The sequence below is a fragment of the Phyllostomus hastatus genome, unplaced genomic scaffold, assembly GCF_019186645.2.
Source record: "Phyllostomus hastatus isolate PE091 unplaced genomic scaffold, TTU_PhHast_1.1 phas_scaffold_345, whole genome shotgun sequence".
In the NCBI taxonomy this organism is placed as follows: Eukaryota; Metazoa; Chordata; class Mammalia; order Chiroptera; family Phyllostomidae; genus Phyllostomus; species Phyllostomus hastatus.
In genome coordinates this window covers 8,599,863-8,671,951 of record NW_025334024.1, presented here as the reverse complement: position 1 = coordinate 8,671,951, position 72,089 = coordinate 8,599,863, and positions in this window count along the sequence as shown.

The window sequence follows — 72,089 nt, the reverse complement described above, 5'->3', positions numbered from 1 at the left end:
GGCCCAGCTCAACATAGTCGGCATTCAGACCCTGGATCGCTTTTCCTTCTGCAGCTACAAAGCAGCTTGTGTCCTGAGCCGACGTAGCCTCCAGGCCACTGGTAACTCTGTTCTCCCCGATCACGGGACCCATGCCCTCATTTCTCCATGGCTCCTATTAGAAAGAGCAAGGGCTGTAGAGTCATTAGGCCTGGATTTGATTCCTGGATGCTCCCCTATCTGGCTGTGTTGCCTTGGAGCCAGTGACTTGACATCCTTAAGACTCGGTTTCCTCATCTATAAATCAAGGACATCTCTAAAGTCACAGACCTGTCAACAAATGTTAGCTTCCCCTTCACTCAGGGGCCACACCCTTGAATCCTTTCAAGCATCACGTTACAGCCCTTGGAATGTCACTCCCTGTAAACATCTGAGCTTCCCACCAGCATTCCCCCTGGGGGAGGCCTTCCCTGCCTCCTTTCAGCAAAGTGCCATGTGTCCGGGTGCACGGAGCACAGCACCTGTCTTCCTCCCAGCAGCACTGACAGAGGGGATGTACCCAGCTCAAGGCTGGTCGCAGCTGCTGTGTGTGCCCCCGAGCTGCCACACGCTGCCCAGGACGGGAGCAGGGTGATTACTCACGGCTAATAATTATAGACAGGGACACCACGGGGAGACTGCAGAGCTGATCTCCCGGAGCCCAGCGCAGGGGGACTCTCAGATCAGGCTCTGATTCCGCTGCGTTCTGGAGGGCTTCTGGGAGATTCGAGGGACTCGGGTTAAGTCAACCCCGTTCATTCATTCACCCATGAGTACTGGGCAGCGACTCTGTGCCAGTCTCTGCATTAGTGTATCCAGGCGACAGAGATGATTAGTATGACAAACGCACTTCGTTTTTGTAAACTCTTCAAAATATGGCTGCTTCTGTTTCTCTTCAGGGTGATACCAGGCGTTCCGAAAAATAAAAAAGGAAGTGGTTTATGGTTAAATTGCTCTCCCACCCCAATTAGGAATTTGTGACGTTCTTAGAATTACCGAGGTACATAATTTTAAACCGAAAGTTTTAAATATCATCCAGGCAGGAGTGCTCCCTCCTTCATCCAATCTTACAGATGAAGAAATGGAATCGAGAGAGAAGGTACGCAGGCATTGTCCCTAGGAGCCCGGCACCCTGAAGTCCCAGGTCTGTCCCCAGGACTGAGTCTTGCATCAGAGTAAGAAGGGAGGGTAGCATTTGAAGGCACCGCAGGTCTAAAAACATCAGACAACCTGGACGTTTTCGCCACTTCCTCTTTGTGTAAAGTTGGGGAAGCCACTTTACTGTTTTGTGGAAAACAGCAGCCCCCCCGCCCCGCCCACTTACAAAGTATGATAACGATTACTATGGTGGCTATCATAATTATTCTTGCTTCCACACCAGCTTTATTTCCAAGTTAGAAAAATGGAACCCAGGCAAATAAATATATTCTTTTCAAAATGCCAGAATTTCCAAGGCTTGTTAAGAGCCAAATTCACAGATCAAAATAATGCTTTTTCTCTGCTCTTTTAGCAAAAGTTATTACAGGATGGGAGCACCATTCTCATTCTCTCAGGCTGAGGAAGTGCCCATGGCCCCTTTCAGCAGACTGGAGCATTAATAGAACCTAATTCTTTAATGGACTCTGGGTGCATTTCTTCCTTGCATCTTGAGGTCTTTAAAAAGCCTGTGGTGAATTACACTGACATAAACCTTTTATAGAAACAATCAAATATCACTTGGTAAAATAATTAGCATCAGAATAGCACAAAGTCAGTCTGCCCCATACTTGGTGCCAAATATCCAAAAGGGCCCTGCCAGCCTCATCCCCACCCTGTTTTGGGGTAGAGGGGGAGGTTCGTCTTCCTGCCCTACATAGTTTCCAGAGCGAGGCAGGGGTCCAACGAGGCATGCTCTCATATGTGTTCTATTATCCTGGGAGACAGATGGTCCTTAAGTGGACTTCCTCCAAGGTGTCAGGGGACAGAAGATGACTAAGGAGAGAAGGTTAAGGGAGCAGGACTCGGGGTGGCCCCAGCCCCTCTGGGCCTGCCCTTGCCAACTTCCCTTTCTGTAAGCGTTGCAGCCATCCATCCCCTCCCCACACAGCCCCTAACTTCCTGCATGCCTTTCCAAGTATTTTCTCTTGTTGACCAAACATCAGGAGCTCAGTTTTGTTTATGACGTATGGATACAATATCACAGCAAAGGAGTGTCCCCTCTCAGGTCCAGATAAGACATGACCCACGGGGGAGTGCCACAAGGACGAACCCCATGCAGACTACTTTCTACCATAAAAGCATCTGCGTTTTGGCCTGGAAATGGGAATTCTTGGGCAGGATGAGTGGCAGGGGTGCTCCGCTTAGGCCTCACCTGGGGAGCCCACCTGAGCAGGCCATGTCTGCTGGGGGACATTCTCTCTCTGCTTCTGCCTGATCCCCAGGAGAGGCAACAGATAATCAAGTTATTTAGCTAAGAAAGAAAGCCGCGCTCTGCATTGCCACTTTTCCACACTGACCTAAGGATGGAAACAATGGCTGGTTTTCTCTGCCAGCCTCACGCTGCATGCCTCTCTCTCATTGTGTCTCCGGAACCCTCGCTCCAGCCCGGCTGAGCTTGGGAGACCGTCTTCCTGTGTCTCCTTTAATTTAGCTGATAAATATGAAAGCGGGCTGAGTTTTTCCAATAAATAGGCATTTCTCATTAGCCGGGGGCAGTTGGCGGGCTGGGACCTCACTGTCAGCTGGGAGCCGTCGGCGAGAAGACAAGAGGCCCTGTTCTCCGGCACAAAAGCCCTGAATACCTGTGCCTGCTGTTGGCTGGGCATGACTGTTCACCCATTCTGTTGTGACAGACAGAAAGGGAATTTAGCAAACCACCAAATTTCCTAATTAGCGCACTGGGAGTTCTTCCGATGGTAATTTGGAACAAAAAGAGGGAGTCCCGTGGTGAGGGGGTGAGGGAAAGGGAAAAAAAAATAAAATAAAATGAGGGAGGTGGGGAAGAAGAGCAAGTAAGTGACCTGCTCACTGCAGCCACGGAAAAACAGTTCTAGAAGTTTCTCATAGGCAACTGCCTTTTCTTTCTTTCCAGAGGCTGCTGCTCACATATGGCAACATGATCCCCAGGCGCCTACCATATGTAAGGACACAAGGCTTTATGACTTATTGTCGGTAAGATTTATGGAGATGATATATGATCAGCAATTTTTCATCTTCTCATCTCCGGAGCAAACAGGGAGAGGCGCAGGCCCCTGGCAGTATTGCAGGGCAGAGCTGCGGGGCCCCAGCCCAGCACCCCACGCCAGCTCGGGCCGGCTGGGCAAGTGCTGCTTCCCCCTTTAATAAAGGAACAGCCTGTGGTAAGGGCAGCAACAATTTATTTGATTAAAATGGGCTACTCTGGAGCTATTTTGCGGTATGTTAATGAGTGCTATATCATAGACATTTATTAAATTAGATTTCATAAATGTCAGCCGTGTTTGCACAGGAAATGCACCAATCTAAATGTGGACCGATGCGGAATTAATTTCCCCCCTCAGGAGAAGGAGCATCCCTGCCTAGACGAAGGTGTGCCGCGGAGGTGAGGACAATGAGCCTGCTCAGATGTTGACTATTGGCGCTGGTCAGACGCAGCACTTCTGGCTCCCGGCTGCCTCCCGAAGAGGGAGGATTCGAGGAGGCTGAAAGGAAGGAAATAACAGAACTCAACACTTCCTTGAACAAGCCTTCAGCGTTCGGTGTCACAATATTTCACCTTTCCCTTACATTAGCATCAGCACAAATACGCCGAGTGCAGAGAAAACAGAACACAAGAGGAAATGGAAATTTGTGGCCAGAAGCATCCTGGTTTTGGGAGATCAGTGATTCCTTGGCATCAGCGATTCCTTGGCATCGGCTAGGATGTCCTCATCAGCCAGAGTGCGTGCAGACGGACTGAAAAGAAGGAGCTTATTGACGAGCCCATGCAGACTTTGGAGGCACACATCCTGAGCTCACAACTCACTCTTGACTGGCACCCTCCACTTCTTACCTTCCATATCTGCTCTGCAAGAGCTAGATCTGCCATGTTTCCTTTCAAGAAACGAATAGACAAAATCAGAACCGCCCCATTAAAATGAACTTCTGGAGCCAGGGTGGTTGTCAGGGCTGATGCTATAATTCAGGGAAATCCAGATGGAGCCCACCTCGCTCTCAAGAAGAAATCGGCTTCAAATACCTACTCAGAAGGTGAAGAAGCATAGAACGACCATCTGGGCTAGTGCCGCTCTTGCATGCATCACCACTATTCACAAACGCATCCACCAGTCCTAGTCTGCAAACTTTGTTTTCTCTCCTTGTTCACAACCCAAAGCATTTTAAACCTCTGCAAAAAAATGTTTTCCACTCACCCTTTCAAAGGACAGCCCTGGATGAACCAGTGAATTCAAAGAATTTTTTAGACTGTAACGTGATTTGTTTTTAACCCACTGGACAACTCTTCAAGACAAAAAATCTTCTTCAAGAAAACAATAATGCAAAAGTGACCATGGCCAGCTCCTACAGAGCTGCGGTAATCCAATCACACGCCTGTGGATTTGGGAGACAGGGTAATACTTTGTGTTCATTCTGACAGAGGCACTTGGAAAAGAGAAAATCAATAAGATTGATCCTGCAGCCGTGCAGTTTATAGATGTATATCAGTGTTTTCAGATGATGAACAAAGTGTGTGTCACTTTAGATGTGATTTTGTGGGCATGGGGCCGCTCAGGGACAGGGCACCCACTTCGGGCAGCAGCGGCCGCAGACGTAAAAGCGAGAACGCAGTCGTGTTTCTGAGTGCGGCGGCCGCGTGCCTGAATACTCTCCCCAAGCAAAGAAGGGAGGTTGGGACTGGGACGTGGGGCTTCTAGGCGTTTACAGATTGGAGGACAAATCCCTGAAAGGAAATGATAGGCATTCTGGACCACACTGGAGAAAAGGGAAAGAAAGTTCGCCCACGCAGCAAAGCGAGCTCTGAATGGCAGCATGGCCAAGTAAAAATGCTGCGTCTGTGTGATGAAGACAGAGAATTCTCCAGGAAAAAGCAAGCCCGGGCTAATGCACTGTTTTGTTCTGCTTTGTTTTGTGTTCATGACCACTCATTCTGAAGTCTTGTTCAGCATGTTCTGTAGCTGCGAAGAATTAGCTAAAAAGAAGAAGTAACTTCGTCAATGAAGCCAAAGTGAAGTGGACTTTCCTTCCCACAGGGGCGAGACTTTTTCCTTCTCCTTCTATTAGTTTGGGCTGGAGCCAGAGGAGTCCGGCTCACAGCACATGGGTGCACAGTTGACACACATGACTCTTCTTAAGTGTCCTGGAGATTCTAGTCTCGGGGTAAAATGGCAGCACTGGTTTGACTCCTGCCTCTACTAACTTACTGCCCCTGAAACCTGGAACCAGTGACATATACCCAATGAGCCTCTGCACACCCCTCTTTTGATTGAGCATGCCACTTTCTTCCTGAGCTGCCAATGAGATTAGGCAGCTGGGGCATACCTGGCACGCACCTGTGGCTCAGTCACTGTTTGTTTTATTCATATTTTCATCACTTTCAGCATATGGAACCTCGGGATGAATATGATTTAAGAGTCATTCAATCATTTGTTCATTTACTCATTCAATAAGTGTTTATTAAGGACCTGTTACGTGCCAGAGACTTCTGTGGGCACTAGGGACATATAGGAGACACAAGAGGGGTCGTCCCTGCTCTCGGGGAGAGACAGATACTAGTCAGCCAAACAAACAAATGAGATAACTTCAGATATGGAGAACATAAGACAGCTGGCATGATCAAGTACCTGGAAGGGGAGACCAGCTAAACAGGGTGGCCTATTTAGGACACAGCAAAGGACACTGTGAGGAGCTGACATTTACACTGAAAAATAAGAAGCAGGCAGCCCGATAAAGAACACGAGGGAGAGTATTCTAGGGTAGGGCTGGCAAATAAAATTCAGGACATCCAGTTCAATTTGATTTTCAAAACAATGCTTTTTAGCGTACATCCCAAATGTTGCAGAGGGTGCCCTGTATTTTGCTTGGTAAATCTCGGGAGCCTATTATGGGAGTCTGGAGCGGCAAGGACACGGGTGCTGAGGTGGGAGCAGAAAGAAGTTCAGCAAGTCCAAGGGTATGAGACGTGGTTTCCGAGAGGAAGTCAGGGCCCCAGCACTGGGGCTTTGGAGGCTGTGCTAAGAGTTTGGGCAAATCAAGCATCATGTCTCACGTGTTCGATACATGGAATTATCCAGACCATGCGGCAGCAGAAGGACCACCAGAGGCTGGCTAACTACAACCCATGGGTCGTATCCAGCCTGCCACCTGTTTTTTATAAATGCATTTTTATTGAAACATGGCCACGCTCATTTGTTTACATAATTTCTATGGCTGGTTTTCCTCTACGAGGGCAGAGAGAAGCAGTTGCAACAGACACCATAAGTCGCACAAAACCTAAACATTTACTATCCGGCCTTTTTCAGAAAAAATACACTGACTCCTGACCCAGGTCACGTTCCAGAAATCAAAATGCAGCATCTCCTAGGAGCCAGCAATCTAACGGAATTGAGTTCTTATTTCCCAGTCCAATTTTTTGACACCTCATCTTTCTATCCTTTGATTCCTGTTCAATCAGAAATTAAATTTATAGATAGGTGTTTTAAAACAGCCATGTCTTCAGATGCTCGAGTCTGGTATGAAAATGGAAAGAAAACTAATTTGATTTATCCTGTGGTTGCTAACATGAATAAGGTTCATTAGCTGGCTACAACACAATCATAAATGAAGATATTTCTTATTTCATAGACTTTCTCCCATTAAGACTATTACTATCTCTGCTAAGAGGTGCAGACAAGACCAATACATGCTATTAAGTATTTGTAATTCACACAGACTTCATGGTGGCCAAGACTCATGCAGAGCAATTACCTGGTTACAAGGTCAGCTATGAAAGGAAAGAGGCAAGACTTGTAAAGTTCCATTCCTCTTCAGGGAGATAAAATAATAATAAAACTCTATTGAGACATTGAAAAAATAACACGTTTAAAAGATTATGCTAGAAGCAGACAGAAGACAGCACGGTGCAGGGTCAACAGATCATAGTTAGAATGCAGATCCTCACACATGACAGTTTAAGCAAAATTTTGTGACCTGAATCTGGGCTTCTTTCTCAGTAAAATAGGATAATTCCACCCAGGGTCAGATTGTGGTTTCTGTGGGTCTTGGGCACTTTTGTGTTCATGAGATCCCCCTCAGTAAGAAAATACATAGTAAAAAGGATATTTTGTTTTCACATATAAGTGAACTCATATGGTATTAGTCTTTCTCTCTCTGACTTATTTCACTTAGCATGATATCCTCTAGGTCCATCTACACTGTTGCAAATGGTAAGAGTTCAGTCTTTTTATGGCTGAGTAGTATTCCATCGTATAGATGTATCATATCTTCTTCATCCCAATTGGCTATCAATGGACACTTAGGTTGCTTCCGTATCTTGGCTATCATAAACAATGTTGCAATGAACATAGAGATGCATATATCTTTCCAAATTAGTGTTTTGGATATAGAATCTTAAAAAAAAAGACCAAACAAAACAGAAACAAATTTATTGATACAGAGAACAAACTGATGGTTACCAAATGGGGAGAGGGTTGGGGGTGTGGGTGAAAAGGTGAAAGGAATAAGAAGTGCAAATTGATCATCACAGGGATTTAAAGCACAGCAAAGGGGATGTAGTCAATAATGTTGTAATAACCAAGTGTGTACTAGACTCACCTGGGGATCACTTTGTAAGTTATATAACTGTCTAACCACTATGCTGTACACCTGAAATAAATGTAATATTCAATGTCAACTGTAATTTTAAAAAATAAATAAACAAAATCATTTGGAAAAAAAGTGTATTTTGTGACAGTGTTGGTCACAAAGATAGATATAAAGATGAATATAATCCAGGGTGGGTTATCTCATTTGTGCAAATTTAAAAGAAATTCCAATGTTTTTATGAGTTCCTGAAAGCGTCCTGAGTCCTGAGTGCTGGGTGTGCTGTACTGAATACCGAAGTCACGGTGGCCCCACCTGCTCCCAGGAGCGTGGGGAGGACGACGGTGCAAAAGCAGCTGCCACTGTCGCAAGCACTGCCTGGCTGTCAGCGACCACACACTGATGCACGTACCTTTAAAAACCAGGACACTCGTGCTATAGCCAATTCGTTGAATGACGCCTTTAAAAATAAAGTACATGTGTTCCTCTCCAAGTCCTAATAGCTGTACATTTTTATTTTAGAAAATGAGGACATGCAAAGAGGAACACACAAAGAGGAAAATAAAAATCAGTCATAATCTGCCATCACCCAGAACCAAACTGTTCGGCTCCTAACGCTTTACTGTAAACCATCATGCTCTTTCTTTGTTTATATGAAGGGGATTCCTCTTCTAATAGAATTGAAATACACTCTACACATGTCTTTTTGTTTACCTGCTTTCACCCCGTTTACCCAAAGATGACAGATATCGGTCATCACAGCAATTACTCTGTTACAGTATCAGTTTACTGATATTATAATAGCCCACCTGACAAAGGCACCCATATTTATTTATATAACCTCCTCGCATTAGACATTCCCATCTGTTTTGTCAGTTTACCATTATAGACAATGTTGTGATGAATAATCTTGTGGCTATGTCTTTGCACATAAGTCTATGATGTCTTTTTTTATTTTTAAAATGAAATTCCTGTGGGCTTAGCACTCTCTGGAGTGTGGCCTCCCTGGGTAAAAAAAGACCTCACTACGCAGTTCGGAGGAGGAGAGCCACAGAAGCGGAGACTTTCATTAACAGCCCACTGCTCCTCAGCCAGTCGAGTCTTTGGGGCAGGTCGCTCCTCTGGGCCACGGGGTGGGAGCCAAAGGAAGAAAGGAACACACCTGCTCATTCTTTTCTCACTCAAACTTAAAACCCAGTGGCCCTGAAAGTCAGTGAATAACCAAAAACTTGTCAGTGACTGGGCACCACTGAGAAAGAAAAAGTCAATTCATATTTGGACAGTCAACTCCAAATCCTAATGATCTTCCTGATTTCACTGCAGCTGTGAAATCTGTGAGTCTGGTTCTCCCATCAGTTGGGCCATGCTGCACAAGGTCCTTGAGCCTAAGTTTTTTCGCCAGTAAAACTGGAAACATACTTCCCCCAGCCCACAAGGTGGGAAGAACGGAGTTGGGTAGGTATGCTGTGGAGCTTGCACAGGGTACAGAGTAGATGCAAAACAGTCAGCCCCGCCCCCAGTGCAGACTGCTGCCCCAGGGGCATTGTTGGTTGTGCTTGTTCATTCCTTTCATTTGTGAAGAATCGTTTGTGAACTTTTCCCCCATTGACCTCAATGTAAAGTAGATAGGTGATTTGTTGAAAAGTTTTTGACCAGGTGATTACTCGCATCTATCCTGTACTTTGCAATCTTATATCACGGAGTAAATTCATCTTTTTGTTTTGTCTCTGACTTGGAGAAGACACTCAACCATTTGGGGGATGGTGATACAAGGGCATTGGAAAAGAGGTTGCAGAAGATTCAAGTTCCATTAGTAACAGCGACTATTTTGAGCATCTAATCAAGGAGTATCAGAAGTTGCAGCGCGGGTCAGATTATTCCCATTAACTGAGAAGAAAATGGAGGCTGGGAAAGGTGAAATAACTTGCTTTCATGTCCCATTGCCAATAAATGCTGGAAGCGGGCTTAACATCCAAGTCAGTCCTTCTGACATAAAGTGCTTATTGGGTTCATACTGCGTAGTAAGTACTGTGCTCCTTACATTCCTACCTTCTGTGTACTTCTACATACTATTAGACACGTCTATATTGTTAGGGTTTTTAAAAGATCGAGGTATAATTGATGTAACATTATATTACACATTAGTTTCAAGTACACAACGTGATGATTTGATATTTGTATATATTGCAAAATGTTTACCATAATGGGTCCAGGCAACACCCATCAACATGAACATTTCTTTCCTGTGATGGAAACTTTCAAGATCCACTCTCCCAGCTGCTTTCCAACGCAGCCACGCAGCGTGGCTGGCTGCAGTCCCCGTGCTGCCTGCGGCACCCCGTGACTCACTCGTTTTATAACTGGAAGTTTGTGCCTTTTCACTCCTTTCACCTATTCCGCCCCTGCCTCCTGCAACCACCAGTTTGCTCTCTGTATCCACGAGCTCAGCTTTGCTTCTTCACCTTTGCTTTTTCTTGTTTGCTTTTTAGAGTCCACCGTTAAGTGGAAGCATACAATGTTTGTCTTTCTCTGTCTGACGTATTTCACTTATTGTTAATGCCCTCAAGGTCCATGTATGTTGTCACAAATGGCAAGATTTCATTCCTTTCATGGCTAAGTAGTATTCCATTATATATGTAAATTGTATTTTCTTTACTCTTTCATCCATCGATAGATACGTGAGTTGCTTCCGTATCTTGGCTGCTGTAAATAGTGCTGCCATGAACATGGGGGGTGCATATATAGTTTCAAGTTAGTTTTTGTTTTCTTCAGATAAATACCCAGCAGTGGAACTGCTGGGTCATATGGTAGTCCTAGTTTTGATTTTTTGAGGAACCTCCACACCACTTTCCATAGTGGCTGTTCCAGTTTTCATCCCCTCTAACAGTACAGGAGGACTCTTCTAGGCAGGACACCTCTAGGTATTTCTAGATAAGCGGTACCTTCTCACTCTGTGCTGTCCAGTGTGGCAGCCACAAGCCACATGTGGCGATTGAGTACTTGAAGTGTAACCAGTACCACTGAGGAATTGAATTCTTATTCCATTTCATTTTACAATTAACTTAAATTTAAATCCTAATACTTAATTCAGTTGTTGGCAACCCATTAAGTATGTTTGGATTAACTTGGATAGGTGAGTTTTCTTTTTCAGTTGTAAATATTATGAAATCTAAATAAAAATCGAGGATTTCTGATAAAGTTTTCGAATCCAAGAGGAGAGGTGCTGTAAGTATTCAAAGTTCACACTGGATCTTGAAGTCTGAATGTGGAAAAATATATCTGATTCACAATTTTTATATTGGTTTCATGGTAAAATGATAATATTTTGGATAAATTGAGTTAAATAACATATATTATTATAATAATTTCTACCTGTTTAGTTTTACCTTGTTCAATATGACTAATAAAACTTTTGAAGTTATGTATGGATATTTGTTGTTTTACATGACCCTACCTCCCTTGCCTTATATTTTTGAAATACTACTAAACATTTTTGCCAGGATCCAGCCCTACCCCACACTCAGTCCCAGTGTGTAAAGTGAGACCCTGTCTCCAGTTCCAGAATAAAACATGTGACCCAGGATTGACCAATTAGAATCCCCAGTTTCCCTAGCCAATGTGAATGGGGTTTGAGGGTAAGTCCCCAAAGCCAGCCTAGCCAATCAGCTCTAGTTCCATCCTCATGGCCACAGAAATTGGTTTACAGAAGGACATGTGACCTAAGATAATCTAGGCAAAGTGAATCCATACATTTGGGTGGAAATTGTATGCAAACGATGCTTTTTCCCTTTAGGGTCTGGCAGCAGGAAGGATGCTATGAGCTTGGAGCTGCCAGAATCAATACTTAGAGACTACAATGAAGTCCTAACACACACACACACACACACACACACACACACACACACACACACAAACACACACACATATTGTAAAGAGATGCAGGAAAACAGTACCAATGACATAACTTGTGCTCCTGGATCAAGCCACACTTGAAGCCAATTGTATGAGCTACTAAATTACCCTCTTTTCTGCTCATGCCAACCAACCTATAATCCTATCATCGGTACCAAAAGTCCAGAGTATTGCTCTCACTCTTTCTAATTTGTTGTGAGGACCACACAGGATAATGGGTAGGAAACCCCTAGGAAATAACATACTGTAACACATTTCAACTATCATTGATGGTTTTAGAACAGGAAAATAAAAATAAACACAAAGAATGGGCAACCTGAATGAATCTTACAATTAATGATGCTAAATGCAAATCAAAGCCAGTGTTTGCATACAGCATTGTCCAGGTCACTTAGCTCTGTCTGCAGTTTGTCTCGCACAGCTGTGACTGGGCACACTTTGATTGTCCACCTGCTTTGTCCTGAGCTGCCCCAAACATTTGCTGACACCTCAGCTGGGCTTGAACAGCACCATTAGTCAGCCATGTCTACCTGGTTCTTTGAGCAAATGATTCTGCTGTTGCTTATTCATTTGTGTTCATTCATTTGCTTATTTATCTATCTCAAGCTGATGATGTCAGCTCGGTGATTTGGAGCTGTGTTTGGAGAGCTGTCTGGACACAACCCTTTGGGCAGGCCGTCTCTTTCTCAGGTTACACAGTCAAGAATGCTCCTTCCTCCAACCTTGAGGGCCCTGCCTAAAGGCCCTCTCAGATCTCTTTCTCCATTTCTTCCCTTTACCTGCCACTTTTCTGCCTCTTTGTTTGGGCTCTGCTTGCTCAGGAACCCTTTCCTGACAACTCCTGGCTGGTGTCTTTGCTCCACTCCCGACTCTCCATCCCAGTGCCTACTACGCTTGGGTATAATTGCTCTGTTTATTTGTCTAGCTAGATTTCCATTAGACCATGACCTCCTCATGGACAGGAACCAGACTTTGTCCACCCCTGTGCCTCACCCCTTGCTCCACAGTGGCTGGAGTCTCCGGATGATTAACAGGCATAAGAAGAATAAATGAATGGAATGTGAGTGAAGGAAGAGCTGCCCTGATCTCTCACATCTTCCAACTTGCCTCATAGCTTGTCTGTTGTAAAGCAACTTCCATGAGGCTCAACTGATGCTTAAAAAACAGAACTCTGAAAGAGATAGATGAAGTGTCTCTGAAGTGCCTTTGCCTCCTCCACCTGCATCCAAAGGCTTGGGGGACGGGATTCCTGGTCTCCCCTCAAAGCCCGGAGATGGTATAAATCATCTGATGACCCAGTCCAGAGATCGCACCCCCAGGGGACGGGCAGCACATGTGAATGGTTAGACCTATTTGCAGTCATTGCCAGCTGACAACCAGCTGAATACTCAGCTGTGTCAAGGACAAATTTTACATGGATCATGGTGTCCCACTGCTGCCTTGGAGTCCTCAAAGTGACATTTTCCCTTTAATTGTTAGCTTGGGAGAATGGGGTGGGGTAGCTGTCTCCTCCCCAGAGATCATGGAAGGGAGGGAGGGGGTCTCTCCTGGGGTCACTAGAGGCCAGGATGAAACAGCTGTCATCAGAACCTCTCTGGTGATGGACAGGGAAATGGAGGCTCCATGGGATACGTGAATAAGTCACTCTGGAAATAGTTCATTTCAAGTCCATCACTCAGCAAGAACAAGGCTAAAATGTGCTATAAACAACGCGGTATCTTTAAATGCCTATGGGAGCTAATGAGCAGGGACATTCAGACGCTTTTCCTTGGCACATGCTCGGGAAGGCTATCTTGGGGCCTCACTCGGGAACATCATCTCCCAGAATTCAGAAATCCTCTGAGCCCCACGTGGGACTGGCCCATCTCCGGGCGAGTTCAGATTATTCTGTAATGAGTCAACACAAATCTACCCTCTCGTCTGGTATCTGCTGCCAAAGGAAGAACAGGCTGGTGTCGCAGACACGAAATAGGGGGCTGACAGAGAGGACCGCGCCTGCCTGCAACGCTCTGCGCCTCCCACCCTCTCCCTGCCTCATCTGCTGGGCTCTTCTGTCCCTTGGCAGGAGCCTGCCCCTCGGAGCAGCACCGCCCTTGCCTGATGCTACAAGATTAAGCAATTTGCTTTTAATTAGGACTGCAGTCATTTCCAAAGAAAGCAGAGGAGAAAGGGGGGAGCGGGCTGGCTCTTTAAAGTTTAAGTGGATGCGATGCACTCAATAATTTCAGACCCCACTGTGGGCAGCCAACTTGAGCTGCTTGTCCCTTATGTTCTGAGCTCCTTACCCCGGGGCTACAAGCCTCTCCTCTTAAGTACCAGTTAACAGAGGTGTTTGAAGGGGGTGCCGAGAACGGAAAACCCAGGGACCCTTTGGTTCCCTCCATATCTGGTGCTGAAATTCTATCCAGACAGTTGATCGGGCCTGTGCTCTCTGGCATCTGCCTGGTGCTGTGGTCTGTGCAACATTCAAACACTTTTTCTCTCCAGCTCTGCGCCCCCCACCCCCAGGAAGGGTGTCACCACAATTTGCAGTTCTTGCTGGAGGAATCTGGACAGTTTGCTGGGGGTGGGGAAGATAGGAGAAAGGGAGAGAACGCAGGCTGTGTGGCATTGACGCCCCCCCATATCTTCCACCCTGGAGTTCTGGGCCAGTCTTCCTGTCTCACTCAGATGCTGGGCCAGGCATCCACAGCAGGCCCTGCATCCCAGAAGCCAAACACGGCAGCTCAACCCAGCTTCCCACTCGGCTCCCTGCTCCCTGCACCCGCACATTTTATGACGATAATTGGAAAGGAAAGAAAGGTAGCGGCTTTGTTTACAATGCAATTAACATCTGAATAATTTACTACGAAATAAGCTGGAGCTATATTCAGCCACATAGAGCCCGCTCCCTTTTTAAAGCCAGCTTGAAGTCCTCAGCAGAGGACTGTGTCTGTTCCCTCACCCTGGGCTGAGCTGGTCTCCGTTAGACATTCAGCCCCTGGAGTCCACACCCACACCCTTGCCGACAAACCCAGTGGAAACTTTCTCTCGAAGCCACAGTTCCCTGATTTGGGCCTGCATTTGGCAGAACCGTTTCTGTCCAGGGCTCCAGTGCCCCCTCATTCCTGGCCTGCCTTGCCTTGTCCTCACCTAGAGCAACTCCGTTTCCAGATGGCCCCTCTGCCGGGCAGGGAGCACTTTTTCAAGAAATGTCTGTCGAACGGGAGAGTGAGAGGCCAGGCCGGATGATGGTCAAAAGGGAGGTTGGCTCGTAGCTCGGGCTTCACTCAGCCCTGCCCACTGCCAGGCTTGGAAGATCCTAATGTTTGGATGAGTTGGCAGGAAGAAAGCAACTTTCAAAGTGGGCCCGACAGAGGAGAGGGTGCTGTCTGCACAAAGAGCACCCGCTTCCCCCTCCAGCTGGCTCTGATCTGCGCTTCTGGTTCAACAAGCAAGCACAACCCTGCTTCATCATGCTAAGCGTGGCCCACAGCCTCTGTCTCTCTTCCAAACACATAGCTTAGCTTTGCCCACTTGCCTCGGCCTTGGCACTCTTTCCTCCCTCCCTCGTTTTCCATCAAACCCTCAGGTCGTTCTTTCTCTTGGTTACGGCTTTGTAAGACGACAGACCTTCGGAGCCCTTCCACGGTAGATGGGGAAGATGCTGCTGGACCCACACCCACATTCCTTTCCGCTGCTCCTGACTTCCCCTTCCCCACCACCGATCACCTGCCAGACCCAGGGAGCTCACGGGAGGCTGTGCCGTCTGCAGTCCTCCGCTCTGCTGCCAGCCATTGTAGGGAGGTAACGACACTTGGGCTTTTGAGTGTGTGTGTGAGTGGGTGGGAGCAGTGGGAAGTCCTTGCGGCAGGGGGCAACGAGACAAGGAGTAGTTGTCCCCTCTTTTTACTGGCCCTAAACAAAGTCACTTAATTCCAAGTAGAAAAATAGTTCATCAGTTGTGTGTGTGTGCGCGCGCACACACACACACATTTGTATGTCTTGGGAACATTTAGGGCTGACACTAGCCCACACAGCACTTTGATTTAGATTAGAACAGATACTCTGGCCTCAAGGCAAAGGAGACACCCCCTCCCCACCTGCCAGGGCACACAGCTTGGTGATTACGGTGCAAGTGGGATTTTCATCCTCACTTGGCCCCTCAGCTGAGCAACTGTGTGCCATGCATGACCACTCCACCGTGCAGAACAGCCCAGGTACCTGGTCAGGAAAGTTGCGTGGTGTGGGCTATGAGTCCCGGGTTCCAGCAGCCAGGCTGAGGGTCGTGGTTCATGAGCAAGGGCTGTGGAACGGGCATCCTGGATTCACATTCCCTGGGGGTCATGTGCTTGCCCAGAAATGTTACACAAGTTATTTAACGTCTCTACACCTCAGTGTCTTCATCTGTGTCCTGAGCACAAAATAAGCCTCGAGTGTAAGTACATGCATTATACATCTTCTTATTAAATATTTACGTAGTCCTGGGTCCTCCACTCAGGGGTAACTCTGGGAAAATCATTCCACCTCTCTCTGGGTCTCAGTTCGCTCCTGTTCAAAGGGTGCTTGCACTGATGGTGCCTCCTAAAAGTCGTCATCAGAGGCCCTCGCCAAGGTCTGCAAATACGTGCCTCTCTTCTCTAACGTGACCAACCTGTGTTTTCTGACTCAAGGCAGCACTTGTGCTGACCCTAACTACAATTTTATTTTATTTGCATTACTAGCAGTGGCAGTTGACAAGACCAGGGCTTTTTTGTGCAAAGAAACTGGAGTTCTGGGCGAAGGGTTCCCAGAGAGAATCTCAGGGCGGGGTTGGTGCTGAGCAGGGCACAGCTCCCTGACCAGGTGTTGAATTGTGCCCCGACCCCTACCACAAGACTCATATATTGAAGTCCTTGCCCCTAGTATCTCAGAATGGGACCTTATTTTGAAATAGGGCTACTACAGATGTAATTGGTGAAGATGTGGCCATGCTGGCATAGGGTGGGTCCCTAGTCCAGTACGACTATGTCCTCATTAAAAGGGGATACTTGGTCACACAGAGTGAACCCCTTGTGTGCATGAAGGCAGAGATCAGGGTGATGCTTCTCCAAGCCAAGGAGCTCCAGAGGTCGCCAGCACATTGCCAGGAACTAAGGAGGGGCCTGGAACAGGTCCTCCTCTCCCAGCCCGCATGGAACCCACGTGCCTACACCTCGATCCCGGGCTGCTGGCTTACAGAGCTGTGAGACAATGAGATTGTCTCCAAAGCCACCCAGTCGGCGAAGCTTTGTTATGGCAGCCCTAGCAAAGTAACACTTCAGGTAAGAGAGTTCCTCTTCCATGTTCCTGAGGCCTGCAGCACCACCCGGGACCCACATCTGGGCCTCGGCAAAGCTGTACATTCCTACAGGTCATGGCCCTCCCGCAACAGGTCAAGAGTGGTCAAAGCTGTGAGCCTTAAGTCCTCCATTGCCAACAACTGGCCAATGGGGTGGCTGCGATTATTTATACTCTTTTTTTTCCCCCACAGAGGATTTGAAGTAGCTTAAGGGAAATACCTAAAGTAAGATAGTACAACCAATAAAAATAGAACGACCAGAAAAGCTATAAATCTAATTAGAAGGTGAGTTGAAGGATGGGTTGGTGCAGTTTCCGCTTCCTGGGTAATGAAAACTGCGTGACGGATTGTGTTTTGTCTCTGCTCCGGCCGGCAGGAAGCTCCGGATCACACTGGCAGCTCCACTGTTTCCTCTGCTGAGCGTGTAGCTCCGGGCTTCTTGGTGGCAGTGGTGTCAGTCCCACAGGGGAAGGGACACTTTTCTAGCACGTCTAGAACAATGGGAATGAGAGGGAAATCCGAGTCCCTTAAGGGACCGAGAGAGGATGGGGACGTGACTTCAGCCTGTGATAGGGAAGGACCTACTATGGGAAGCCTGGAGCAAATGCTTCGACTTGTTGCCACTCTCCGCTCAGTGACCAGCATTAACACCCCTGTGCCGTCAACGGGGTGATGGGGTCACACGTGGAATCTAATGCATGGCCGTGAGGCGCACCGTGTCATACAAACTGGAAAATGTCACATTTTTTTTAATTTAAATTTTTTCCTTCTTTCTTTTTAATTTTTAAAAATATTTTATTTATTTATTTATTTATTTATTTATTTATTTATTTTTAGAGAAAGGAAGGGAGATAGAGAGGGAGAGAAACATCCATGTGTGCTTGCCTCCCACGTGCCCCCAAACTGGGAACCTGGCCCGCAACTCAGGCATGTGCCCTGACTGGGAATCAAACCAGTGACCCTTTCGTTCTTAGGCTGGCACTCAATCCCCTGAGCAACACCAGCCAGGACTCCTTCTTTCTTAATAAATCAGAAAAATCTAACACCACTGGTCCCCTGCATTCCCACAGAGCAGTGATGGACTGCAGCTGCTCCTTTAGGTAGGACACATGTCCCTAGTTTGTCACAGCCTCTAACACCAGACCTTCAGCAGGTGATCGGCCTTGGTGCTCTGACATGTTAGCTCCCTTAGACTGAAGCTGTGCAGTACAGACAGCTCTCCCCATTGTGCAGGAGACGGGATGGAGGCCTAGTGGCAAACGGGCTACCGGAGCAGGGCAATGGACAACCTGGGCACTAGCACACTGGGCCCCGCAAGATCGAGAGACATGTCCAAGATTTCAAAGCTGGGAAATGCCAGTGTCAGAAGGTTTCAGCAAAGCTTAAATAAAATAACAAAATGCATGTGTGATGAATAACACAATTAAGACTTGGCAAAGCTTACACACACCTACACACAAAGCACACACAGCGATATGTGTATAAATATTAACAATTAGCTCACTGGGAGAGGGAGACCCTAATTTGTATTGTTTGCTAATTTCTGTGGTATAAATGTTCCTATTGTGGCCACTTTCAAGGTTGTCAAAGTGAAGTCAACTGGCTGACAAAATACCTGAAAATCAAACAATCGGCCCGTAAGAACCAGTGATAAGCAAGTCGCAGTTCGCCACTACCCTGGCTCCTACCGTCTTACAAGAGCCACTTGTTAAATTTATGTTTTATACTATGTAATAGGTTTGGTTATGTTGTATATTATACTTATAAAAGAATGTCCTTTTAATACATAATATATATTTAATATGTAAATAGGTAATAGAATTTTAATGACTGAAATAGAGTTTTTTAACAGATAACATAATTCATAAATGCTTTATTTCCTTTTAAAATTATGTAATAAAATATAAAACAAATGTTCCACTTTAAATGTATATAAATAAAAAAGTAGAACGCCCACAAAAGCTAGTTTCCTCCTCTCCTTTCTAGCAACTACAGGTGCAGGTTTCAGGCCTGCCCGTCTGCCCTCCTCTCCCGAGCCCCGCTTTCCCGGGTCAGAGTCCAAAGGGAAACCCAGACCCAGGTACGGGATGCCTCAGTGGCACGAGGGACTGGATTCCTGTGAAGCTGAGACTCGCTAATGGCCTGCAACTGCTGATGGGATCTGTCTGGGGCCCAGATCCGGCTCCTTATCTGATGGGAGCTACCAGTGCTGGGCTCCAGCAGCGTGTGCAGCCGCAAACAGAGCTGACAGAGGCGCCGCCTCTCCCAGACCTGCGTGCCTCCACACCTGAGGCCTGCCTGGCTCTGGCTCCACTTGCAAATACACACCCATGCACGTGCACACACAGGTACTCTACACACTCATGCACAGACACACACCTTTTTCTTTCCACTCTTCCTCTAAATGATAATGATGGGTTGAACACTTCAGTGTTTCCCAAATGCAAGAACGATGCCTCCTACTTAGACAAAAAGCACCTTCTGTGATCAAATACATGCAATTCATAGAGAAACCATTTTTAAGGCCACGGGTCACTGAGCTTTTCCTATGTACCTGAAACCTCATGCACATGCACCCAGTCATTCCTCATAGCCACGCCATGACATAGGTGCTGTATTTCTGTCCCTGCTTTCCCAGGAGGAAACACACTCAGGAAGCTGGAGTAATGTGCTTAGGGCCACGCAGGTGGACAGCGGCAGTGGTTCTGACTGATCTGACTGAGAAATGCCCTCCAAGGGCATTTCTATTTTCTCCCGGAATTCACCCCATGCCAGGAGTATATGGATTTTAGAATTTTCGTCAGAAGCCCAAATCACTTGGCAAATCCTGGCTCCTCAGGCTCTCTCTTGACAGATGTCTGTCTTTTGTGTGTCCGTGGCCATTTTTCAGGGCAACAAGAAAGCTCAGCACTGCGGGGCGTGTTCTGCAATGCCTCCAGGAGCAGTCCACCTCGCAAGTGAGGAGACTCCGGTCTTGGATTCCAGGGTGGGGGGCTGCTCTGGGGAGTATCTATTCAACAAGAGGGGTGCGGGAAGCAAGAGGAAGCCCTATGATTTGGGGTATCTGATTGGGGGAACTGAGGTGTGTGAAGCTCATGATGCGCTTTATAAAAGAGAAAAGCCTACAAGAAAATAAGATTATTTTTAATATAGTTCTGTTTAAACATTTCTAAAGCATCTACTGTGTGTCAGGCATGTGTGTTAACATTCTTCAAATAGCACTACCCACAACCCATTGGGATCTGGTATGCTAATTACACAAAGGACTGCTTCCATTGCTTTATTTTTCACTCCAGTGTATTTTTTACACCACCTTATTCTCGACTGGAGTATAACTCGCTTTTCTGGGTTTCCCCAAATTGAGTTCACTTTGGAAAAATGTGCCAGCTGTGAAGGTATTTAAAAGGGAATCCTTTGTGCTAGCCTCTGTCTTACCACGTGCCATACATTATGGGTCAGTTTAACTGACCATCTGTCCCCAAGAAGACTTGAGCCCCTTGGAAGCATGGGCTGTGTTGTTCCCTTGGTGTCCCCAGGTTTGTCCTGGCATGCAAGGCCCCGTGCCCAGTGAGAGTCTGCACACACACTCCCTATGGAGCCGAAAGGGGGACAGTTATGCAGTGGGCTTTAACTACTTTAAGTAAAGCAGCCTCACTGCACAAGGATAGTGTCATTGCTCAAGGTGACTCCTCTCCAAAGGACCAATACTCATTTGAAAATGAGAGATCCAACTATTTGTCCAGAAATCTGGCACTTCAGAGTAGCATGGTGTGCTGTTTTCAGTTGTTTAAACAGATGTAAAATGGTCACAGGGAACCCTGAACTCTTAATAACTTCTGCATCTGGCCACCCAGAATGCATGTGACAAGGACTAAGAATGAGAGAAAGCTCTGTTTGTGTGTGTGCATTTATGTGCATGTGTGCACATGCACACATGTGTGTGCATGCATGTCAGTGGATATGTGTGTATTTTACATACACTGGTAAGAAAGAGAGCATGCTGTAGGGGGAGAACGGGATTCAGGTGGCCTATCAGCTTGCATTTGCAACCCTGGCTCTGCTCTTTGCTAGCAGAGGGACCCAGGGCACATGACATGTTACCTGAGAGCTAAGGATTTCTCCTCTCAAAGGGAAATGTTAAGACCTGCGTCAGAGGCACAAAGAGACCCCTGGGTGCAACACTACTGTGTGACCTCTTTAAGATTACACAGGGATGCTGGACCTGACCACAGGCCCTATTCAAGATGCTTCCGTGAAGTCTCTGACTCCATTTCCAGTCGGGCTGATGGGACCCCGTGTCACACTTTACAGAGAAGGAGACAGGCAGCAGCCACCCAAGGAGGCCAGCTCTGGCCCTCCAGCTAAGTTGCCCCCTGTAACCTCAGAGGAGGTTGGCCTGGACTCCCACATTGTGAAAACCCCTCATGACTTGCTGTAAACTTCTAAAGCTTAGGCCCCCTCAGCCACAGCGATGCCTGCGAGAAATCGCAGGCTGGTACCCGGGGTTGCTCAATCACAGCACTTCCTTTTCCCCCTTAGAATAGAAACTTCTGCCTTGGCTGGGAGTGGGGCCCTGCAGGCCGAGAGGCAGGGGCCTCCCCCTTCCCTGGAGGGACAGCACAGGACAGCGCAGGGCAGGCAGGTGGTTCCGCCTGGCAGGGGCTGTGGCCTGGTCTCCCAGGAAGCCTGTTTGTGGAGACAGGAGTCGGCCCTGGGGCACCAGGAAGCCAGATTTCTGCTGAGCATATTTCTGGGGCTGGAATGCCATCCCTTGGAGAGCCCGTCTCTTGGAGACGCCAGGGCTGAGTGGGCTTTAGAAAACTGAGGAGGCCTGTGGCGCTGGGGGGGCAGGAGGTTCCCACATGCCAGGCTGCAAGGCCCTCGGTGGGGGGTTCCCTCAGGCATTTCTAATTACAGGAGTTATTTCGGCCCCGTGGATTATGTGGTTCTTGCACTTGGCGTGAGGAATGGAGCCAGTCATGATTAACTCGGCGAGCGTTAGCCCTGGTCCAGGGGCGCCCGTTGGGAAGCAGAGCAGTTAATACACGGGCGGATTAGGTGGCTCTTAGGCTTCGCCACAATTAGAAACGTAGGACGTTTGAAATATTAACTGGGGCATGTGGGTAAGAGGCAGCACCGGGCTTCCCTGCCAAGGAGATAGCAGCCCCGAGGCGGCTGCAGAAAATTATGTAAGGACCTGGCTGTGGGAAGTGGCCTTTACAGAGTGCTTGCTGGCTGTCTGTGGGGCCTATGGGTACCCCTTGCTTGATCTTACCTAGAACCCCACAGACAGGACCGTGTCTCCCATTTTCTAGAGGAAGAACTGGGGAAGAACTCAGGGCAAATGAGGTTCCTAAGCCTGCACAGTGAAGAGGTGCGGATGGGGATCTGGACCCAGGTGGTCTTTTCTCTGCATCATCTGGCACCATGGCTTTGGTAATAATACCTGCCCACCTCCAGGGAGGCATTGCAGGGCACATAAGAAGTACAAAGTGCTGAGAAAAAATAATACTAGTAGTTGACATTAATTGAGCACAGGCTGTGTGCACGCCCTGTGCTACAATCTGTATATATTCTCGTTTCCTCCTTAGCACCATCGCAGACAGCAGGTACACTGCCTTCCCCTATACACAGCCAAGGAACTGAGGCATCCAGAGATTGGTAAAGAAGTTACAAGAGCCAGGGTTAGGACTGACCTCAGGCCTGTCTGCCTCTGAAACCCACACTGTTTCTAAGATGCCGTTGTGCCTCCCCAAGTCTGCGAGGCAGAGGCGGGTGAAGTGCACGCCTGACTCGAGGGCTCCTCACCGGCTGCCCTGCCTGGCCTTCATTCATCCGTTCCTGCATTTGTCATGACTAAGCATTTGTTCAGCATCACTGTGCACTGGGCACTGTGCAAGAAGGACACCGCAAATCCACTTACTTAACTGCCCCCACAGTAATATGGGGTAGGTGCTATTTATGACTCTTTTCACGATCTGGATAAGAAAACAGTTTCACGAGTAGTAGTCTGCTTAATAAACAGCCTACTGTGCTCCAATCGATCCATAGATGCAAACTCATGGACCGTCATATAGAGGAAGGTCCATGTCACACAGACTGCCCGGACAGAGGGGACAGCAGAAGGCAATGTGAACACAGAGAGTGCTGGAAGGGACTCACCCAGCAGTGCAAGGGATGAGCGTGGCCTGGGCGGGTCTTTGGGGAACCCAGAGAGATGGCTGGTGGAGTGTTAATTACGGGGCATAAAATTCAACAAAACCCGTGCCTTATGGACTTTTCATGTTTTGTTTGTTTCATTCAGTTTCCCTTGCTCTGTTTTGTTTCTGGAGGAGTCTTCGGGGCCCTGGCCCTTCACTGAGGTCCCTGTTTACTGTCTGGGGACAGACAGCACAGTCAAAACCAGATCCCTTCAGCTCAGTTCTATTTTCCACTTCCCTAATTACAACATTCCTTCCTTTTGGACATCGTTCAAGTTCTCCTTTCCCTCGAGCTGCACAGCTACCACCTGGGTGTAGGAAGGAAGCAATAGACGACATGATTCTAAGAATGATAAGGGGGGAAGCCAGCGAAGGGGGCCCTCCCTGCCCAGTGTGCAGCCTCCTTGGGCCCCGCACATGCTTCCTCGGACCACGGATCCCATTCACAGAGCTGAAAGGTGGGCAGCTTGAGTGTAAGGGCTGTGAGGAGCACCTTCCAACTCCCAAAGCCAAGCACGCAGAAGGCAGACAGGAGATGCCCAGCCAAGACATGTCCATACCCAGTGCAACACAAGCTGAAGTCATTTCTAATTACAGAAACGAAAACATGGGAGCTTCAGACTGGGTTGCTGTTTTATTGTTAACATATTAATTTCAAGCAGATCTGATGCTCTCCCTGCGACGCTCTCACGTGGACTCATTTGCACCTTGGCCTGCTTTTGTGAGTGAGAAAGGAGGAGAAAGAAGGGCCAGGCAGCAAAGAGGAGAGAGCTGCGCGTAATCCCCAGCCAGGGTCTGTCACAAATGCTGGTTACGGACATATTCTCGGTCTATGGTGATCTACGATCGCCCTGTGCTGGCACCTCTTCACGGTTTGGGAGACAGGTGGATGAAAACCCATGCCCCTACATGGGTGGGGTCTCTTATATGTGCCAGGGGTAGAATCTGTTCCCTTTACACTGTCTGTGGCCGAGGGTGGGGTGTAGATGACTACCTGGTAGTTTTTCATCCTCCTTCTTGAAAAAGAAACTGAGGTGCGTACACCAGTGCACATGACACCCTAAGACTTACCCAACACAAATTAGATAGTCGATTTGTTTCACTTCTGGCATTCATACCTAATTTCTAAATGTTGTGAATCATTTCCCCTATGCTGGGAAGTCACAGGAAACGTATTTCCCTCTTTCTTTCAAACTATCTCTTCGTTCTTAAAAATGGGAAGTAAGAGGTTTAAAAATCACTGCTTTAAGGCAGGAGTCACAGACTCTTTCTGGAAAGGACCAGATAGGAAGTGTCTTTGGCTTGGAGGCTCACACACAACTTGCTGTGACAGCTACTCAACCCAGCCGTCGTGCGGTGAAATGAATGGGTGTGGATGCGTTCGGACACAACTTTACTGATGGGTACCAGACTCTGAATGTCATACATTTTTCACAGGTAATGAAAAACCGTCACTTTTTAAGAATCCCTTTCAACCATTAACAGTGGAAAAGTATTCTAAGCTCTCAGACCAGACACAAAAAGGCAGCAGACCAGAGTTGTGCACTGAGCTGGAGTTTGCTGGTCCACGAAATTTAACAGACTTAGTTCTACCACTACCTGGAAGTGTCGTCCATGGGGAGCCTGCGGGCTCCGTCTGGGCCTCTGGTTATCTTGACAGTGGAGGCGTGGAATGGCCTGTGCTGTTCAATGTGGTAGTCACTTGACACCGGTAGCTACTTAAATGCAAATGTAAATTAATTAAAATTAACAGTTTGTTTAATCCCTGAGTCAAATTAGACACATTTCAAGTGCTAAATAGCCATATGTGGCTAGTGGCTCCCATACTGAATGGCACAGATACGGAACGTTTCTATCATTGCAGAATGTCCCACTAGACTAGAAGTAATCTTCAAAACCCCTTCTTGGTTCAAGGGTTCTGGTATCTGTGATTTTCAACCATGAAAGTGTAGCATAAAAATGAAGATGTTGGGGGTGTAGTAGGTTGAATTGTGACCCCCAAATTCTTGCTCACTGAGTCTTTTGACTCAGAATGTAACCTTTCTTGAAGATAGGGTCTTTGCATGGGTAATTAGTTAAAGATCTCAAGATGGAGTCATCCTGCATTTAGGGTGGGCCCTAAATCCGCCGACTGACGTCTTCATAGGAGAAAGGAGAAGGCGGTGTGAACACAGAGAGGCAGGAGGAGAAGGCGACGTGAAGAAAGAGGCAGGCATTGGGGTCATGCAGCCACAGGCCAAGGTACGGCACGGACCACCAGCACCCACCAGATGCAGGAGTGAGGCCAGGAGTAGATTTTCCCCAAGAGCCTTTGAGGGAATGAGCCCTGCCCACACTCGCATTTTAGCCCCTGGGACTGTGAAAGAATACATTGTTGGTATATTAAGTCACCAAGTTTGCAGTGATTGGTCACAGCAACCCAAGGAAACTGAGAGAATTTCAGTTAGAAAGAGGACCAAGTTATTACAAAATTACAAAATCCTTGAGATAATTTGGGAAGTGATGAAAAGAATTCCAAGCAAAGATTTCAAAAGAGCTCTTTAAAAGGTTGGGTTCAGAGAATACCATTTTATGTAGAAATTCTGTTTCCCAATAGCCGGCGTGGTTGAAGAGAGGCTGTAGAATCACAAACAGAAGGGACGAATGTGAAGGAGGCAGAGAGGGAACACGCCTGCTTCCTTGAAGGGAAGACCTCACCTGCTGGGTGTGGGGGAGCTGGTCCTGCCCGCAGAGGAAAATAAGATGGTGCAGGTCGGAGAATGAATCCACATCAGTTTGCATAAGGCGTTCGCTTCCAAGCCTGCAGCACGTGTGTGGACTGGGAGGACGCCTCATAAAAGTCCTTGTCTCTGGAGAATGCAGAGCAGTGATTAAGGGCAGAGTGGAAGGGGGCTGCTTAGGCATCTGATGGGACAGAGGCAACAAGTGCAAGATCATTTTGCTGAGCTCACTTTTTGAGTCAAGACGACTGGGATACAAGGCAATCGGGACTAAAGAGCAAAGCTGATGGGTAGTCTCCTGCCTCTCTCCTTGGAGTCTAAGGAGGAAGTCCGTTTGTTCCCTGCAAGGACGATCTCAAACTGAAACCTTTACTCCAACGTCAGAGCTTGGACTTCCCAGTGGGCAGTGGCCCTGTGCCGTGGACTAAGCTTCTTATCACATCGTTGGAGGGAGAATACATTTTGATGGAAGTCAGTTTTGTCATTAATAGCAAAGGTTGGAGAACAGTGCTGTTCAGGGACCAGCCACCCCCTTCCAGGAGCACACCCTAGCAGGCCAGCCTAGAGACAAACAGCGTTTGATGGGCAGCCACAGAGCACAGGACACAAGCTCGACCTTCCGCAGGCCTTGCGTCGGACTCTTCCTCTGTCGCAAGTTTTCTGTCTGGATGATGTATTTCACCCTGTTAAGCCTCTGCTTTTACATCAATAAAATGGTACTAATAATAACATCCACCTCATAGGGTTGTTATGAGGATGAAATTAAACCATGTAGGAAACGTGGTACAGGCATGGAAGACACCCAAGAAAAGGTTACTGTGGGGTTATTTTTTTAACCAAAGATCTACACCTAAGTGCTGTTTTTGATAGAAAAAACTAGAAGCAAGCACAGTGGCTAAGGATTAATGAACTATGACCTATATGTTTGTATACAAACACATGTGAGACAGAATAAATGTTATATAGACTGTGAGCCATTATTTTTTAAGACCGTTTAATAATGGCTAATGATACGAAATATTGAATAGAATAGAATATTGAATGAGAAAAGGAACATTAAATTTTGTTTTATAGTAAAATTCTTCTTTATTATCATTATTACACACACACACCCATACATAGTTCTATGGGAAAAACAGTAAGATTTACAGAAAAATGAAAATGCTGATTAAAGCTAGGCATATGGGTAATTTTTACTTTTCTCCTTTATATTTTCATCCTACTCTCAAATTTTTAAATAATGTGCATATATTCCTTTGATAATAAAAACAAAAATATCAAGGAAAAATACTGTGGGTTTGGCAGTCAGACTGATAAAATTTCAAAGGCTGGCTTTCTGCTTAGAAATTGTAAAACCTTGGGTGAGTTCTTTAACTGCACCTCAGTTTCCTTGCATTCAAAAAAGGGCAAGAGGAGGGAGAACTGAGCTCATCTGCAAGCGCCGTACTGAGAATTACCTGAGACAGTTGAAGGGCAGAGTGCCTGACACACACAAGAGGAAGAGGCCGCGTGTTATTCTCCCAAGGTCAGAAGATCCTCATGGGAAGGTCCCAGACCGTTCTGGGAGGACATCAACATGCTTAGTGGGTCACTGGAAATGCTGAGACAGAAGTCATTGCCCAGACAACGAAGCCACAACGCTGTTTCTTGGAGGCAGGGCTCTGCAGAGGAGTCGTGGAGTGTCACTTTGGAGGACCTGGGCAGAAGACTGCCCAGCTCATGTAATCTTTGCTTATCATAGCAACCCATCTCCGAGGCCATGGGAAATCCCAGATTGATTTCATCAATGGCGCACATCTGCTACTTGCATTGCACGGTCCAGGGCAATTGACATTTGGGTTAATCTTAAAAAAAAACACCCTAACAGATAGAAACATGATGGCTGGTGTCTGTCTGTATGTGGCAGGGCAGTTCAGTTTCTGGCAAAAGTTAATAATGATGATAAAAACAACACGCCAAAACACATGTGGGTCTGTGTTTTCTGTATAAGTTCCTGTGGGAAACATTTGGTTTTTCTTTCTTTTTTCCAGCTTCATTGAGATAGGATTGACATATTGCATTGTGTAAGTTTAAGGTGAACAAAGCATTGCTTTGACACGCTTACGCGTTGTGAGATGGTTACCACCACAGCACCAGCTAACGCCTCCATCACCTCACATAGTAGTTAACGATCCTGTGTCACATACCTGAAAGTTGTTAAGAGAGTAGATCTTACATGTTCTCACCACACACACAAAAAGGCAATTATGTGTGGTAATTATGTTCGCTTTCCACGAACTTTTTACAACTTTTATTTTTAACAGATGAGGACACTAAAGCTTGCGGAATGTAACATGTCCAAAGACACAGCTAGCAAGTGATGGAGCTGGAATTCAACACCTGTAGAAAGCCAAGTGTGGAGCCTGAGCTCTAACCCATGAGGCCCCTCCTGGCCCCGTGGCACTCTGCTGCTGGAGGGCCCCGCAGACCCCAAAGCAGAACACCTTCCGTGGGGTCGGAGAAGAACGCAGGAAGAATGGAGTACAGAGCAGTCTTTACGAACCGACTGGCAGAGAGGGACCCGTTTTCATGAGGCTCTCCCCTCATTTCTGTGTGATCCAGGAGGCAGGTTTGAGACATTCCAGTTTCTTTAGGCTCTTTTATTATTCTAATTACTCCTAAATGTTTTGATTGTGGATGTTAGCACGGATGTTATTTCACATCAGCTTTTAGCCTTAGAAGACACTAATGTAAGCACACAAGACCACTCTCTTGAGCAAACTATCCTTAATAAAAACAATACATCAGGTAGACTCATTAAAGGGGTGTTTAATCCCCGACAGCAAGCCTTTCTTCAGACAATGCCCCCTCGCAAAATGTCAGGAACCTGGCCTAGAGGTCAATGGGAAACCGAAAGAAAACAAAAGATGGAAGGAGGGAGAGAGATGTAATTTTATCTCAGTGCCATAAATAAAGGGGGTGTGTCCCTGTAGGATATTTACAAAGTGGTGCCGACCATGGAGAGAGGCACTGGAGTATGGTTTATGGGAACTGGATTAGGAGCCTGAAGTCCTGGGTTCCAAGATCAGTGCTGCCAGTGACTAGTACGTGTCTCTGAACAGTTACTTACCTCCGTGTTTCATCATTAGTAACCTGATTTGCCCTCGCCTTGCCTAACTGGAGTGCCCATGTCTCAGTTTGCCCAGGACAGCCCCAGGTTACACCTGTTGTCCTGGCATGATTATTAATAGCACCCTTTCACCTCTGGAAGTGCCCCTCTTTGGGTGATACATTACATATTTGCCCTGTGCCTAACTTAGAGTGTTATGATGGCCAAAGATGTAAGAGTTTGGGCATGTTCTATAATAAGGCCCTATGACAGTTTCAATGGGCAGGGGGGTGCTTCTCGTTTACTCTGAATGCCCCCTTTAAGAAATGAAGATTGGTTTACAGAGAGTTTACAGTGGGAAAATGCTCAACATTACAAACTGGGTCTCTTCAAAAGTCAGGTTTGCAGTGCAGTCCCCACACATGGGGACAAGATGTGCAACAGAGACACACGAAATGGCGATGGTGGCTGCCTTTGGTGGGACTGTGGGGGAGATTATGCCGCATTTTTTAAATGAGTAGGTTAGCTTTTATTTTGAGAGAAAAGCAGCTTCAAAACTATGGAAGAAAGAAATGACAGTTGGAGACCTGCTCTAGGAGGGAACACTGGGGAAAGCTGGGCAACCAGAAGTTCTTGTTGGGCCTTCGCCGGGAGAAGCAGATGGGGGTGGCTGCCGGAGACAAGAGGAGGTTCCGCAGCAAGGGTTTCTACCTCCCTGGATAATGTTCAGGTTGCAACAGTGTCCGGGCCACCTTCAGCCAGGGTGCAAACAGGACCGAGGGGTCTCGTGAGCACAGGGACCAAGTGGGCTGCTGGGACGTCTAGGATCTGCCACAACCTGGATGGGACTTCTGTTCTCAAACCCAGCACAGCTTCATGCATTACCCAATCACACAATTCTAGAGAGTCAAATAAGTTGATCTAAACATCATATCATAACACTTTCAGCTTTTCTACTCATTTTAAAAAGAGAGAAATAGTTAATTCAGGACCTTACAAGAATTTTATTTTTAATAAAGCAAACAAATCATATCTGTCTAAAATTAAGTCAGTGAAACAGCCATTTCCTGAGCCTCTACGTGGTCACATAACCCTGAAACCAGAGCTCGGAGGTAGGGGCTAATTTCTCCATATTTTTGCAAGAGGTACAGTGAGGGTTTGGGAGGATAGTCAACTTGCTGAGAGTCAGAGAGAAGGGGAAAATTTGGGATTTGCTCAAAACATACAGCTGGCAAGTGGCAGAGTGAGCAATTAAACCCACCACCTGCCTGCCCCTCAAACATTCCGCTGCTGCAAGGCAAGAGCCATTGAGGACAGCCTGGCTGTCCTGAGTGCCAGCCTGAACCTCAAGCACATCCATGACCCACCTCACTGAGCGGCCAACCTCCCAAAGGCATGATCCCCTGGGGCGCATTGCCCCCCGACATCAGTGAGGTACCAGGACTCCTCCTTCTTGTTTTCTTAGCAAGACCTCCATAAACTGAAAATAAATGCCCTGTCTTGGAAAGTAATTCCACTCAACTTTCTGAGTTCTACTTCTTCCTACCTGTTCTCATTCCAGAGGGGTTAAAATACCACCTCTTCTCACACACACACACACACACACACACACACACACACACGCGCGCGCGCAGCAAACGTTGATTAAGCAATCACTGTGCACAAGGCAAGATGCTACAGCCAGAGCTGACCTAGCCCAGAACAGAGGCAGACCTGGGCTCCCACCAGCCCACAGGGTAAGCAATCCATCGTGACCTCTGAGAAGTCATTTTCTCCTACTGGGACTTAGTGTCTCCATCTGTAAAATACAGGTGCTTGGACCAGACCAACTCTAAACTTCCTTCTGGCCTTAATGAGCTGTCATTTACTCAGAAATAACAGACCCTGATCCCCCACATAACTTTGTAGGAAAGGTTCAAGATCAGATTTTTAACCCCTTTCCCTGATCCTCCCCACACCCAAAAGTTTAGCAGTGGCCATGCAAGCATAAGGGCTTTTGACTTCTTATGAGATTTTGGCTTTCTATTTTAAGGCCCACAGACATCTCTTTTCGCGGAATAGGTTAAGATTCATGACCACACCTTAAACACTTGCTCTTCTCTTAAAGAACTCTGAAAACCTCGGGGGAAACACATGTTCCTGTTTCTACCGAATTCCCTTATTATTGAGCAATCAATACGGAGAGTATAACTTTTTATTAACATCAGCTCTTGGCCTAGAATCAGCACGTCATCTCATTGGGCGAAACCCAGCGCAGACCAGGAAAGTGTCGCACAAAAACAAATATGCCCACTTGCATTCTCCTTCATTTTAGCACAATTTTAAAAATTGTGAGTTTTAGGTCATTTGCAGTGTTACCTTATTAGGCAGAAATTGCCTTTTACGGGCTTTACTTTCTAACAGATGCTAACTTGCACGAAAGAGGCTTCCATAAAATGTACCTGCGTTGGAGAAATGTCCATCTATCAGTGTAGACTCCCGTAAAGAATTCGAAGTGTTAGATAAATTGTTTCCATTAAGCTGGAAATACTCCTTCGGGTGTGAGCTTCTAATTCATGGGTTGCTGTAAACTGATTCAAATAATGAGACTTTTTTTTTCCTGGGCTGATAATAATCTGGTAGAGAACATGCTCAATCCCTAAAGAAGATATTATCTAATGATTTCTACAATTGTCCTGAAGTCCAAACAAAGCTGTTGTATTAAAATGTGGTTTTTGTAAGGCTATGATTATGTCCGGCTGTTTTATTCCTATTTTACAAAGACAGTGTGATATTTGACTGACATCTGGGGAGATGGATGGTAATCAGAGCTGTGGTCCATGGAGAAATTAAGAGGGAAACCGGGAGCTGATAAAAACTGAAATCGAAAAAAGAAATGCAGCCGCACTTAAACTTTTTACATTTCTCTATTTTGAAAAAACAGCAAGCAGCACACCATAATGAGAAGGAAGCCAGATGAGAAACTCCGTGTATCACCGGAGCAGACAATAGGCACTGATAGCTCTTTTCTTCATGATAACGTTTGGGGGGGTGCCGTCTGGGGTTAATTTAGGTTAATCATATTACCCTGCACAAGGTAACCTGGTCTATCACAGCGACAGTCCTGAAGTCTCGTGGAATGTGTCTCTTTATTGTAATCCTAGGAGGAAAAACACATCCCCAGAACTCAAAGGCATAAGGCAACTTTGCCTGTAAATAAAATGCTATCTGCCACCTTTAGTTTGCCGCATCCAACCAGTTAAATCCAGTGTGTCTCTAATTAACGTCTAACATACGCCAGGAACTGTGCTAGTCATGGGGAATGGAAGTTGCGTAATCCACGTAGCTTTTATAAGTGCCTACTGTGTGCCGCGGAATGTGAAGCTGAGATCACTCCACCCTGCGGTAAGGGCGACAGCAGAGGCCCGGCAAAGGGACGCGGGTAAAGCCTCAAAGACCACTCCTCTTCCCCTTTATCAGCGTCCCTGTCAGCTAAATCATCAAAAGAGGAAGTCGAGACCTTGCCTTCTTCGAAGTATTTCAGGCGATGTCAAAACTCTTTCAATGTTATTTTGTGGTTCAGGCTACAATCCTCAAACAGAACTGCAGCTGGTTATTGAAAAATGTAAATAAGTCACATGTTCAGGCTTCAAATGTAACATCCTTATCTGAGTCAGCAAAATGTTGGGAAGATACGCATTTAAAGTATCTTTTTTTTATTACAATAGTAGAATATGCTCATTGAAAAAAATATCCACACCACATAGTAATAAATAAATAAACAAATAGAAAAAATACTCCCTTTCCCCAAGCCCCTTTTGCTTATAGACTTCTTTCAATGTTTAAGGTCGATGCTCTTGCTATGCTGATCTGAACGTGTATCCATTGACTTTTAAGTGCTTGGAAGTCATACCACTGTGTGCATTCCAAGCTAAGAAGAGCATATTAATATTTCCTGAGCACTACACATGTGCAGGCCTCTTAGTGCTTTGAATATATAACTTCATATCTACTGTATACTACAGGGGTTGGTAAGCTTTGGCCTTCAGGCCAAACCCAGTCCCCCTCCTGTTTGTTTAAATAAAGGTTTATAGGAACACAGCCACATCCATTTGTTTACATGCAGTCTAAGGTGGGTTTTGTGCTACCGTAGTAGAGCTGAGTAGTTGCAATAGGCACAGCATGGCCTGCAAAGTCTAAATGTTTACTAACTGGCTTGGTACTGGGAAAGTTTTCTCACCTCCGAAATAGGAGATAACTGTGTGTGGAGGGAAAGGACTAGATGGATATAAAACAACTATTAACACAGGTTAAATGATGAGGGCATCTAAATTTTTTCTTTATCATTGTTGTATTGTGTAGCTTTTCAATAACGAGGCATATATTACATTTGTGGCTTAGTGACACATTCAATTTGAAGAGAATTCTGTATGACCATGAATAAAATTGATGAACTATTACCACAAATGAAGAGAGTTTGTAACTAGAATTGCCACCGTTTGCATGCAAACACTACCTTAAGAGGGGTTTCTTTTTCTAAGAATATTGTAAACACTTTACAAAAGGATATTTCTTCAGTATTTACTTTATCATTTTCTAAGAATATAGATTTTTTTGGAGATTTGAGAATGTGGCAGACACTGCTGGTGATCATCATATCTGCTGCTTGCCCTACCTGGGTGGGTAGACTACATCTGTCAGCTTGCTTTGGAGTAAGTATGGTCACGAGGCTAAGTTGTGTGCAAAGGGACGTGGGCAGAGTTGAAGCACCCTACTTCTAGAGCTGGTCCGTGAAAACCTCTCTGCTAACACCCCCTCCATTGGCTGACATGGAGATAACCTCCTGGGTACACTTGGGAAGTACATAATAAAGATAGCAGAGCCACAAGAAGGAAAGAACCTGGGCCTCCTAATCAACACTTGGAGGAAAGCCGCACAGGAGAGACACCTATTATGTGAACGAGAAATAAATTTTTCACCCAGCTTTTGAGGCAAGGGGGTTTATCTTTCATCTTTCCTAATGAGAGATCACTGTATTTACGGAGCTAGCTGTTGACAGACAGCTTTGAGATGAAGGAATGATATAAAATCCCTTCTCTAGATAACGTCATTTAATAGCTTCCCCTGGAAATCAAAGTGCTAGACCCCTTTCAGGCCTCTGTTGACTGGTGCTCAATCACAGCAAGTCAGTGGTTCCTAACACTCTCGCCCAAGCACTTGTCTGCCTCCATTCCTAGTTCTCTCCTCCAGCAGCAACTGTGCCCTGAGGGACTACCTCCAACTCTCTTCTGCCAGCATCATATTCGCCATGTTTCCTGGTCAAGCCTTTTCCTCTCTGCCACATGGTATTGGGTTCCATGTAACCTAAGATGGCATCCGGTAACCATTTTTACATTTATCAACCAGGATACTTTCTCACCTACTGACTCCTGTATGTCTTGATAGAAGATAAAGCACTATTCTGCCATCAGCAAGGAAGCAATGTAGATAAATTCCATGCCATTTATAATTCATCCCACCTCATTAAGTATTCATACACTACTTATTGGCACGTCACCTAACTATTCTATATAATAGAAAACAGAATAGCTAGAAAAGAAACTGGGAGAGACTGGTTTATTAGGAGACTAGGAGAGAGGAAAATAATTGATTGTCTGTATCCTTACCCCAAGCTCCTTCTTGCAGGAAAATTTTCTGTCAGGTCACTCACAAGTGAATTTGGTAGCTATCTTGAGGCTGAACAGAACAGAACCAGTAGGAACCTCACTGCCATCCTTATTCACTATTTCAACCTACATTTATTGGAGACCTACTTTGGCAGTTCTGAGAATAAAACAGATATCTCCCTCATAAAGGCTGAACTTCTTAAGAAAATGCAGAAAAAGCACAATGAATCCATACTGGAAATGTTAAACAGCTAGCTTCTTATTAAAGGTTAATTTCTCTGATTACCAACTGTACTAATCACAATATTAATTCATAATAATTCATCATAATTAGGATAGCCAAAGTATATTAAGATCATACAATGTGCCAACTACCAGACTGAGAAAAGTGTTGTATGAATTGTCTCATTTAATCTTCACATGAAATCTGAGATTTAATTTCTACTACCTGTGCCCATTTTATAGATGAAGACATTGAGGTTCTTAGAGGTTACATAATTGCTCTAAGCAAGACAGTAAGTCATTGATGAAGAGGCTCTTGACTGTTTGGACCAGGAGCCCATGCCTGCAAGCCTTCAGTGCTGTTGTTCTCTAAGGTAGACGGTGTCCCAACAGAGAAGATGTAGAGGCAGTGAGACATCAGAGTGAAAGCATGAGCAAGCAGGAGGCCCCTGAGAGCCAGAGCAAGGGCGTAACAGAAGAAGGCTACCGGGCATAGAAGGCTAGCAGTCCATACCACATGGTTTGACAATGTGGGCCTTGATTACTGGTCACGGATGGTGCCCAAACAAACCCAATTTGATAGGATAAAGAAAAAAAATGAAACTACAAGAGAAAAAGGAAGAACCCCTGTGTATTCATTCAGTATCAGTGATATCAGAGTTATTCCTTCATACTTAAAAAAGAATTATTCATCACCCATCCTAATGGAAAATACCCTTGAATTCAAGGCTTGAGGATAAATTTAGGACTGACCCAGATCCCTACAAACTGTTTTTTAAACATCTACCTTTCCATACACTGATCCTCTAAGTATGGCCACTTCAGTGTGGTGGATCGTCTTTAGGTCGGCCCCATCCATGAAAAACAGCTCTAGAAAACATGGTCCCATCTTTCCTCCATAACACTGATTTGGCAAAAAATGTCCACCATTCTTTGTCTGTTTCCTGTGTCTACTATTTCTTTTAAAGGGCAGCTCCCTAATATTTCTTAGATGGTCGTAACAGTCAGAGGTAGCCTTGCAGTGAAGCCATGGTGTGCTCTAAGCTAATTTCAGAGGAAATGCTAATATACATTAAGAACTCAAGGGAGCTTTCCTTTGGGGTGAAAACATGGTACTTAACTTTAGAAACTATGCTCTTTGCTTTATTATGTCTTTACCTGCTAGGTGTTCTTAACAGAAGATGGACTAAAACATGGCCTCTTCCTTGAGGAAACTCCAATCCAGTAGAGGAGTATGCACATACAGTAATGTTTACATGATCTTAGATTAGGAGACTGAAAAATGCACGAATGGAAGACATGAGCTATCTGCAACTCCTCTCATCCTGAAGTCAAAATATCTCTAGAAGACATCTTTCAAATTGACAAAAAATACTATTTTTCCATATTAATGAGGTGGTTTTCATTCCCACCTATCATAACGAGATGCAGCCAACATACTTACATTTAAAAACTGAAGTCAAGTCAAGGTGAAGACGGCACCTGTTAGACATGCAAATACCACATTTTTATAAAGATTTTATTTATTTATTTTTAGAGAGTGAAGGAAAGGAGAGAGAGAGAGTGAGAAAGAGAGAGAGAGACATCAATGTGGTTGCTGGGGTCCATGGCCTGCAACCTCGGCATGTGCCCTGACTGGGAATCGAACCTGCAATGTCTGGTTTGCAGCCCGAGCTCAATCCACTGAGCTACACCAGCCTTGGCCAAATACCACATTTTTAACAATAAAACCAAATTAATATGGGTGTTCCTTTGGTGCAGAGACAAATTCTACAGGGAAAACAGGGAGCTAAATTCTCTCCGTGTCCCAGTCATCTGCAATTTACTTACCTATCGTCCCTGCATAGCACAAAGCTGTGTCCACACCGCATAAAGTCCGTATGCTAACATATGGCCCTGGAAATCATCCCGTGTGGAAGACGCCACTGCAGGATTTATGGAGAACTCTCTAATTATTCAACTCTGTTCCATTTACTCCCATTATGGCCCCTATTTAAAGCCTCTATGGAAAAAGACCATTTATCTCCAGGGACAAATTGTCAGAGCAGTGTTTTATTGATAGAAATACACCCGTTCTGTTTGACAGCAACCCAGCAAGAGATAAACACTTCTCCTTTGCAATAAGTCCTAGGAATTAGGGCCTCGGAGGTCTACATGTTCCAGAGGAATCCCCTCATGCTCAAGAAAGGCTCAGTGGAGGACCCCACTGGACTGATGAGTAAACACTGACAATTGCAGACCTCTCAGTTTTAAACTGTGCTCAGGGCTTAGGAGAAGGTGATTGGCTACTAAGTCAACTCAACTAGAGAAAGCTGTTCATTATAACTCTATGCTCATTCACAGATGAAGAGAGACTCCATTGCTGAGCGAGGACCTTCTACATCATGACCATAGAACATCCCTATCCAGTTCACCCCAGAAACAAGGAAGTAACTCAAGTTCTACCTCTTAATGGGGTGTCCCATTCCTGGAATTTCCTCCTCTTTGTAGGAATTAGGCTAAAAATAAAGTCTTCATAGGAATGACTCTACCAATAGGCAAATGAATGTTGGTTCTGTGCAGCATAGAAGAATAAGTATATTTTGTTTATTTTTTCTTACAAAGCCTTGCTTAGGAAACAGAACACTATAACATAACACACACATACACATAAGAACTTGGAGCTTATGTGTTTGCTTGGTGATTCCAGGAAGGCTTATAAGAAATCTGGGTCAAACTCGGCCTTGAGAGGACTTATCAAGGATTGATGAATGTGGTGGTCATTGCTGCTGGAGAGAAAACCTGCTTGAAATCAGGAATGCATGTCTCGATTAGGATGAGGTTGAAGGGAGCCATTCTTTTCAAGAAGAGATCTCTCCCTAAATTAATTTTCAAATGAGCTCTGTGGGAATTTTATGGGCAAACAAGTGTCACCCGCAATTTACACCATGGTTTGATGTGGCGTCCCTCCCAGGTCCATGGGCCACGTAAAGGACAGCACCCAAAAGTCAGGCACCTCTTCACAATTGAGTAGCACTGGAATTTTTCTGAGTATGATCCCATTCGGACAATGATACTACATGCAATGAAACGACTAATAATAATACTAAAAATGTCAAGTGCAATATTGAAACATGTCACTATTTTTTCATTCAATCATGTCAGCAGCAAATCCAATCTGAAATATGCTGACAATAGTGTAGCTATGAAAACCAATATACTTGATGAGCCAGCAGTCCAATAAATTATATATGTGTACATATACATTTGTATGTACTTCCCACAAAAGTGAGAGACAGGGGTGAGGGAACCTCGGGATGGCATGGCACATTACAGAACCAGTTAGTTTATACTCAACATTCTGTCCTCCTCAAATGAGGGGCAAGCTTAACCTGCAGTGATGGGACAGGCACCCCAGAGTGATCAAGGCACCCCACAGAGGTCATGGTATCTTTCGACAAGGCTTGAAATGCCCCCGCAACTGGAAATCAGGACTAGTATTATCCCGCTGCATGGAAAAGAAGGTAGCACCCAGATCCCAGAGGAGCCTTGTTCTGTTACTTCAAAATGTTGACTGTGCTAGCATCTTACAGTTTTAAAAAACCCCACAGTCATTCTTATGTTTCCTCTGATTGTCATTAGAGAAAAAAATGTAAAACTATGAATGACCAAAAAGAAGAAAATAAAAATTGCCCATTATCCCTTCATCTGGAGAACAGCATTTAGATTTTGATATATATAATTCTGTGTGTGTGTGTGTATCTTGTGCCTTTGGTATGTGACTATCAGGTAAATGGCAGAGGCAAGAAGCTCAAGTCTCTTGTCTCATTTCTCTCCCGATGACCTCTCAGTTAGCTATAAGATTGGACAGAACAACAGGAAACATGAGCACCTTCTTGTCCTTTCTCCTCCAGCCGTGACACTGACCATGTCTCCCTGGGCATCTCTGGACCGGTCAAGTACAAATGAAGTCTCCGTCACTCTCTATGACCAACAGAAGGCTGCTCTGCCAGCGGCAGACACCACTTTGCCCTCAGAAGCACGGGGCTGTGCTTCTCCACTTCCTGTGTGAGCGTGCTTCTATGTGCTTTCCATCATTCAGTGGCACAGGCAAATATTTGCAGCTTATAAACACTAGAAAAAAAAATCTTACAAGACAGATGCCAATTGGACTTACATACAATGACCAAAGTACCAACCATGGCAGCTCAAGAAGGTGGCAGGGGTGGAATTCTACTCTCTTCTCAATGCATTTCTATGTTATCCCAAAACTCAACAGTAAACATGAATTGCCTTTGTAATAAAAAGAATAGTGATATTAATGATAAAAATGATTGTCATGTTTAGTTTATATGCTTATATTGTTGTTATGTTATTTTCAGTGTCTTGGTTAAAAAAATACCATGAAGGATCATTTGTGACCCTGTGCATTAGCCAAAGGTCAAAGGGGAGAGTTTACTTCTCTCCTTGCTTGGCCATGTTTTGAGTAGATTCACTGAGAAATGTTTTTATCCCCAGGGAGACATCTCATTCTCTGGAGATTTTTCAGAGAGATGCAGGAAAAGAGATATCCTTTTTTTTTGTTTTGTTTTTTAACTTTAACATATATGTTAGTTCTTTTTCTTTCCCAGTTTTACAGGGAAGAAAAAGCCTTATAGAACATGTTACACAGCAGTTCAACCTACTAAGTGCTTTATGTGCATGATCTCAGTTCTCCCCATTACCCAATGAGGTAGGTGCTATTCTTCTTGTGGACTTTCAGGGCGGGAGGCTGAGAGCAGTCCATGAAAGGCAGAGCCAGGATTTAATCCAGTTTTCTCTGACTTAAGAGTTCATTCTCTGGGACACCATGGCATACATATATGATTAGAGGAAAAAAGACAAAAACAAAAAATTCAGGATAGCCAAATAAGCATCATGGTCACAGATAGTCTCCCAGTCCCTCCCACCTACTATGTGCCAGGCATTGCGCCACTGCCTAGGGCCACCACAGTCAACAAAACATTAAAGCCACTCTTCTCATGGGGCTTACATTCCCAGGGAGAGTTTTATTATGCATCAGGTACTATTTATGGATTGTCTCATGTGCATTGTCTAGTCCTCCATCAATAACACACTCTTTTCCTATCTTAAGCTTCATAATATATTTTAATACCTGAAAGGAAAGTCACTTCCTATTAGTTTTCACTTAAAACAATTCTTACTTATTCTCACTCTTTTAACCAATATGACAAAGCACATCTCCGCATGTTTATCTTTGTGCACTGCACTGGAGGAGTCAAATCTTTAGAATAAAGGATGCATATTGCTAGCTCAAAGGGTATGTGCTCTTGACACGTTTGTACTTTTTGCCGTGTTGGCCTCCAAAGTGGCTCACTGTACTCTTTATCCATCTTAATATGGATTTCTGCTTTTCATTATTGCCTAACATAGGTCTTTCTATATAGTAGATATTACCATTTTGATTATCAAGAGTATTATAAATATTTTCCCAGTTTATCATTAACATTTTAAACTCTGAGTGTTTTTATAAGTTTTACAGTATATGGTTACCAATCTTATCAATCTATTTCTTTACTTGTTCTAGTATCAGGCATTATACTTAGAATACCTTCCAACAAGATTTTAAATACCTCATGTGTTTGTTTTTCTCTACAAAAGCTATGTAGGGAAACCAAGATACAATGAATAACCACCCGTTCTAAAGTTGTGTATTAAATAATCTAAATTTATCTCCTAATTTGAAATCCTACCTTCATAATATACTAAATTCTTATATAGAATTTGTCCACATTCAGAACTCTATATTCAGTTCCATTACTTTTTTTCATATTTCTGCAACCTTTTAAGGACTATATTCTTGTACCCAACAGAGTAGGCTCATCATCTTTTCCACACCCTTATAAATTAGCTTTTTATTTTAAAAAACACATTGGCTCTTCCACATACTGTTGTTCTGTATGATCTTTGGATCCAACCTATCATTACAAAAAAATCATTGGATCTTGATTGAAATTCCCCTGAAAGTAAAGTTTCATCTGGGGCACTGTTGATGTGTTTTGAATTGCCCCATCCAGGCCCTCGAAATATTCTGTAAGCCTTATTTTTAAACTTTAAAAAAATTGCAAAACATTGTTTTCCTATTTCTTGTTAACTTTATTCCAACGTATTTCAAAGTTTTCATTTTTAGTATGACTGTCCCTTCCCCCACAACATTTCCCATCTCCTTATTGCTAATACTCAGGCAACTGACTTTAAAACATATAAAACATTTCCCCCTTTTCCTCTCCTTCTCTCTTCTTGTACCTCCCCCATTTGCTGAGGCCTGAGCATCCCTCGGTCCCTCTCACCTAACACGCGTTGGAGGCACAGCGCAGAGGGTGTGGGACTGGTGCCAGAGACATTGGCTCCAGCAGATATTTATGAACTTGAAGAACATCTTGTTCTTTGTCTATAAAGTAGCCATAATACTAATGACTTTAGTAGCCTTTATAAGAATTTGAGTTAATGTACATCTTGTCTATTTTAAATGTCATTCTTAAAATGTAGATGGCTATAGAATATTTGTGATAGAGCACTCAAATGATACTTTCTTAAGGATGGTATAATTAGGTTGAGTATTTTTGTTGCTATAATAAGCAGCCCCCAGATTTCAGTGGCTTAATCCAACAAAATTTATTTCTTGCTCGTGGGACAGTTCAGTGTGGATGTTTCTGGTCTGCTGTGTCCCTTGGGCCACTCTCCTTCAAGGGACAGCTCCGGGGCCTAAGTTCCTTCCATCTTGTGTCTCCTTACTCCCCCAGGTCCTTGAAGTCACCTCACTTTGGCCAGCAGATGGGACAGAGAGGTCGTGGAGGAATACATAGTAGGCTTTCCATCTTAGGCCAGGTCAGAAAGGATCTTAATTCCCTCGTCCTTTCTCTCATTGGCCTGGACATGGTCATATGGCAAATTTAACAGCAAAGGGTGTTTGGAGATGGAGTCTATTATGGTCTAGGAAGGAGAGAGCTCCTAGCTTGTTGAGTGTAGAGCCATCTCTGCTATAGGTGCTATTTGGGTAAAGAGGAGAGGGTACTTATGTCCACAAGGTTGCTATTTGGGGAAAGGAGAAAGAACACTTCTGTTCCTGTGATTAGATTGAAAAGAGTCCAGGAAAGTGAAGATGATCCCTAAATAAAAAGGTTACTTTCTCCTTTATCCAGCGTTCTACCTTCTTTGATGCCATGGACTGGGTGATCTATGATTTCTCTTTAGCAGAACCAGTCCTAACATGCCTATTGGGTTGGGTTCCTAGCTGTCTATTGAGAGGTTGGAAGACTGAAGGACGGAAGCCCAATTTGTTGCTCTAGGATGTGAGCAGGGACCTATCACCCCTTCCATGAGACCTCAAGCCTCCCTGAGGGGCACTTGAAATGGAAGCTCTGATTTCTGCACAACTGGCTGGCACCTGGTTCTCTCTGCTCACCCCATCTTTCCCCCGTCAGTCCAGGCCTAGCACAGCTCATCCCCGCACAGATTCTGTGGCTCATTCAGTGTGGGGAAAATGATAACAACAATAATAGCAACAATAGCTGATATTTCTTGATTCTCTGAACACTTTTCATTTTCCCCACAATTCTATAAGGGAGGCAATTTTATTATTCCCATTTTCAGGTGAGGAAACTGAGATCCAACCTAACAGGGTGAATAGCTTCCTCAAAGTCACAAAGTGGGAGAAAAGATGTGAGCACAGCAGCAAATATCACTACAAAGCCCTTGAAATGAAAAAGCGTGCTGAGTTTAGAAATATTGCTCTGAGTTTAAAGTCGAAACTTCCTATCCCAGCTGACAGTTCCCTCCTGGTCTGCCTCTGATTTCCTCTCTCCACTCACCTTCCGTCAGCAGTGCGTGCACACCCAAATGTAGTTGGCAAATATCTGACAGGGGTGCCCAGGGCAAAGACACACAGTGGAGAAAGGACAGTCTCTTCAACAGTAGACTGTGCATCTCCACGGAGAACACAAACGTCAACTCAAAATGGATTGAAGACATTGACATAACACCTGAAACCATAAAACTACTAGAAGAAACACAGGGAAGAGCTTCTTGACATTAGTCTGGGCAATGATTTTTTTTGGAATGGGATACCAAAACACAGGCAACAAAAGCAGGAATCGGCAAATCAGATTGCATTAAACTAAAAAGTTTTGGCACAGCAAAGGAAACAATCAACAGAGGGAAAAGTCAAACTATGGAATGAGGGGAAATATTTGCAAACCGCAGATCTGATAAGTGGCAAAGAGCTACAATATGTAAGAAAGTCAAACAACTCTATAGCAAAACAAACAAAAAAGAAATAACAAATAACCCAATTAAAAAATGGGTTCAAGACCCGAATAGACATTTTTCCTGCTCCCTCCCCCCAAAAAGATGTGCAAAGTGCCCATAACACTAATCATCAGGGAAGTGCACGTAAAAACCACCATGAGATATTACCTTCCAACTCTAAGAACATCTATTATCAAAAATACAATCGTGTTGGTGAAGACATGGAGAAAGGGGAACTCTTGAACACTGTTAGTGAGAATACAGATTGACGCAGCTATAGAAACAGTATGGAGGTTCCTCAAAAAATTAAAAATAGAACTTCCATATGATCCAGAAATCCCACTTCTGGATTAATATCCCAAGGAATTAAAATGAAATCAGTATCTTGAAGAAATATCTGCACTCTTATGTTCATTGCAACATTATTCACAATAGCCAGGGCATGGAAACAATCTAAATGTCCTAAATGCTTGTCAGTGGGTGAGTGAATAAAGAAAATATAATAAATGTTGTACATAGGTAATAGAATATTATTCAGCCTTAAAACATAAGGAACTCCTGCCATTGGCAACAGCAGGGAAGAACCCGGAGGACGTCATGCTAAGGGAAGTAAGTCAGTCACAGAAGGAAAAATATTGCATGATCTCACTCATAGGTAGAATCTAACATGGTCAGACTCATAGAGGCAGAGAGTAGAATGGAGGTTGTCAGGGGATGGGGGGTGGGGGAAATGGGAAGGTGCTGGTCAAAGGTACAATGTTTCAGTTATGGAAGACGAATAAGTTCTGGAGTTCTGTACAGCACAGAGACTATAATTAACAATCTTGTGTCATATACTTGAAATTTGCTAAGGAGGTAGATCTCAAGTGTACTCACCACACACACACACAGCAACTCTCTGAGGTGATGGGTGTGTTAACCTGATCGTGGTAATCGTTTCACAATGTATACGTGTACCAAATCATCACACATGTATATGACATCAAGTTGTATGCTTCAAGTACATACAATTTCTATTTGTTAATTATACCCCAATAAAGCTGAAAATAAAAATCTTTTGAAAGTTTAAAAATAAGCTGAAAAAGTCCACATGCATATCCATACACAGGCCTGTATACGTACACACGTAGGCGCCCACACCTCTGCATGTGCAGACCCCAGCACCAAGCACATTTTGCCCACTCTGGACATACTTGCCATTCATTTCCTTTAGTAACCCACACTTTCTTGCCTTTGGACCTATACCAAGTGCTTACTGAACACCTACTAAATGCCAGGCACGATTTTAGGTACTAGGGATATAGAAGTGAACAAGCAAACCAATAACTTACCTCTATTAAATTTCTGTGCTTATGGGAGGGATAAATAATAAGCAAATGAAATAGAAATCTGTATTTGGGAATATCTCTTAGTCTTATAAAGACACACAAATCAGGATAAGAGGTTAGAGAATGGCGGCGGGGAGGCCTGGGCTGTTCTGATCAGGGTAATTAGAGAAGACCCACTCTGAGCAATGAGGAATTTTAGTCAGTGGGCATTTTTAGTGCGGTAAAGAATGGCAGCCCCATAAAGTGGAGGAAGAAAAGCATCCAAGTCAGAAGGAACAGCAAATGCTAAGACCAGAGATGGGAAGAGTGTGTCTTGTTCAAGGGGCAGAGAACAGGCCCCTATAGCTGGAAAAAGAAAGAGCAAAGCAGAAGTGGCTGGAGATGGGCTCAGAGAAGGAGCCAGGCAGATTCACACGGGGCCAGGGGCCCTGGTGAGGAGTTGGGCTTTAATCTAGAGGCAGTGGAAGGCACTGGGTGGTTTTAAGTAAGGCAATGATATGATCCGATTTACATTTTAATAAGATCGCTCTTGCTCTTCTTGTTAAATGCCAACTTATCTTGACACCCTGAAAAGCTTCCTTCCTGCCCTGTTTTAAGACAGCAGGAGCAAGTATCATTAACATCCAATGACAATTTGACTTGAAAATTCTATGTCTTATATGAATTATGGCAAACTCGTGTTGCCAAGAACATCAACATTATCCAGATACCACACCAACGATACCCACTGGGCCCTGTGCATTATGGAAATTGGAACTGGGCAGGCTGTAAGGTTCTGATTAGGACTAAATTTGGCACATGATTTCTCAGGCAAGTCAGTCCCTTCTGGACTAACAGAGGGGTAGGAAACAAGCAACGTGATGGGCCATAGGACAGGTGGGCACATTTGGCACCTGTGCTGGTGTTGAATGTGGAAATATATGAATTTCTTAAAACCTCACATCTCTTCTTTTGAAAATTTCTTAACACTTGCTTATTGGGATTTTTCTCTAAGCTACATTATCATCTTTGTCTGGACGTGGCGGATCCCACTGAGAATTTGGAAACGTGTCTCTGTCTCTTGTTCAGCTGCTTCTGCAGGCATGTTGTTGTTACGCACCATCCCACCCTAAAACAAACACAAACTGACATTGCTTCTGCAAGAAGAGTGTTAGGAGACAAAGCCCTAGAATGAGCTTAGGCTTGCAAAAAATGCTAAGGGTGATAAAAAGGGCTGTTTGAGCTATGTTTGGAGCAAGAAGGAAAAGGAAGGGATCGGGAGCAGATGATGCAACTGGACCAGATGACAGCAAGAAAGCAGAAGTCCTCCTTCTTATTTTGTTTCCACCTTCTCCCCTGAGGAACAGGATATAAGGCTGGAAGGGATCAAACACACGTGGTTACCAATAAATTAGGCATTCATTTTGGAATAGGAATACAAGGTACTGCCTACACTGGGGTAATGGCTCGCGTGACTACTGGGACCAGGCAGGGAAAGCACAGGCGTGAAGTGTGTAGAGATGTGGTCCATGGTGCTAAGTGAGGGGACACATTTTTGAGGGAGCTGGGGACCACAGCTGATGCAGAACAGGGCTGTGCCGTCTTTACATTTTTCAAAATAAACCAGACCTCGAGTGATGTTTCACTTGAATTGCCCAGATTTTTAAGTGCCAACAAATTCTGAACAAAGAATTCAGAATGTTTTTTCAAAACACCATGCAGACCCACAGAACACTTACCTGGAAAATGGGCTCAGCCCAAGGCCGACACTTTGGGAATTTTATTCTAAGTAAATTTGGCTCTGCAGGGTACCTGGCACATGGTGTCACTGAATACTACAACAGTTGGTAGGACAGAAGCTACGTGATGGGTCCTAGGAAAATGCTGTCCAAAGTTTCTGAAAGGGTCAAGGTACATTCCCAAAAGTAGGCTAGCCCCTGACCCTGATTTCCAGAAAATTCAAAAACAGGTATTAAAAATAGTAAGTAGTGCAAGAAAGCCATGCATGAAAGGTAGTTGCCCCAATGGCTCGAGTAAAATCAAGGACTTTTAGACTGGGAGCTCAAAGAAATTATGTAGAAATGGCTTAAAAGTACAAGACAAGATCTCAGCTAAGACACATGTGGCCTAGTTCATAGTAATTTTAGGTGAATTTGTAGCTAGATAACCACTCAGGTCCTAGAGATGCTGATTGATAGACTGGCAGCCACCAAGGAGAAGGTCTTTAGCAATCATTCCATAGGGACCTAATATCTGAAGTATTTTCATTAGCTATCTGGATGAAGAACTGATGGCAGAATACATCTTAAAAACAAAAAAACATTTATTATTATTATTTTTCATCATCAGATTGATCTTTGTTTATGTTTCAGTTTCATTATCACTAGCTGTGTGGCCTGGGGCAATTTAATCTCTCTGATCTTCAATTTCTTTTCCCAAAAAATGGGAGCTATAAAGTGTTCTATCTCCAATAGGTGCTGTGAGAAATAAGTGGATTGATACAGTAAAGGGCTTCGTGCCTCACCACCCATGGGGAAAATGCTCTATATGTTGGCAGCCTTAATGATTATTATTCTGATGGGTAAATGTGTGGATATTAATGTTTTTGTAGATCTCCTAGACTTGGCAATGTTGTACCTCTCTCCGATTCCTTCATCGTTGAATAAAGATGAATGAATGAATGAGTGAATGAATGAATGAGCCTGTTACCCAAAATGAGAATTTCAAGACTGGGAGATACAGTAAAAGGGGTAGAGGATTTTTCTTGCTTTTAGAACCCTGTAAGCAAGTTTAGCTCTCCTACTTCAAGCTTCTGCAATCTCTTGATGAGACACAAAAGTATGATTCCTGGAGCAATGGGGTTTGAGATTCACTGTGTTTTGGACTCACCATCTTCCACTTGCTTTGGCACAGGTGACTGAGGCACAGAGGGAGATGTGCTTTAAAATCTGTATAAAAAATGATGTGTCGGTTTACATGATGCCCGTTAATACCTTCCTGGACATGAAGCCATCTCCCTCTAATAATCCTCTTTAGGCTCTCTTATGAAAGAAACAATGAGAAATATTCAAGCATCTTGGATAAGGGGTTATGGGGTAAAGTAAAATAAAATAAAAGTAAAGTAAAGTAGAATTAAATAAAATCCCAAATTAGAACTGGCCTCTTGCACTAATCTGGTGACTCTAGAAGCAAAGATTGGTCTTCTTCAGGTTGGCACCTTTAACCTCCAGGTACATACAGTTCACACAGCTCGTTGTCAGCAAAGACTTTTTGAATGCATGTGCTGATTTGCAATTATTCTGCAGCTAGATGATGTGAATTAGACAGCAAAATCCTTAAGAGAAGATGATATATATTTTAATTCCTCAGAATCTCAGATGACCACTTAACATGGCACCTTTCAAATCATAGGGACTAATTATATCATTGGACAGGGACAGGGTATTTAAAATCCACCATTTCACATGCATTTCAAATCCACCGGTGTGGGAGAGGGAACTACTGGGGAGTTAGTTTCCAGAGGAGAATAGAACCTCAGCTCAAGGCCTGGCTAATTCTGACCATCCTACTGGTATACCTATTCTCCCTCCCTGCAAGCTCTTTCTCAAAACACAACTGGAAAGATCTTTTCAACATTGTTGTATGATCTTGTTGCTTCCCCTATTTAAAATACTCCCTTGTCTTCCCATGGGGCTTAGGATGCTGTTCAGACTTATTCAAATGGCCTACAATGCTATCAGACCCCCAGACTCATGGATCCCTTGTCAGCTCCTACGCTCTCCTTCACATTTCAGCTCCATTTCATTAGGGGCTGTCTCTGGCTTCCTGATTAGGTGAGATACCCTGATCAGAGCCTCTCAGCACTTTGATCACAATATCATCCTTATGTTCCTACACCCCTCCAGGTGGAAGCTCCACTCTGGCAGGAACATAGCTGCTTTCTACTCTCTTACAAAAAAGAGATAAGTATTGCATGTTTAGTGCATACTAGGCACTATGCAGGATGTTTTAGAGGCATAGACTCTGTTATTATCCCCATTTTATGGATGAGAAAGCTGAAACAAAGAGAAGCCACTTGCCTGAAGCCACACAGCTTGTAAGTGGGACCTGAACCCAGAGCTTGAGCCCTTAACTTCTAAGCCAGTGGATCTCAGAGTGGGGTCCCTGGACCAGCAGCCTCAGCCTTTCCTGGGTTCTGTTACAAATGCAGATTCCTGGGCCCATCCCAGACCTACCAGATCAGAAACTCTGGAGGTGGGGCCTGGGGGTCTGAGTTCTCCTAGCCCTTCCAGGAACTTTGATGATGCACACTGAGGTTTGCAAGCCACTACTCTGAGCCATATTTCCATCTTCTTAAGTCTCCACCTCCTAGACACTTAATACGCATTTAAATATGGAAGGAAGGAAGACAAAGAGGGAGGTAGGAAGGCGGGCCGGGAAATCTCCTCCAAAGGAACACTCTAAAGTAAGACGGTGATGCCGGGGGTTGCTGTGGCTTGGCCATACTTTAATCTCCAAATTGCAAAAACATTAACATTATTGATTGATCAGACATCAATCCAACAGAAATTTAATTAAATTAGAATGTGTCACTGAGCAGACATGGCTGCATCACGCATAAATCTCAGGTAATAAGTTGACAAGGAGACAGTCTCCACTGATGTCCAGGTCTGGCTGAGCTTATCTTCCACCATTTTCCTTCCCGGGCTGCATGGCAGAAACAGGTAAAATGGAGTGAGCTCCTGATTTATGACACCCACGGAGTCCCCAGCAGCCCTGGTGTCCAAGGAATGCCTTCTCCTGTGTGATTTACTGCTGCTCTGGGCTGGCCAGACAGCTGGGGGGGATGCCCCTGCCTGCATCCAGCCCTCGGCTAAAATGCTGACCCATGCTCAGATCTCCTGGGTGAGAGGATTAACACTGGGGGTGTCCTCACAGCAAATGTGTCCTCTGGAGGAAGCTGAGTCCTCAGAGTGGGGGGAGAGCTGCTCTGGTTGGCCTCTCTGCCCTTGCCCTGAGAATGTATTTTGGTGTCAGTGATCGGCTGCACCTGCTGTCCCAGAAACAGGTTTGGAGCAGGCCCAGGGTGCTCCAGCCTCAAGGCAAAAGTATCCTTGCTTTGCATGCCCCAGCTCACCCTGGGCAGGCAGGGAGTGTTGGCACTGAGGTGCGGGCAGAGTACACCGGGAGGTGCAGACAGTGGTAATGTGGCCACCATGCCTGGAGAGGTCCAAATTCTTTGGGATAGGGGAAGGGGGTGGCTGAGGACAAGATAATCCAGGGGACAGAAAAGAAACCAGAGAAGCAAGTGCTCTGGGGAACATTACAAATCACACAGGCTATTCTTGTCCTGGGTCAGAAAGGCTACATGGAGGAGACCCTTCTAATGGTGATCTCTTATACTTAATCCTCCTATTTCCTTTGATTGCCTTCAATCAATCACAGGCTCACACCTTTTTAATAGCCATCTTCCATAGGAAGAGTGACGCCGTAGTGACAAGCAGATGTTCTGGAGAGGCTGCAGGCTGTCCTCACTTATTCCTGAATGCCTTTCATGTTGTAACCCCAATACCCACGCTCTGTTTTGTGGCAGCTGGCAGAAAACTACATCCCTAAAGGCCCAAACTGGCCCACCACCTGGTTTTGTAAATAAAGTTTTATTGAAACACAACCAATGCTCACTAGTTTACATATTGTCTATGGATGCTTCTATGCTACAAAGGCAGTGTTGGGTGGTTGCAACAGAGACTATCTGAACCACCAAGCTAAAAATATTTATTATCTGTCCCTTTATAGAAAAGATTTGCTGACCCTTATACTAACGAAATAGTGATTGGTTAAGAAAAGAGCACACAGAGCACAGGACATAACTCAGGATGCAGAAAGATCTGGGCTTGAAGACTGGTTCTCCCACCTATTTATTAGTTGTGTGGTCTTAGGTGAGTAAAGTTACCTTTCTCAGATTCAATTTCATCTCTGTATATAGGGATAATAAAGTTGTCTACTTTACTGAATGGTATGAAGATAAAAATAAGTTACAGCATAAAAAATGGTTGGAGTCAGGTGCTTTTAAATATAGGGTTTTATTGAAACTCACATATCCCCCCCTAATTGGAATTCATATTATTCCCATTATACAATCCAAGTTAGCTTAGATTTCAAAAAGTGAGTGATCCAGATATAGCATCTCTACTCTGCTCACAGATGTGGAGTCTGCTCCTTCCTTCCTCACCCCCAGCCCCTCAGGCGACAGCAGTACATTTGTAAAGAAAGACACCACATGACTGGCCAAGTGGCAATTTTCTGGAACGTGCTTACATGTGGAACACGAAGGATGTCCCAATACATCATGTGAGCAAAGGAGATAGGAACACTGGTTCTGAGGAAGTAGGAACTTCCTTGCAATGTCCTTTTCCTTTGTTCTCTGAACCCCAGCACTTGGCCTGGTTGGGCTCTTGCCAGCAGGGACGCCCATCCACCCTTTCCTGGCAGAGCTGGCCAGTGGATACAGGGTAAGCCGTGGTGCTGAGCCCCGAGGAGCTCAGAGGGACCGGGGGCCAGGCCTGCAGCTGGGGGCATGGCAACAAGGGAGGCCCACTCCGCTGGGGCTAGAGAAAGCATGAGGGAAGCAGAGGCGTGGCATCAGCCCCCACTGGGACTCCCCAGAGGGCAGAGGCCATGCCTTCCCATGCAACGCAGATATTATTACTGACAGTAACAACAGCCGACATTTGTTCACACGCTCTTGCCAGGGACTGTGTTAAGTAGATTTTATTTCTCACAACAACCCAATGGTATAGGTATTATTATTCTCCCCATTTTTCAACTGAGCTTAGATGACTTGTTTAATGCATTACAGAATGGGTAGCCAGGACTTTATTGTCCAATATGATGCCTGGCCCATGGAAGACACTCAATACAGAGTATGGCAAAAGTAAGTTTACAAGTCATTTGTATGGAAAATAATTAATACATAATAATACTCACAACCACAAACCCACCCTGTATGTATTTTTTAAATGAACCAATAGATGGGTGGGTGGATGGAGGATAAATGAGTGACATGAGTTTGTCTGGCTCCACAACTTGTGCTCTTTGCCACTGCACACCACTGTCTCTTATTTATCTTTGAATCCTGAGAAACTAACACAGTGAGAGACACTCACATTGTTTAGTTTACCGAGAAAGGACAAGAGATTGGAAACGCCAAAGGCCAGGGTTTTCCCCCATCTGCCACCAGCTGTGTGAGATATATCGCCTGTAATATGGAGATAATGACATCTCTGCCTCGTGGGGTTTCCAGGAGGAATGGAGATGATAGACAGATTCATAGGCTGATACGCTGGGTGGGTGGAAGGATGGATAGATGGACGGATAAAGTACGTTACTGAATGCCTGGAAGATAGTAGGTGGTCAATAAATGGAAACAACGGTCATGATTGTGCTTATTAATGCCATCCTTCTTGACCCCAGTCATCACCATTCTTCTCCTAGATGTTTGTTGAACAGATTCCCGCACATGTGACATTGTATAAGTCCCTGTTTTGATCTTTATTCCTGGCCTGCCCTCCTGCTGACCATTCTCATTCTGCTGTGGGAGATGCAGGTGACAAACTCGGGTGGTGAGATAGAAGCAGCGGGCATCTCTCTATGTTGCACAAGAGTTTCTCTGCCTATCAATCCACAAAAATGTTTTTTCTTTCCCGTTATTTCACTGACCCTAAAAGATGTAAAGAAATCAGAGAGAGCTTGGCAGAATTCTCAGCTCCAAATGTTCAATGTACCCTGGGTCACAAGCAGAGGTTTAAGAATGCTGAGACAATATAAACAAGGACTTTTGGGCACTTTTACCCAGGTTGTCATGTGTAACCCTCACTCTAGACTTCTGGGGTCACCAGGGCATTTGTTATTTTTCCCACTAAACACGTGCAAAACCTAAACATAAAGGCAGCTATGCATTCCTTCACGCCCCTCTTGTCACCCATGCCCCCCACTTAGAGCATGTGCCCACACTGTCACATCTTGGGGGGGATAAAAACCTATGGACTGTCATTTCCTCTTTCTAACTTCCTTCTCAGGAGAGGGAAAGAGGCCTCATTTCTCTTTGCAGTCCCTGGATATCTGCATGCCAACAAGATGAATGAATATAGGAGCAGTCCCAGGATGTGGAAATCCAAGGTGGGCCACAGGGACATGTAATATTAAAATGACTGTTTGTGAATTTGGCTCCTCCCACCACCCAGGGGCAGAGCTGGAGACATGAAGTCACAGTGGGCCTCCTAGGGCAGGAAGGACACAATCACATCCTCTTATTGGCTCTTGCACGGGTGTAAATGGCTAGTGGACATTTCCCTTCACAAGGAGTTGGGGAAACAGTAAAAAGGACTCATAGCCTGTGTGCCCAACAATGACAAAATAACAAGCAAAGAGAAGGCAACCACGGGCCTCATAAACCCCAGACGATTCAGGGCACACAGACCCGAGCCACTCCCCCGAGCCTGGGCCTGGGGAAAGGGCATGGGGTGAGCTTGTCGTTATGACATTATCGATCAATTCTCCACCTGCAGTTAAAAACGATGCCCAGACAGACAATAAAAATAAGTACTTAACCATATCACAAGCTCTGTGGACTAAAATGGATTTTACACTTAAAGATACAGCTGATCCGGGTGAGAGTTTTAATGACATTTTTGAGTTTTAAATTTTAAAAAATCAAATCTTTGAAAGAATTAAATGAGAAATCACCAGTGTTGCTCTTGGTGGGGTTCTGCTCATAACATCTGCAGACCCAGGGGAGCTAGGGTTATGGTTTATGAAACTCTGGGCAGGAGGAAGCGACACAGAGAGTGTATTTAATAGAGATGAGTATTCCCATCCTTTAAGGATGGGAGAATGAGCAAGAAGAAGGGAACAGGACAGAGGAAGCCAGAGAGAGTATCTCCTTGAAGGAGAGAGGCAGAAGAGAAGAGGAAGTAGGAAAAGAAGGAAGGAAGTAGGGGCGGGATGGGCTGGAATTATCTGTGGTCCTTAAGTTAGGGATCAGTGGCAAGCCCCTCACCCAAAGCATCACAAGTAGTGAGGAAGAACAGAATCCTCCTGGAAACCTTAATGCATTTTGTTATTTACTTCTTTGGGGGAATTATTACTGCCTAGTTTATACTATTGGTATTTATAAAAATATCTGTTGGCCTCGATAAGGGCAGGAATTATATCCAATTAATCCATATGTTCCTACTCCTCACATATATACTAGGTGGGGAATGATGGTTGAGAGAGTGGCTGGCTGGCTAGACACACTAAGAGCAAAGGAAAGAGCTACATTCACAGACAAAGGGAGGGGACCAGGGCTCCTCAGGCACTCCCTGTGAGAAGCGCCATTGCATTTTCAGTTGATCCCTGTCAGGGCCCAATGAGGCTGAGCAGAGAGAAACAGAGAGAGGCGCTCAGATGTGAAAGTAAATTGGCCCAAATCACAAAGTTGCAGTTTGTCCGTCTGATTCCATGTCCCTTTTTTTTTTCTCCAGATGCCACGCTCTCTCTTATTATTTGTTGTTTTGCTGGTGAAGGGAGAGAACCCCGAGCACAGTGATTACTCAGACGTGCCTTTTGGGGGCAAGAAGGGGTCATCCACTATCAGGAGATCAGGGGTGAGACTCCTCCTCCCACCTGCAGAGCTTGTTGCCATATAGGGAGCGTTCTGACAGAGAAGGGGTGTGATGGGCCATCATCTCATTCTAACATATGCCCTAGAGTTAGAAATGTGTGCATTAATGCAAGGGACATCAAAGCACCTGCCATGCTTCCTGGACTCCATGCTGGTGACACAGCCGACGGCAGGAGCACGTCTGCCCCCGAGATAAGCAGCGCACATAGCGGCTTCACCGGGCATCATGGCGAAAGCATTTCCAAGGTCTCCTCCCCAAGGCCACGTGCAGCTCAGCTGAGTCCCTTCTCTTCGCCTTTGTGGCATCTCATAAAGAACTTGGGCTCAAAATTAGAAGAATTAGAAGGAAGCTCACATTTCTGAATGGCCTACATACTGCTGGGTATGATATTAGATATTTCTTATAACTATTAGCTTTTTTAAAATTCATATACTTAAGTGTCTCTGACTAGGAAGGAACTTTCCGGGGTGAGGGACATATTCCAAGTTGTCATAGGGTGTGGGTTATGCGGGGATACACCCATTTGTCAAAATGGTATAGGTAAGATTTGTGCATTTCAATGCCTATGGTTTTTACTTAAGAAACTGTAAAAAAGAATAATGATTAAGTGGGGGCAGAGAATGAAACAAGAATGGCAGAATGTTAATTATTATTAAAGCTGAGTGGTGAGGATGCGGGGGCTATAATTGTGGGCGGCATTCTAAGGTGACCCCTAATGACCCACGTCTTTGTATAAGCCCCTCCCACTGAGTGGGGGTGGGACCTAAAAACATGGTGGAATGTCAATCCTGTGATTATGTGACTCTGTGTGACAAAGGCAAAGGGGGTTTGCAGATGTAATTAAGGTCTCTAATCAGTTTGACTTTGGGTTAATTGAGAGGGAGATGATCCCAGAAGGGTGAGACCTAATCAGATGAGCCCTTAGAAGTTGATTTAGGTTTGCTCTGAGCTCAGACTCAAAGCAGCAGAGCCTCCCTCTTGCTGGCCTTGACAATCCTCCATGAGTTCTACAGCTGGAAAGAAATGAATCCCACCAGCAACCACGTGAACTTGGAAAGGATCGCCAACTTCAGACGCGACCCCCTTGAAGACCGTCTTGTGAGGCCCTGAACGTGGGGCCCAGGTGAGCCACGCCCGGACCCCTGACCCGTGGGAACTGAGAGAGTGAACAGGAGTTGTTTCCAGCTGCTAAGTTTGTGGTGACATAGCAATAGGTAACGAACGCAACACTATGTTCACTTCGTGTACGCTTAAAATTTTCCATAGCAAAAAGCTAAAAGCAAAAAAAAAGTGCGCGTGGACATTGGAGACAGTGCAGAGCAGTGTGTCCAAGTGTGGACGTGGATCTGCGTCCCGACTCTGCTTCCTTCTCGCCCTGCCTTCGCCACTTTAGTTGTCCTCTCTGGCCCTCGTTTTTTTCATCTTCAAAACTCCTGGGATAGTTTGAGGGTAAAACAGGAGGGTGCGGGGATTTAAAGTGCAAGGAAGTACCAGGTGAGAGGAGGGACACCACTGTGGTGAGGAGGATGACAAGATGACAGTGACTGAGTAGATTTGGAGACACATGACAGAGGGCTCCTGTCACGGATTTCCTGTCTAACCTTAGGCAACAAAGTGTGTCAGCTCTGTGCCATGGTGTCTCCATGATTGGAATTTCAAAAAAATGTGATTCCCTATGTGTGCTCATATGTGCAGACCTGAGAAGAGCTGCCATAGAGATTCACGTTACTGCCCATTGCCATCTTGAAGGCCTTTTCTGGGCTTGTTTCTCCAAAGGGTCAAGTGCAATTCACACCTGTCACAGGTGATCATCCCCACCTCAAGGGTATCAAGCATTTCTGACAAGGCCAACAGAAGTTCCCAGAGCACTGCAGGGCAAGAAGAGAACAAGGACACTAGCAAACGCTGAAAGAACTCAGAGATGGAGCTGCTATAATTATTTTAATTTGAACTTGGCAATGGCCACAGCTGTCAACGACACTCCTCTTCTTGGGAGAAAGGTGCCACAGCGTCATTTTAATGACCACAAGGGCCTCTGTTGTGCAATGTAGCTGAAAGATGCCACTTCCAGAGCCACGGGACCCAGGAGCATGGGCTCAGGGTGGGCACCGATGAAAGGCGAATGTGTTTGCTGGATCTGGAACTCCCTGTGGCTGGCCTGTCACCAAGCAGGCCAGGACCAGCGCGATTGGGGTTGCACAGGAGGAATGTGTCCAGCTTCTGAGAGCCTGGGTCTCTTGGTTGGAAATGTCAGTTGCCATCTATTCTCTTCCAGCATAAGAAAACTTCCTTGAAACCCATGTGTTAACACAGGGTGGGGGACCAAACACGCGTGAGTTCCTACCGTGTGCCAAGCACGGCCTGTCACGTTGTGTGCACTCAACTCCCTACGATTCCTATGACAGGACTTACTTTCTTATTCTACCTTGCGTGTCCCTTCACCTTGAATTCTTTATTTATTGGCATCTCATTTGTTGTGTGAATTTTTACATGCTGTCTGCAATTCATTGTGGAGGAAAATAATTTATTCAAAAAATGAACAAGTATTCCGAGCTAGTCATTATCAACCCCCTTTTACAGATAACAAGGCTAAAGCTTATAGAATAACTTGCCTGAGGCTTCAGAATAGCTGAGTGATAAAGCTCAAATTTCAAAGATTGTGCATCAAAATATCCAAGCTTTCTTCACCTCATTCCTGCACGACAGATTCTAATAGCCAATAATAATCACAGCTCCTGCCAAATGAGGACTGACTATGTGCTTTTTAGGTATCACTGCATTTGTACTTTACTACAAGTCCACGAAGAAGGTGTTTTATTTCTCTATCTTACAGATGAGAGAATGAGCCAAAGCCTAGGAGGCTTAGGAACCTTCTGAAGGTCACACAACCCAGACTGGAGGGGCCAGAACTTGATACTGGGCAGTTTGTCTCCAAAGCCTGCACTGTATACAGCTACAGAGTTCTGTAAGAGAAACGCAAAACCAACGTCATCAGCTACAGAGGCAAGCAGCGGGGTGAGTTTCAGAAGTGGCAACAGCAGGGCACTTTCCAGAGTCCATTTAGCCTCTTCATTTATAGAATCTTGCAGTGCACCATCCCACCATAACTTTGTGCCATTCTGTGTACTGTCCCAGGATACCCATGTGCCATCTCTGCATACCACATTCGTGTAACATCCATGTGTACCTCCCAGCATGTCTATTAACAACAGCCCAGTGTACCACCCCAGCATACATGTGTACCATCCCACACCACCCCAACTGTCCCTCCTACTGTACCTGTGTACCATCAAGCATACATGTGTACCACCCTTATGTACCAATGTTACATCTCAGTATACCATCCACCTGCACCATCCCACTGTCCCTACATATCTCAATATAACAGTGTACAATCTCAGTGTTCCCTTCCAGTATACCTGTGTACCATCCTAGTATACCATCACAGCATACCTATGTTCTATCCCAACCTGCCAATCTATCTTCCCTAGGAGGGCTCCATGAAACCAAGCACTATAACTGTGTATGGTTATGTATGTGCTGCATATGTATGTGTCGCAGGAACTAATGAATGGTTCATTTCAATGCTTGAGTCAGCATTAGTTTTAAGACCTGCCTTGGCTCTCCAGTTCCTTCCTGTGGTTCCTACTTGAATGGAATTTGCCAGGGAGGGGTCATCATTACAGATTTCAATAGCTGCACTTGCAAGGGATCAGCATCCTGCCCACAGCGGGAGTCCTCGGTCTCTCTTCACAGAGCCCAACCAGCTTGCTGAAGGGGAGTGAGGCAAGCCAGTGGTGCAGACCATGGTCCTGAGTGTTTGAGCGCTCAGTCTACCCTATACCCTAGGCGGCATTTCCTATTTCCTTCACAGGAAAGAAAGGAAGGAGAAACACTACTCTACGCTAAGGCCCGTGCTGGTCCTTTGTATCGATGATTTCATTTTGTTGTTTCCTGGGATGGCTGACCCAGTTTTAGAGATGAGAAAACTGATGGTCAGAGCAATTGTCAATTGGCTGAAATCACAGGGCTAGTTAATGGCGGGGCTGGGATTTGAACCAATTCTTTATGGCTCAAATGCCCGTAAAGCTACACTCCTTCCCATAGGTTTCTGATGGACAGAGTGATTAGGAGAATGCTGCTTGGGAGAAAGGACACTGGTGCCCTGGCAATGGGCGGCTGCCATGGAAGCCCACACTAACTCTCTCCCTTGGGTTGAACTCTGGAGTGTAAGATTAATAGAATCTTTGGCCTGCCCCCAAATACACCTTGACTGCATGCTTGGTCTGCCTGAGACAGCAGCTCTGAGAAACACTATTTCAGATACAGTAAACTTGTGACTATCTACATGCTGGAGTGAGTACGCTGAAAACCCATGCCACACAGAAGGGCTGTTCAGATTCCCCAATTAGTAACATGTTGTCGGTTTCAATTCTTTTCCAGGTGAATTTGGGCAGGCGCAATTCTCAGCTGTGGTGAAAGACATTTTTTTTCACTCTTTTACAAAATACATTTTTAATTGGTTTGAATAAAATTAAAAAGGCCAACTCCAAGCACCAACTGACATGACCCAGATTGGGACAAGTAAGGGAGAAAATAGCAAGGAAGGGAGAGAAGGTTCCTCCTGCAGGCCATAGGTCAAAAGGGTGGACATCATTATGCAGGAGACAAAGGTGTCCAAAGTCGGCGATGTGCTCTATTTTACCTGGCATCCAGGTGTTCTGTCAGATTTCACTATGCGGAGAGCACAGGAGGATTGGGGGAGAGCAGCTCTTTATAAAATGGCATCTCAGGAGCCAGGGACAGAGCTGGAATTGGATGGAGCTGGCTCGGAGGCATGAGCTCGGTACACCACAAAGCAAAGGCTGTGTCTCAGCCAAGAGTGGACATGGAAAGCAGGTTTAACAGAGACTACTAGGTGTTTACCAAATACATTTCCCTTTCTTTCTGGGAGAACAGCTAGACTACATTTCCCATCATCCCGTGCAGTTAAGGTATGGTCACATGACTTGGTCTGACCAATAGAATATGGGTAAGGTAAATGATTCTATTTCCATCCTGGTCCATAAACATTTAGCACTTGATGCATTTCTTTCCCTTTCTCCATCTGCTAGCTAAATAGAGAGGAAAGTAGGGGTCTAGGGAAATAATAGATTTACACTTCCAAGTCCCTGAAATACTGCTTGAAGGAGATCCACACCACAAGGAACACCCTTATTGAATTGTGTCATAAAATGTTGAATGTTGTCTACATAAGAATTATATGGGTTTTTTTTTCACTTTTTACAGCTACTTACCTACCTTAATAAATGGAAACAAGGTAAGTAATGTCACATGCAAGGTATCACACTGAGAGCAAAAACTCACCTGGAGAGATTTCGGGTGTTTAACAAGATAAGGCAACACGGAGTGGTGAGGTTGTGGGGACAAACCATGGAAGAGCCCTGAAGGCAGGCACAGAAGACAGAGTGCCCCTTCAGAGCACCTGGGCACAGCCACAGACCCCACACACATGCTCTTCCCCGTGAGGACCTAGTCTGCTTCTCATTTCTCCTCCTTCTTCCCTCTCTCCCCCTCTTCTTCAGCATCAGGAACGTCCCTCCTTAACCCCAAGCACCTCCAACATGCCAGCTCTGACACAGAGCATGTTCCATGGTTTATCTCACTCGTTCCTCACAGCAGCCCTCTGAAGGAGGCACTGCTACCAATCCCATTGTGTAGGGGAGAAAGGCTGGCCTTAGATCACTCTAAATGATTTGCCCAAATTCTTCAGAACACAAACTCTGCCCATCTGAATCTAGAGTCTGACTCTTGACCACCATGTCCTGTCCCAGTGTACCCACAGTGAATGCTGTCGCATCTCAGCACACATACCCAGGCCCCTTCACATCTTCCTGATCCTAACAATACCATTCATTTATCCATCCACCCACCCATCCATCCATCCATCCATCCATCCATTTATTTATAAACATGCCCCGAGTTATTCCTCCATCCCAGGCCCTGTGTCTGCCCTGGCACTAGAATGGTGAGCACTGGAATGAGCACTTTGGGAAGCACCCATCTGGGCGTGCGGGACAGTCAATGAAGGTGCCACCATGGGAACAGGGTGTGACCTGCTCAGACTTTGGGGAAGTTTTCCTGACACGAGACAGAAGGTCGGCCTGGACCAGGAGAAACTGAAGACAAAGGGTGGACAGTGAAGGCAGAAACTGCTGGGTCATGGGACTAGGTCTGTGAAGGGCCATGGAGAGAAAAGGAGATGTGAAAAAGCGTTTAACTACAGAGGGCTGGACGAACAGACAAGATTCTTATTAAAGGGACTCACTTGACGGACTCCAGTTTTAAGGTGGACCCGTCCTGGTTTCTAGGAGCTCCTCTTCTTAATGAGGAAAGACCACAGTCATATGACAGTTTCATTTCCCTCAGGACATTCTTGGCACTTTCCTTCTTCTCTTCCCCCCCCCCCCCTCATCTGGGGGCTCATTTCCTTCTGCAGGGGAAGTGTGGAATGCGAAACACTGGCTCTGCTCCAGCATTCCGGGAGCAGCCTCCTCACAGCAGCCTTCTGCCCCAAACGTCTGTGAGGGCGAGAGACTGGGAAATCAGCAACTTGGGCTTTTACAAAGCCCGAGCTGGCTGCTGGATGCCAAGTGATGCTATCAATTGATTAAAACACAGCCTGCCAGCTTCCTGCTTGCTAAGAGGGAGCACAGTCTGCTGGGGAAGTCTCCGGTCCATCTCCTGGGTCACTCCTCGCTCCTTCCCGTGCATCAGCAGACTGCACGTGCTCCCTTCCACGCAGCAGCCAGTGCAGCAGTGGGCACACACACAGGGAAGCCCTTCCCCAGGACAGGGTGGCGAAGGAGGAGCACATCCCCAGGCTGCCAGCACCCTGCCGGGCCAAGCTGCCTCTCACCTTGGACCAAGTGAGGGGTGTAAGGGATGGGCTATAGACTTCTCATAGCGTATGCCAGGCCCCACGGGGCATGCATCATTCCTTCTTCCTGCCTCTGATCGATAAATGCGCATCGGGGCCTGTGCGTACAAACATTGTGGGTGACAACAGAGATACAAGGGGGCTGGGAAGCGGCAGGAAGAGAGAGAAGAGGCGGGGAGAGACAAATCTGTGGTCCCTGCTCTCACAGAGGAGCGTACATCTGGTGGGGAAGCAACGTTAAATTAATGCGAAGTTTTGAGAGGAAGAGGTGCACAGTGTTGTGAAAGCACCTAATGGCCAGGAGTGACTAGGTCATGAGGCTTTTCAGAGGAAGTGACAAGTGAGAACGAAAATAAGTGTTTTCTCTATTCTAGCAAAGGTAAACAGCAATACGAAGGTTCTTCTAGAAGAGGGAGGTATGGGTTCACTTAAAGAGGGACAAGGTAGGGCTGTGGGGCAGAGAGAAAGGGGCTGAGCCTGGCAGGAACTGGGACAGACAAGCAGGAAGGGCTTGGGGGCAAGGAGGGGGATCAGATCTCCATCCTAGCAGCGTTGTCAGACAAGCAGAGCGAGATGACTGTCATCCCCTTTTGTGCCCTCTCTTGACTGGCCCCCCAGCTGGCTGGGATGTGGCAGGAATGTGGTCTGGTGAGCCTAGGGATGGGGGCAGGGAGTGGCTGTTGTGATGAGAGGGCTCGGGAAAGAAACAGCAGCCCTCAGGAACCAACATCCCCCTGGGCAGTTTCCTATCTCATCAAACCATCTGGCACCCTTTTATAAGGTTTATTACCTCATTGTCCCACTGGGGGACACTGGGGGCTAAGGGGGACACTGAGGATTAAGGGTCCTGCCCACTGTCACATAACAAGCAAGCAACAGAACCAAGGTGAGACTCTAGGGCCCCCAAAAGCCAGGTGAACATCTTCCTCCTTAGGCAAGGGGTAGGTGGGGACAGCGAGCTGGGAGTGTGTTTTAATTCCTTTGAACTTGTGTCTCTGTTAACTACTTTCTCTGCCAAATGACCTCTCTCTTCTCCCTCCACAGGAGCCAGAGCACTCAAGTGACCCAGGCCCACAGCGGCTGAGAAAGGAGAGAGCCAGCCGGGATGACCTCAGAGGTGACTCAGCCCTTTTGGCCATAAACACATCCATTGGGCATTCCCTGGGGCCAAGGCCTCACCAAGGGTCAGCCAGGTTCACTGTCTGTTCTCTCGGTCCCTGCTCTGGTAGGAAGTGAAGGGGACACCTTCAACTTCAAGGCAGGGTGCTGGACACAGACTCCCACGGAAAATTCCCCCCAGCACAGTCCCCAAGGCAGCCTGGTCGCTGCAGCTCTGGGCTAAGTTCTGATACAGGGTGAGGCTGCTACCATTGGCCCCTTTGTGACAACATTCCATAGCCAGAGTAAATACAGCAGCTGGTGGCTAGGGAAGACGGGTGTGTGTGTGTGTGTGTGTGTGTGTGTGTGTGTGTGTGTGTGTGTGTGTGTGTGTGTTTTATAAAAAACTACTTAGCTAGAGAAAGAACCTGTAGATTTGGCCTAGCAGAGGCACGGTGAGACTGAAAAGAATTCCGAATCAGGCAGACCTGCTTTGCAACCTTGGCTCTGTCACCTATAAGCTCCATGATTCTGGGCAAGCTACTCAACTTCCCTGAGCCTCAATTTATTATCTGTAAAAGTGGATATAATACTTGTTTGCCTTAAGAGCTTTTATGAAAATTAAACCAAATTATACATGAAAGAATTTAGTATGAATCTATGGTAAATACTCAGTAAAAGCCAGTGTCCTCCAGAACAGTGATTTTTTCCTCAAAGCCTATAAACTCCACCTCTGTCACTGATTAGCTGTGTGACCTCGGGCAAGTATCTTACCCTCTCTGTGCCTCAGTCCCCTCAGATTTAAACAAAAACAATAAGAATATCTGCCTCCTGGGGCTGAGGAATAAAAGGGTTAATATAATTAGAGTGCTAAGGACGGTGACAGGTACCCAATGAGCATGGTCCGTTCCATCTGTACCACCTGTGCATTATTATTTTGTGATAAGTTACTGTGTTCTTAAACAGGTGGGCTACATAGTCCTTCAGAACCAGGACCAACACTTATCTCCCGAGAACCCCTCCCAGAATCCAGCACATGAAGAAAGTGTTAGATGCGTGTGCTGATACGGAATCTAGTTGAATGTGTCTATGACACAAGCTGACAATCCAAGACAATAACACTTTGTAAAAACCAGGCTTATTTTTAATCTCTCATGGAATTTTTTAGATTACATGATTCAGAAGCATCATTAAACTGGCCGCGCGTCCCCCCTAAGCAGTGAGGTCTGTCAGGTCCCTCCTGAAACTTCCCTCTCTCCAGAGGTCCTCCCCCATGCAGCTGAAAGCAGCCCACAGACCTCCGCCCGGCCAAGCAGCAGTGAGCTGACAATGGTCCATGACGCCCAGAGGCTGGCAGAGAGCATGTGAATGAATGAATGAGCAAGTTAGAAGAAACGACTGCTGCTGAAAAACTAATAAAATGCCCATCTGATCATGGGATAGATTCTTGACTGGTGAAACTCTGGATTCTTGCAGACAGAAAATCCGGACCTCTGTGGAGAACGAGGAGGAATTTTGGAAGCCCTTACTGATTGCTCCAACACACATCACAGAGAAAAGAAAAGGTCGAAAGAGATGATAAACCCTGATTACAGAATGCCTCGCATGGCTCTCTGATAACTATCACATCCTTGCTCACCCATGGCGTTCCCTGGCCGTCTCAGGGCCTCTCGTTCCATTCTGGGACCACCTCTCTTGATTTTTGGAGATAGCAGTGCAGTTACAAGAAAGGGAGGTATTGCAGGTCCCTTGCGATTCAAAATAATTAACTGCAGAATAAGAAAAATGAAGTTTACATAAGACAAATAAAATAAACTTTCCCAAAATTAACATTTCCACCTCATGTTTTGAAAAGTTTTGAAGGTGATAGGATATTCACTTTGATACTTTAAATGATGTTTCAAAACCTCAGGACCATCTGAGAATAGACAGATGGAGGCCATATGTTTATCAGAATGAAAATGTAAACATCGAATTCTTCCACCCAAAGACTGATTTCCTTTCTGCGGGCTCTCAGTCCCTACATCATAGGAGACAGGGGCTCTGGGACAGGCAACAACAGCCTCCACAGTGGTGAGGGGTTCTGTGGACAAAGCTGTTTGGTTCGTGCTGATTCAACCAAATTCGACAGCTATCCTTACAGCAGGACTTACCAGTGCCTTTAAGATGCTAATTGCTGATGAGTATTATAAGTCTCCAAGATGGAGGTAGAGCAGGAAACACTTCTTAAAATTAATTTGTCCACCAGATGTCCTCTACATTATTTAGGAGAATCATTAACTATCCTAAAATAAATAAATTCTTATTGCTACACACCCTGGGTGGGCTAGAGCTGCCTGTGTGAGAAACAAGCTTTATCACAAATCAACGCTTATAGCCACTCCCGGGCCATCTGAACCTTGGAGAGCCCCCACCCGCTGCTACAAAGTAGGTTTCGAGCACACCAGGTACCGTGTTTTAAGCAGTCCCTCCTAAATATGTTTCCCCAATTTGGTGCAGATTAACACAGTGCTTTTCATTCTGGTGGGGGATAGGAGTAGAAACCTTAAAGTTCCTCTTCTTTTTGCAAAAAAAAAAAATCTATTAAAATCTCCTGCCACTGTTTCATATACTTCCATTAAGATCTTTTAACCAGGGACATTTGATCAAATGTGGCTGTTTATTTGGTGACAAAACACGCAGCTTCCAGTGCTAAGTACACGTTCAGTGATGAGCCAGCACCAAAAAGTACATCCTGTGTAACCCCACTTTTATGAAGTTCAGATAGCACAGAACTGATCTGTGCTGATGGAAGTCCTGACAGGGGTTACTCAGAAGAGGTATCAGCTGGAAAGGGACCTCCTTGGGTACTTGAAATAGTTTATATTTTGATCTGGGTGGTGGACGCATGGGTGTACCTGTAGGTAAAAATTCATCAAGCTGTTATGCATTTTAAAATTGTACATTCACTGCATTGTAAACCTCGATAAAAAAACTAATGATGAAGAACTGAAATGACTGAAAGGAGGCATTCTTTCTGTTTGGGGAAGCCCTGAAGTTATTTTAAATGAAGAAAAAGAACAAGTAGAAGCCCTTTCTAGTTGAACCCACTCCAAATATATGATAATTCTCAGTGCACCCTTTGGTGATGGAGCGTTGGGAGGGGAATCCTTTTGTATTACCCAAGAGGCAAAACGTTAATGTGAAGGGAATGCAAAAAAGAACAAAAGATAAAAAAAAAGAATCTGACTGTTTACATTGGTCTAATATTTCTTAGATTCAGAAAACTTAATCAGCTGTGGCTGGGGTGGCTCAGTAGACTGAGCACTGGCCTACTAACCGAAGGGTCACCAGATCAATTCCCAGGTGAGGGCATGTGACCGTGATTGTGGACCAGGTCCCCACATGTGAGAGGCAAACACACATTGATGATTCTCTTCTTCTCTTTCTCCCTCCCTTCCCCTCTGTCTAAAAATAAGTAAATAAAATCTTTTTTAAAAAAGAAAAAAGACTTACTCATTGGAGAGAACTCTGGGGGCTCCAGAGCACCCCCAGGTCCCTGGGGAATCCTTGCTGGGTCCAAAAGCCCCAGTCCCTTGTTCCTGATGGGAAATAGCTCTGCTTTTGTCTTTGCACATGGCAGAAACTCTGCAGCCTGCATTTTAAGTGCGATCTTGCTGTTCAGAGGACAAGGCCTTGTGCTCACCACAATCCCTTGCTCACTCAGATTGAGAAGATGCAAGGAAATTAGAGAGCCTGTCAATCCATCTGCTTGAGAGGAAAGTAGTTACAAATCAGCAGGAGAATCACTTGCACTGAGACTCAGAAAGTAGAAGTCTCAGGACTTTAAGAGTCTGTCCCTGGAGACCCAGAGTGGCACCCTGGCACGCCTGGCGCTGCTGCCATGGATCATCCATTCTCCTCATCCCCACCTGGAAGAGCAGGCAGAGAGAGAGCTGGCCTCCGGTGTGGCTCTGCCACTGCCCAGCCACCCGAGGACCTCTTCTCAACCTGCTTCCTTTTCAGTTAGTGAAGAAAATAAAACTGGCTGTGAGAAATTTGGGAGACCAGCCTGGAGAAAAACACCCTGCACAGGGTACCCAGAAATACTAGATCCCCCTACCTCCTCACTCCCTTCCCCTTTGGGTACAGCTGAGACAGAAGGCTCTGAGGTCAGACTGCTTGGGGTGGAAGCCTGATCTTGCTGCCTGTACCTGAGTGACCTTGGGTGAGTGGCAGAGCCCCCAGAACTCCCCTGTAAATGGGAGGCTGTATGTTCTATTGTACTAACTCCCAGGGTTACCCTGAGGGTGGCATTGATAATCCTTGGAACAGGCTGAACGTAGTGTCTGCAACACAGGTTGTGCTCCTTACACTGTAGACTTCTACTATTATTTTATTATTAATGTTATCGTATTGTAGAGACTGAAGGAGACAGCCTTCAAGGGGAAAAATTCATCCTGGCCATTTGCTAGTTAACTTGAACTTTGTTTCTGGCCGAGGTATCTTTGAACTGACCCCAGAAGACCCCACCTTTCACTTATCAGCCTCCCCTCCACATTTGGGAGAATCAGTCTTCCCTCAAACATTGCAGGACAGGCTCCTGGTATGGTGCCCTGGGAAAGGTGAAGACAAGATAGACTCTCCTTCCAGACCTGTTGGTCTTCCAGGTAGGACGCTGTGCTGTGAACCAAAGGGAGGTATGAGCTACCTCAAATTGCCCAGCTCCATCCCACTGATACCCAGAACCAGAGTAGTACTGGCAGCTCTTCAGACTCTCCCATCCTTCTTTCCATCTACCCATCCATCCATCCATCCATCCATCCACTATATACCCAACCATCCAACCATTTTTCCATCCATCTATCCATCCATCTCATGCACACTGAACATGTGTTATGCATCAGTTCATATAATAAGAGCAAAGGCTACAAAGGTGTGTAAGGCAAGGTGTTCCCTTACAGAATTTACAGAGAGGGTGCATATGGATGTTTTCACTGCATGATGTAAGGTCAATAGTTGGATGTGGGTCTATCCTATTGGAGAACAGAAGTACCTAATCCAATCTAGGTGATCAGAGGAGGCTTCTGAGAGGAAGAAATTATGTTCTTAGACTTGGAGAAAGAGGTGGAGAGAATGATCCAGAGAGGAGTCAGCACAGACAAAGGGAAGGCAATGAGAAGCCGAGTGTTAAATACCTGTGCAGAGAGAAGACGGGGGTGGGAAAAAGGCACGGAGTCAGAGTTTGGAGGGGGTGTTAAGCATGTGCTTTGTAGAAAGAGGAGAGCCAGGTGGAAGCAGTCTGTGGGGGATGTGGTCAGATGGGATCTTTTTCTAACATTGACCCTGGGTTGGTTGGAGGGAGACAAGAGTGGTCAGGGGCTCTGTAGTGACCAGAATAAGAAAAGTAATGATAGGCCTGGCGAGGAGGGCAGGTATCCTAGAAATGTTTGGGAGGTAGGGTATGAAGTAGGCAGAAGAAGTCAACAAGGATGAAAGTCAATTTCCTGAGAGTCCAACTAGGTGGACGTGCTGGAGAAGGAGGAGGAGCTTGAAGGGAAAATGAAATCATTTTTGAACGTGATGAGCCCATGCGTCTACTCCTTTGTGTGACCAAGTAGACAGGCAGTTATATTTTAAGTCCAAAGCAGATATGAAAGTCAAGAAAGTAAATGAGGTTATATAGAGTGGAAAGATGAAAGGGCCAAGGATGAACCATTGGGGAGCCCTAATGTCTGCATGGCCATGATTCTACAGGTTATCTACCAGAACTGCTGCCCATCTTTCAAATATCTTGGACATCAGCACAGCTGGAAATTTCCCTTAGTTTTGATAGAATCACCAGCCATTCAAATGAGGCAGTAATAAAGACATCACCCCAGAGACTTGGATCCATCAAAACTTTCTGTACCCGAGGAAACCCAAGACCTGAGTGGGCTGGTTTAGCATCCCGCAGAGATGCCGTGGAGGGAATTCCTCTGTCTGAAAGCACTAGCTGTGTTTTAAGATTCTCTGGTTTTAATTGGATAAATAAATTATGACATGCTCAAACAATGCAACTCACTGCAGCCATTAGAAAGAAGGAGACAGATCTTTATGGACTGACATAGGAAGGTATCTCAGATGGATGGTTAAATGAACACAGAAATACATACACACATATACATATGTACATACATATATTATAGACTTGGAGGAACATATGCCAAACTGTTGGAGGTTGGAAAAGATTACAAACTGCTTTCACATTCTCAGTTATGTGTATTAAGATATACAGATACATATGTCTTTGGTAATGAGAACAATGTCTTTGGTACCCGATTCTGAGTATTTCTAACTGTCTGGACCCCACTCCCGGGCTGTCCTTTCCCCCAGCGGTGGTCAGCACTCAGGGCTCTCTGACAAGGGGAGGAGGGCAAAGGAGCAGGCATGGTGATTTAGTGAGGGTGTTTGATTACACTATGGGTTGAAGAAGAGTCCAAATGGTGATAATGAGGGGAACTACGAGTGCACGTTGGAGAAATCATGTTAGGAATCAGAGAAAGTGGTAATGAGAATCTACAAATGGAACATGCCACATGTGGTCCAAGTTCAGATAGGAGCGGAATACGAAGGTGAGATGAGGAGGGCTAGGAATTAGACTTAGGATGGGCCGACCTGGGAGCCCACCAGCCTGACAGTATATGGGACTGATATGCACTTAGTGCACAGACCTGACAGCTTAAAGCACCTGGGAGGTCCAGACCTGAAGGCATAGCCCATATCACAAATAAGGCAGACACCAAACTGATCAGGTGTCTGGGGAAGCCCAGGCCAGTGACTGGGATGCAGTAGCTGCCTCATGCAAAGAACCAGCACACAGACATGAGGCTGGAACCCCCTGGTCAGCCAAACAAACAAGCAAACAAAAATCTTTCCCTGCAGGGTAATCACATTCTTAGGGCAGACTCCTCCTAGCAGGGATACAATGCAGGCCCAGCTTTACAGCTCTGGGTCCCAGTCAATTCTGAAAACGCCTTTCCATGGCTTGTCCCCGCCCCCCCGCCCCGACACTGCCATGGAGTCCATCAACATCATTTCACTTAGAACCCCAGTTCCCCAGCCCAGCACCCCTCTGCCTCCCAGCTGCGAGGGGCCCTGGATCTGCAAGGACTGCTGCTCTGCCCTGAACACCCGACCACTCACACGTAGCAACACGAAAAGCATTCTGCTGCAGACAAGTAAATTAGGCCAATTAATGAGTGATTTTTCTTCAGAGGACTTGTTTACCTAAACCCAATAAACCAAGCCCTAGAAAGTCTCATCCTATTAGGCTGTCGGTACCTGCTAGTGTTAAGACTTGGGCTAGAAGTGGCTAAAGAGATAGGAGACGCGCAATTGAGAGGTTCTTCCTGGTAAAGAAATGGAGGAAATGGGAATTTCAGTGAGGAGCACTGGGGCCTGATGGGCAGGTGGGTGCAGCCCCTCCACCCAGCCAGACCTCTTTATAAACAGCAACGTTCCTCTACCCTTTTAAAAAATTATTATTATTTTTACATAGTCTAAAACAGAGAATGAGGGCCTGAGAGGCCAGCCAGGTCACCCCAACACAATTAATTAATTAATTAATTAATAACATGTCAAACTTGAAATAGTTTCCCCCAGGCCAACAAATCTCAAACCACATTGCACAGGTCTTTGTACATAACAAAGAGCCTACCTGAAAAGAAAAAATGACGCCCTCACGAGATGGTGTGGGCATAGGCATACACTTTGAAAACTGGGTGTTTAATATACTGCGGAAGCCGATACGGCCTCCATGGACCTTTTGGGACCACACATGAAGACCGTAGGCAGGAGGCATCTCTTGCATTTTTTAGACCTGCTCAGGGCTGGAATCAGGGTGAGGAGAGTGAGGCCTTCTTGTCGGGTGTAAATTGTAAAGGAGCACCAAAGATCAAAATTACAAAAGTTAACACAAAAAAAATCAAAATGAATGCCCCATAACCTAGGATGAGCAATTCTCAGAATTTGGAATAAAATAAGATCTGACCCTGTGTTTGCACAACTCACATCTTTCATGTTATCCAGCCCTAGACCTGCATTCCTTGTAATTGGCAGAACCTAAAAGGGTGCTTTTGATCCAGGAATCGCCTCCTCTCAGGTATGCATACCCAACAGGAATGTGTTCCTGTAAGAGAACGTCACAGCAGCACCACTCACAACAGCACCAGAGCAGAAAGAACCGAAATGTCCATCAACGGGAAAAGGGTAAGGCAAACTGTAGCCTGTCCATCCAATCGCCATTCAGCAATGAGAATAAACTATTGCTATATGAAGAAGAAATGAATCTCACGTGAGTGTTTTCACGAAGTGTGCATACTGTTGTACACTTTGCCTTCTAGTCATACTTCCATAAGATTACAATAAAAAATTAAAAAGTGGGAAACTAAGGATAGCCTATCTGCGCCTTTTGCATTAGTGGTCATTTCTCTTGGTAACTCGCTCTTTAGGTTAAAGAGAATATCAGGACTTCTGAGACAACAAGTTCCAAGAGAAGACTTTCTCATCCCCTTATCAGTATCCAGGAGCTGAGCCCAAGTCTCTAATCCTACATAGATCCGTAGTAATAAAAACTGGAATGTGTTTTCCCCGAGGCCACCATCTCTGGTCCTATCAGGATTTCTCTGAAAATCAGTCCTTTTCTAAAGGCCTAGGATTTATGGTCCTTGGGTCATTTCAATGGTGACAGCCAAAGCTAGGTGTCTCCACTGCCGTTTCCAAAGCCTCCGCCACGTTTAGCTTAGCCAGGCGCTCAGAACTGTTGAACATGGTTGTGTTTGCTTTCTATTGCTGCCAGGACAAATGGCCACACATTTAGCAGACGAAAACAACACAAATTTATTCCATTACAGTTTTGGAGACCAGAAGTCCATGTGGGTCTCAGAGAACTAAAACTGAGGGGCCAGTAAGCTATGCTTCTTTCTGGGGGCTCTATGAGAGAGTCAGCTCTGCCCATTCAGGGTATGGGAAGATTAAGTTTCAGGTATTTTAGTCCTGTCGTTCCTCTTTCCCTGAGGGCTGTTAGCAGGCGTGGCTCTCAGCTCCCCGAGGACTTTCTCCAGTTCTTTTTTTTAAAATCCTTACCCAAGGATTCTTTTTTTTTTTTTAAGATTTTATTTGTTTATTATTAGACAGAAGGGTAGGGAGGGAGAAAACGAGGGAGACAAACATCAGTGTGTGGTTGCCTCTCACGTGTCCCCTACTGGGGACCTGGCCTGCAGCCCAGGCATATGCCCTGACTGGGAATCAAACTGGCAATCCTTTGGTTCACAGGCTCACACTCAATTCACTGAGCTACACCAGCCAGGGAAACTTTCTCCAGTTCTTAGACATATCCCCCCACACCTCAGAACTACCCATGAGTATTAAATCCTTCTCCAGCTTCCATTTTGGGACCTCCTCCTGTCATCAGATTTCTCTCTCTCTCTCTGAGCCCACCTAGGAAAGCTTCTCCTTTTTAAAGAATTCAGGTGATGAGATGAGACCCACCCATATAATCCAAAATAATCCCTTTATCACAAGGCCAGTCACAGCTGCAAAGTCCTTTTTTGCCATCATCCTAGATAATACATTTGCAGGTTCCAGAGATGAGAGCACAGACATCTTTGGAGAGACATTGTTTTTATCTTCACAACTGTTAAAATAAGCCTTTCCTCCTAAATAGCTTTTACACTATCTCAAACTTTTGAGGTTCAAAAAATCGCCAGGTTTATTTACCCTGAAGAAAGAAAATAAATAAGACACACAAAAAACTTAATGGGTGGGGCACAAAAACAGTCTTTACATTAATTCATTCATTCCACAAATACCTGGCACCATGAATGCAGTGAAGAACAAACCAGAAAAATATTTGCTCTTATCTAGTTTTATTTTAGTGGGATAGAGATGATATACAAATAAATAATTGAAATATGTA